The sequence below is a fragment of the Watersipora subatra genome, chromosome 8 (genome assembly GCF_963576615.1).
Source record: "Watersipora subatra chromosome 8, tzWatSuba1.1, whole genome shotgun sequence".
Lineage (NCBI taxonomy): Eukaryota > Metazoa > Bryozoa > Gymnolaemata > Cheilostomatida > Watersiporidae > Watersipora > Watersipora subatra.
Window position 1 is genome coordinate 20,965,951 of NC_088715.1, and position 72,089 is coordinate 21,038,039.

General features: G+C 31.8%; 1 protein-coding gene across 2 annotated transcripts; it reads left to right on the forward strand.

Moving 5' to 3' along the window:
* The first annotated feature begins 9,214 nt into the window (after positions 1-9,214).
* Positions 9,215-11,268, forward strand: LOC137402051 (uncharacterized). Of its 2 annotated transcripts, none has more exons than XM_068088525.1 (5): positions 9,215-9,404; positions 10,234-10,302; positions 10,567-10,632; positions 10,926-10,982; positions 11,091-11,268. In XM_068088525.1, the coding sequence occupies exons 1-5, from the start codon at positions 9,252-9,254 to the stop codon at positions 11,136-11,138; spliced, it is 393 nt and encodes a 130-aa protein (XP_067944626.1). In that variant the 5' UTR covers positions 9,215-9,251; the 3' UTR covers positions 11,139-11,268. The 2 variants fall into 2 exon arrangements, with proteins under 2 accessions (XP_067944626.1, XP_067944627.1); XM_068088526.1 differs by having other exon boundaries at positions 11,095-11,268.
* Positions 11,269-72,089: the final 60,821 nt, after the last annotated feature.

Sequence of the window (72,089 nt, forward strand, 5' to 3'; positions counted from 1 at the left end):
CACCAGGCAATAACCTAACAAATTAAGCTAGGTGCGATGCAATGGATTCATGGGCAACATGAGTTGTTATCTCAGGTAAAATATGCATAGCACTCTGCATTACGCAACAACGTCATTAAGCTTGCTCTCACGGGTCTTAATAGTAAATTTAGTAATATGGACACTAGCTTACTCAAATTAACTATTGGCAATGTGCCAGGATAGTGGTAAGTGGCCGGCGACTAGATTACTTGCCACTGTTTATAAGCCATTTTTAATACCCGTGCAGTTGGCTAGTTATGAATAACAGTAGAAATAGCTAGTAACTGCATTATTGTTTCAGCCAATAATTCTACTAGCTCTTCTGAGTGACTGTCAGTATTTTCAGCACATTGCAGATGTTACCAACTAAACAATGCAATGTTGTAGATATCGAGTTTATGGGGAGTCTGCTCAGCTGTGTTTCCTAAGTGTTGTAAATGGAGACGTCATGGCTACAGAATTTACAGACACGCCTGTCAATCTTCTGCAGAGTTTCCCTGTACACAACTCACTGATAGATTTCACCCTGCAGGTTTGTTGACAGCTTCAAAGTGAAAATAAAAGAAATGGTTAAAAATTAAATATGAACTTACAACATTGAAAATAATTTATAAATAATAATAAAAATAGTATAATAATAAATATAAAAATAATGGATAATAGTAAAAATAATATTATAATGATTATAAAAATAATAATTAATAAAAATATTACCAATACAAAGCAAAGACATCAAGCTTCAATTTGGTGTAATTTTTGTCTTTGCAGACCCGGACCAGAGATATAATAGTTTGAATGATGAGATCCATTTTTGTAATGCTCAAATTCAAGCGGAAGTGTGATTATGACGTCTATAGGTGCACTTCAATAAATGGACCGACAGAGTAGAGACACATAACCATGCACATTGAACGCAACAGCCACTATCTATAATAATAGAGACAGGCAGCTGCGCAACTAATAAAGTCATTTTGGCTTGTATTCTTTTTGAGCATTTAAATCGTGATAATGTTTTATTAATTTTAATCTTGAAACATCCAGGCAGTCAGATCACCTCAAACATTGACAGCAATCTCAAATGATAAAATATAGGTACTTTCTGATAAAATCTACTAAAATTTTGTGTAATTTCATTTTTAAAATAGATTTTGAGCCGTCCATCAGTATCGGCTTGTTTATACACCTTCAGGTAAAACAAAAAGTTGATTAAAACACATTTGCAGGTGTTAAAGCCATGACTGGTATGTTTTATATAACTTTCTCATTTAGTTAAGTTACAATTCATGATTACCTGGTTTAGACTAACAACTAGTTTGTTACTTTATTGCTGACAGAGGGTGAGATGTGATGACATCAACAAACCGAAATCAAATGGTAGCACACTTCAGACCACAAAGTCAGAAGTCAGTCTTGAAGCAAGTTCAGAGGCTACAACAGAGCCGTTTTCTATCCTGTCAGACAATCCGAGTGAACAACCATCTAATGTTGATCAGCTTGCTGCTGAAAACATTGGTGGAGCTAGCCTTAGATCTTTATTCAAAAGTCTGTGGTGAAAGATAAACGCTGACTCACCAGACTCCTGCTACAATCTCATGCATTCACGTAAACAAGCCAACATGTTATCTTCTAATTCTGCCCTGCTTTTGGCAGTCCTCAAATGCATTTCTGTTTTTTACAGTGTAAATTCTGTAGCTGTGACATAAAATACCTAAAGAAAATAATAGAATAATACAGTAGATCAAACAGTGCTGAGATACTCTTACCGGCTTTTTAGTGCAATAGAACAAATGGTATTAATATTGTTGTTCTTTCCTGAATACACAGCTTGCTTGAAGATATGCATCTTTGCTGCCCAAAGGTATTATGATTTGTTTAAGGGTGTGTTTACTGTTAAAGCTATGATGACACAATGTAGAAAATGTACGAGTCCACTAGAGGTGACCATACTTTGGAGAATATTGATAACTTATCTGAAACTCACATATAATCACTCTGTAGAAATATAAATATATGACGATATACTAACCTTATATAAAAACCGTGCACTCAATACAAACAAACTGAAAAAAACAGGCTCGGCTTGAATTTAAAGTTACGTTTCTGAGTTCAATGATTCTTTTTCTGCAGTGTTGAACACATATTAAAACTTCAAGCGTTGAAACTTGATTTGATACAATAATTACGGCACCAAAGTATGACTTTGGCCAATATCTGCATACAACAGTGACACTATAGAAACTCAAAATCCAATGTAACTTTATACTCACATGTTACCAAGTAACAGGTGTTAGCAGGTGCTGGCAGGCGCATAATATCCATCTTGCTTAGTTGTACTACCTTAGACACCATCAAGTTAACACTAGACTAAGTGTGGCTTCAATACAAATAGACTGCACCTCCTCACACTGAATGGTGCTAAAACTTGTTGATAGATAACAGATAGTAGACACACCTGATTGGCTCTTGAGATAAAAGGATTATTTTAGCTAAACTGTTTCATCGACTTTATCTAGTTAAAAGCGCTATATGCTATTGCTATGAATATTACTCAGTGACTAGAGTCAATAAATTTGAATTATGTTAATTGTGTATTTAGCTCTCTAAACCAATGTCTACAAAAAACAAAATATTTGGAGGTCATTTTTGGAGGTCAAGGATTATTTTAGCTAAACTGTTTCATCGACTTTATCTAGTTACAAGTGCTATATGCTATTGCTATGAATATTTAAATTACTCAGTGACTAGGGTCAACAAATTTAAAATATGTTAATTGTGTATTTAGTTCTCTAAACCAATGTCTACAAAAAACAAGATGTTTGGAGGTATTCTTCTTCTTTTAGTTTTTCCCATTTAAGGGTGGCCGCAAATGGTATATCATGGTGCAGAATATAATTTTATTATGGTCAGTAGTATATAGAGAGCAGATCTACACATAAAAGTGACAGATCCAGCAGGGGGATAGAAAAAGGGGGTTGTGAATTAAATTGGCTAGGGGTGTAGATTGAATCGTGTGGAGTTGAATGAGATGTTGGGGTTTGGGGGGAAATTGTGGTGTAGAGTATGGGGTTGAATTCGAGGGGTTACGGATCCGCTCCTGGCGTAATCGGCGGATTATCTGTGGATGAGTCATCCGATTAGCGGGGGATGAGTCATCCGATTAAACGCGGATTATCGCGGGATTAGTCGGGGGAATCGTCGCGGATTAGTCGGGCGAATCGTCGCCGATTATCGGTGGAATAGTGGGGGTGAATATCTGGGACATCGAGGGCTGGATGGTTTTCCGGAGTGGATCTCGCGGATTATCGAGGAGAGCGAGAGATTACCTACCGGATGAGTGAGGGGGTTAATATCTGGGACACCGAGGGGTTGATTTTCCGGAGATTGTTATATATTTGAAACATTGAATATATATGAGAAAGTGTTTATGTGCAAAGTTATTTTTTGAAGATTTGATGATTTTGTAATGTTGAAGCTCTTGAATGGTTAAGAATTTTAAGGAATTTATTTTCGGTTTTTTTTTTGTATTTTTTTGTATGTAAGATTGAAATTTGTTGGAGAAATTAATATGTTGAATGAAAGATCAGTTTTATTACAAAATTATTCACTTTAAAAGATATATTTATATGTATTATTCATTATTTCCATCATCATTTTGTTTCAATAAAAATAAAATAGTTTATGTTTAACTTGAAATATATGAAAATATTCAAGTAGATAGGACACAATAAAGATAATATAGTATAAATGAAACATTGAATATATACATAAGAAAATGTTCATGTACAATCTTTATCAGTACTTTATAATAATTGTACATATACTTATTCTCTGTACTTTATTAACACACCTGATGATCTCTTACAGCACTTTATAATAATTGTACAAATACTTATTCTCAGTACTTTATTAACACTCCTAATGATCTCTTACAGCACTTTATAATAATTATACATATACTTATTCTCTGTACTTTATTAACACACCTGATGATCTCTTACAGCACTTTATAATAATTGTACATATGTACTTATTCTCAGTACTTTATTAACACACCTGATGATCTCTTACTACACTTTATAATAATTGTACACATACTTATTATCTGTACTTTGTTAACACACCTGGTGATCTCTTACAGCACTTTATAATAATTGTACACATACTTATTCTCTGTACTTTATTAACACTCTTGATGATCTCTTACTACACTTTATAATAATTGTACACATACTTATTATCTGTACTTTATTAACACACCTGATGATCTCTTACAGCACTTTATAATAATTGTACATATACTTATTCTCAGTACTTTATTAACACACCTGATGATCTCTTACTACACTTTATAATAATTGTACACATACTTAATATCTGTACTTTGTTAACACACCTGGTGATCTCTTACAGCACTTTATAATAATTGTACACATACTTATTCTCTGTACTTTATTAACACTCTTGATGATCTCTTACTACACTTTATAATAATTGTACACATACTTATTATCTGTACTTTGTTAACACACCTGGTGATCTCTTACAGCACTTTATAATAATTGTACATATACTTATTCTCTGTACTTTATTAACACCCCTAATGATCTCTTACAGCACTTTATAATAATTGTACATATACTTATTCTCTGTACTTTATTAACACTCTTGATGATCTCTTACAGCACTTTATAATAATTGTACATATACTTAATATCTGTACTTTATTAACACTCTTGATGAACTCTTACAGCACTTTATAATAATTGTACACATACTTATTATCTGTACTTTAATAACACTCCTGATGATCTCTTACTACACTTTATAATAATTGTACATATACTTATTCTCTGTACTTTATTAACACTCCTGATGATCTCTGACAGCACTTTATAATAATTGTACATATACTTATTCTCTGTACTTTATTAACACTCTTGATGATCTTTTACAGCACTTTATAATAATTGTACATATACTTATTCTCTGTACTTTATTAATACTCCTGATGATCTCTTACAGCACTTTATAATAATTGTACACATACTTATTCTCAGTACTTTATTAACACTCCTGATGATCTTTTACAGCACTTTAGAATAATTGTACACATACTTATTCTCTGTACTTTATTAACACTCTTGATGATCTCTTACTACACTTTATAATAATTGTACACATACTTATTCTCTGTATTTTATTAACACTCTTGATGGACTTTTACTACACTTTATAATAATTGTACACATACTTATTCTCTGTACTTTTTTACCACACCTGATGATCTCTTACAGCACTTTATAATAATTGTACATATACTTATTCTCAGTACTTTATTAACACTCTTGATGATCTCTTACAGCACTTTATAATAATTGTACATATACTTATTCTCAGTACTTTATTAACACTCTTGATGATCTCTTACAGCACTTTATAATAATTGTACACATACTTATTCTCAATACTTTATTAACACTCCTAATGATCTCTTACAGTACTTTATAATAATTGTACACATACTTATTCTCAGTACTTTATTAACACTCTTGATGATCTCTTACAGTACTTTATAATAATTGTAAATATACTTATTCTCTGTACTTTATTAACACTCTTGATGATCTCTTACTACACTTTATAATAATTGTACATATACTTATTCTCAGTACTTTATTAACACTCCTGATGATCTCTTACAGCACTTTATAATAATTGTACATATACTTATTCTCAGTACTTTATTAACACTCTTGATGATCTCTTACAGTACTTTATAATAATTGTACATATACTTATTCTCTGTACTTTATTAACACTCCTGATGATCTCTTACAGCACTTTATAATAATTGTACATATACTTAATATCTGTACTTTATTAACACTCTTGATGATCTCTTACTACACTTTATAATAATTGTACATATACTTATTCTCAGTACTTTATTAACACTTCTGATGATCTCTTACAGCACTTTATAATAATTGTACATATACTTAATATCTGTACTTTATTAACACTCTTGATGAACTCTTACAGCACTTTATAATAATTGTACATATACTTATTATCTGTACTTTGTTAACACACCTGATGATCTCTTACAGCACTTTATAATAATTGTACATATACTTATTCTCTGTACTTTATTAACACTCTTGATGATCTCTTACAGCACTTTATAATAATTGTACATATACTTAATATCTGTATTTTATTAACACTCTTGATGAACTCTTACAGCACTTTATAATAATTGTACATATACTTATTATCTGTACTTTAATAACACTCCTGATGATCTCTTACTACACTTTATAATAATTGTACATATACTTATTCTCTGTACTTTATTAACAATCCTGATGATCTCTGACAGCACTTTATAATAATTGTACATATACTTATTCTCTGTAATTTATTAACACTCTTGATGATCTCTTACAGCACTTTATAATAATTGTACATATACTTATTCTCTGTACTTTATTAATACTCCTGATGATCTCTTACAGCACTTTATAATAATTGTACACATACTTATTCTCTGTACTTTATTAACACTCTTGATGATCTCTTACTACACTTTATAATAATTGTACACATACTTATTCTCTGTATTTTATTAACACTCTTGATGGTCTTTTACTACACTTTATAATAATTGTACACATACTTATTCTCTGTACTTTTTTAACACACCTGATGATCTCTTACAGCACTTTATAATAATTGTACATATACTTATTCTCAGTACTTTATTAACACTCTTGATGATCTCTTACAGCACTTTATAATAATTGTACATATACTTATTCTCTGTACTTTATTAACACTCCTGATGATCTCTTACAGCACTTTATAATAATTGTACACATACTTATTCTCTGTACTTTATTAACACTCCTGATGATCTCTTACAGCACTTTATAATAATTGTACATATACTTATTCTCTGTACTTTATTAACACTCTTGATGATCTCTTACAGCACTTTATAATAATTGTACATATACTTATTCTCTGTACTTTATTAACACTCCTGATGATCTCTTACAGCACTTTATAATAATTGTACATATACTTATTCTCAGTACTTTATTAACACTCTTGATGTTCTCTTACAGCACTTTATAATAATTGTACATATACTTATTCTCAGTACTTTATTAACACTCCTGATGATCTCTTACAGTACTTTATAATAATTGTACATATACTTATTCTCAGTACTTTATTAACACTCCTGATCATCTCTTACTACACTTTATAATAATTGTACATATACTTATTCTCAGTACTTTATTAACACTCCTAATGATCTCTTACAGTACTTTATAATAATTGTACATATACTTATTCTCTGTACTTTATTAACACACCTGATGATCTCTTACAGCACTTTATAATAATTGTACATATACTTATTCTCAGTACTTTATTAACACTCCTGATGATCTCTTACAGCAATTTAGAATAATTGTACATATACTTATTCTCTGTATTTTTTTAACACTCTTGATGATCTCTTACTACACTTTATAATAATTGTACACATACTTATTATCTGTACTTTGTTAACACACCTGATGATCTCTTACAGCACTTTATAATAATTGTACATATACTTATTCTCTGTACTTTATTAACACCCCTAATGATCTCTTACAGCACTTTATAATAATTGTACATATACTTAATATCTGTACTTTATTAACACTCTTGATGAACTCTTACAGCACTTTATAATAATTGTACACATACTTATTCTCAGTACTTTATTAACACTCTTGATGATCTCTTACTACACTTCATAATAATTGTACACATACTTATTCTCTGTACTTTATTAACACACCTGATGATCTCTTACTACACTTTATAATAATTGTACATATACTTATTCTCAGTACTTTATTAACACTCCTGATTGCACTGTGAGAGATCATCATGAGTAATCAGTATATTGAGAATTATTCCATGAAGCGGTAAAGCACCCATGGATCCTTTAATTAAATTAAACTAGTAGACTTGCTAGCATCACATTCTAACTGATATCTTCAAAATATGGAAAAGACTGTGAAGTGATATATAATACACAATCTTTCGATAAAATCATGACAAAATACTTTTGGTAAAGAGAACCCTGTTATCATTCATCAATCTTTGAGAGAATAAATGATACATACTACATTTATTCAAAACAATACATATATTCATTTTCTTTATATTCTCTTCAAAACGAATACTTACCTATACCTACCTTAGTACAATTCCTCCATCTGTCCATTGGGCCTTCTTTTTTTTTTTGCTCATCCCTCTATTTACTGGGCAAGAGACTGTTATGGAATGGTTAAGCCAAACCAAACAGGAGAATTCCATAGGCAAGCCTAGGAAAACACTCAGGTCGATTGCCAAGGCGCTTGTCCACACGACAGCCTGAACACAGCGACACTCAACGAACTTAATCGCGAGTAGCCGGCTAACAGAATTCTAGCTGAAGCATACAAGCCTTATGGTATCAACGCTCGATTGCCCCAAAATCTCAATCTGTATATAAGTAGGCATCAGGAGCAGGACTAAGTGATGAAAAGGAAAATTACACTGAGCAAGCTTCTTATACAGAGTATTGAAGAATAGTGGCGTATCCAACAGAATCAATGAAGCGAAAATAGTAAACAGATTTTCGCGAAATTGAATTTCGCGAAAGTGAATTTCGCGAAATTACACATTATATATATTATATAGTCAACTTTCGCGAAATTGACTTTCGCGAAAGTGAATTTCGCGAAATTGGATTTCGCGAAATTACACATTATATATATTATATAGTCAACTTTCGCGAAATTGGATTTCGCGAAATTACACATTATATATATATTATATAGTCAACTTTCGCGAAATTTCGCGAAAGTGAATTTCGCGAAATTACACATTATATATATTATATAGTCAACTTTCGCGAAATTGAGTTTCGCGAAAGTGAATTTTGCGAAATTGGATTTCGCGAAATTGGATTTCGCGAAATTACACATATATATTATATAGTCAACTTTCGCGAAATTGAATTTCGTGAAAGTGAATTTCGCGAAAACTGTTTAGCTGATTTTACAATTTCGTGAACATAAATTACACAAATTTAATGAACCATAACATTGCTTCTACTTACTATATAAGCAACGAGAAAGAATAAGTTTTTCATCTCATTTTATTTATAATAGTTTACAATGTGTGCTCGAGACAAAAACGTGGATAGACTCCTAACTCAGACAAATTGCATCGACACGTGTGTGGAGATATGGGGCTACTGCCCTTGGGGTAGAGAGGTAGATCCTGAAAAACAGAAGGCTTTTCGAAACAAGATCAAGCTTCAAAAGAAAGTAAGTATTACATTATAATATTTTACTAAATTATATTTTTGATTAACCCTTTCACTGCCGTAGACGCATAAATGCGTTTTCGTGGGACGACTGCCGTAGACGCATTAATGCGACTTTCCCAGCCATTGCGTAGTTACCTCATTTTATTATTCGTTGACAGCATAACCCACGGTCTTTCAGACTTTTATGAAATTGACAGTGTTGTCTGAAGATTTGTCTATAAAATTAACCTAAAGTAACGAATCAATTTCAAACTTTTGTTAGAGAACTTCTAATTTTATAACGAACATTTTTTGTGTGAGTTCATTAATTACCGCGCGCGAGTCAGAAAACAGGTAATTAGTAATGTTGATGGCATTATAGCCATTTCAGATTCAGATTTTCGTGATTATACAGATAGTTAAAGCAGCAGCACTGTCTCTGAGAGTAGTGAAAGTAATAATTTTGTGAGAGTAAGAAACACGGAAGATCGTTTTAGCTTCGCATCGATCATAGCACCACACAGCTTTATCATCGCACAAAGTATAGATTCGTTGAATTTTTGCATAGCAATGATGGCTACAATGTTAGCAAATTAAAATATGTAACAAAATTGTTCTGAATAGAGATTGAAATTGGAAAAAATACTGTTTACATATCATGAAGCAATATCGGCAATTTTCGGTAAAATGGCTGGTACTTGGCAAATACCCAAATTTGTACATGCTCGGCAGTGAAAGGGTTAAAGGAAACTTGAGAATATAAACTACATATTAAATATATTTCGAATTATAGGGTTTGCTTAAATGAAACAATTAAATTATACAAAGTAATTTGGAAATTATTGTAGAAATCATTGGTCATGCAGCGACAAAGAGAAGAATTATTTTGTAACTTCGATGTTACATTGACTTTAAAAGTAAGTATTACATTATATTTATTTCGTCTAATATCGTTGTATAATGATAAAACATGTAACTAAAGATCAAATACATTCAACAAAATTCACTCCAATTGGTATGTAGGAATGTTAAAATGAGTAACAGTCTGTGAAAACAGTAATTAATATTTGTATAACTTCACTTTAAAACAAAAGGTGATGGAATTGAAATTCAAAGTAAGACCTGACTGTGTTTTAATTTGTCTGCGTATTCTACTCTGACTATAATCATTGCAATTGTAGGATCCTGGGTATCAGCGAACTAAATATAGACCTTTTCGGAGAAGGGTTTATAAATTTGAATCTTCAGTAAGTAGCACATTATATTTATTTCTTTGTTTTAACTGAATATCCTCCTCTGTCTGTGTGTCCTAGTCTGACTATGTGATGTAACATATTTGTTTTTCTTATTGTCTGTATGTCCTACTCTAGTTGATTGCATATCCTATTCTGTCTGCATTACATCTTGCATATCATTCTATGATTCGATGAGTAATGCAATTGAAATTTACAATTTAAGTTGGAGTCCATTGTGAATGTAGAGTCTACTATCTCAACAAGGTTATAGTAAACCATCCTGACTGTAATCATTGCAATTGCAGGCTCCCGTATCTCAACAGGAAGATTCCATTCAGAAAAAGGATGGATCTTCTTCTTCAGTAAGTATTACATTATATTTGTTTTTTAGTTTGAATGAATGATCTAATCTGTCTGTATGTCTTACTTTTACTATATCTCACTAAAAATAATGTATGTTTTGATTGTAGACAGTTCATTCTCTTTCGTCAATGAAAGAAGAAGAAAATTGGGGTTGAATGATATTCAATATTCAATAGTCTTTTTTTATATTATGTTTTAGCATTTTTATATACAAAACTTTTATTCAATAATATATCCATTGATAGTAAGTTTAAATTCCTATGATATATCATCAAATAAACTATATAAAATTTAATCATAATATCATTTCCTTAACTAATTACTGTCTTGATATACAGAGTTTATAATCTTTGTTTAATTTCTCTCTGAATTCCTTCAGATTGCACGCTCCGTCAATCGTGAAAAGTTTTAATCCTGATGAAGACTTAGAGTTCATGTAAATCTCACTTCGATCCAATATCATGAGAGCTGGTGTCAACCATTGAAATGATGAGGGAATGTTATACTTTTGAGGTTCGATGATCGAACATAATGCCACACGCTCTCCCTTACGTTCAACGAAGAATTGCAACGCAATCTCACAATTGTCATTTTCTTCAGACTTATTTGCTTGTATTACTTCTAACGAAGCTGGAATATCCAAAACTTTTAGATCAATCCATTTCCATGGTTCTTGCATTTCCTCGGATTTAAAAACTGTTGCAATAGGTGACGTAATTTTCTCATCTCCTTCCATATAATTTTCCTTGGATTCGAATAACCGCTTTACTACCGAACTTTTTCTTGATGATCTTCGTAATGACGTAGTTCTGTTCAATCTAGACTTGGTTGGTCTTCTACACTGTCTTTGTTTCATATTCAATTGGGGAGTTCTTTCATAAATATTGTCGATATTCATACTATTGGAAGTTGACTCCTCAGAAGCTTCAGTAACAATCAACACTAACTAATAATACTTCATCAATTTATACATTATCTTTAAAAAAGTAGTGGATCCATAACAGTGATGGATAATTTCAGAATTTATGAAGACGATGCCTTCGAGATATGCCCTTTCGTTGAAAGAGAATTATCCGGGTATCATTATATACAAGGGGCTAGTAACATCTCACAATACTCGCGAATACTACGATGTAGTATAAATATATCTTTTAAAGTGAATAATTTTGTAATAAAACTGATCTTTCATTCAACATATTAATTTCTCCAACAAATTTCAATCTTACATACAAAAAAATACAAAAAAAAATTCGAAAAATAAAATTCCTTAAAATTCTTAACCATTCAAGAGCTTCAACATTACAAAATCATCAATTCTTCAAAAAATAATTTTGTACATAAACACTTTCTCATATATATTCAATGTTTCAAATATATAACAATCTCCGGAAAATCAACCCCTCGGTGTCCCAGATATTAACCCCCTCACTCATCCGGTAGGTAATCTCTCGCTCTCCTCGATAATCCGCGAGATCCACTCCGGAAAACCATCCAGCCCTCGATGTCCCAGATATTCACCCCCACTATTCCACCGATAATCGGCGACGATTCGCCCGACTAATCCGCGACGATTCTCCCGACTAATCCCGCGATAATCCGCGTTTAATCGGATGACTCATCCCCCGCTAATCGGATGACTCATCCACAGATAATCCGCCGATTACGCCAGGAGCGGATCCGTAACCCCTCGAATTCAACCCCCTACTCTACACCACAATTTCCCCCCAAACCCCAACATCTCATTCAACTCCACACGATTCAATCTACACCCCTAGCCAATTTAATTCACAACCCCCTTTTTCTATCCCCCCGCTGGATCCGTCACTTTTATGTGTAGATCTGCTCTCTATATACTACTATGGTCACTTGCTTATGGAGTATGACTGAAAAGCAATTGTGATAAAACTTTATTGCGATTAAAAGGCTCAGTAAAATATTAAAATAAAGCGTGATTAAAGATATGTGTAAAATGATGTTAGTAGTTGCTATAGTAGTTGCAATAGTTGCTATCAGCTATTGCTTCTAAGTTGCAGCGTTAAAAGTCTCTATTCTGCCCTTTCCGACACACCAGCGGTCCTGTGATCTGAACGACTGACCTGGCGATTGTATGCCAGTGCATTAACCACTGCACCATGGCTCCTCTTTTGGGAGCATTTTAAAGCGGTCATCATATTTGATAAACTGAGATGTAGAGACAGCGTGGTCTCAGAGTAGAATTAGTTGTTTGTGATATTTGTGAGACATCAAAGGTTTGGCACATCTTTATTTTACTTGAGCAATAGAAGTTCAACTTTTTTGATTGATTGAGCTTCGCTGTAATTTAGGACACAAAAGATAACCCCAAACTTTTATTAGGCATATGATATGGCAAAAACATGAACATGCATCAAAGTAGTGGTAAATAATAGCTAGTTAGTAGACGCTCTGGACTTGACAAAAACCTCCAAACTTGACAAGACTTACGATCAAGAGCTTCTTCTTAAATTGTGTAAATAAGAGTACAACAGCTTGACTGTAGCATATGACCTTGGGTCTGCGACCTTTTGGATTGAACCTCAGCTCGCATTTGCTCTGCCCGGAAGAGTGGCTTGATGGCAGAAAGTAATGTGCCTAATAAAAAACTAATGAACCAGTTTAGGATAATTTGGCAATTTATAGCTTTGGTATATATAAAGAGTTATCTGCTCTCAATGTGGTAGAATTAATTGAGGAGAAAACTCCTAATAAAAAAGCTGGGATACTTTCAATGGTTAATAGCTAGGCAAAGCAATAATGATACAGTAATACTTCAACTTACGAGTGCTCCAACGTACGAGAAACTTGAGATACGAGCCAGCTTTTAAGCAAGTTTTAGCACTAACATACGAGCCATGTTTGCGATACGAGCACGTGAGTCAGTTGCCAAGTATGCCGGAGGTGTTTTATGAGAACAGCATCACTCTGTATTTTTCAACTGCTCAGGTTATAAATTTTGTACCATGTTTTTTGTGCGCGATTTTCAGTGCAGAATTATGTGAATTAAAAGTACTGCGTAGACCAAAAGTTTGCCAGTAAAATGAAAGATGAAATGCAAAGAAAAAGCAAATAATAACAATTATTAGACGGAAAATCATTGAAAAAATATGCAAAATGTGTATGCATGATTGAGCTAGCTTAGCAATATGACAGAAATACATCCACAATTATCAAACAGAAGGATTATATTCAGGGCATTTATTTAGTTCGCAAAATGACTAACCATTTAAACTAAACGGCGCAGTGATCTTCACGACCGCTGATGGAGAGACTGCTCAGGCATTGGATAAAAGATCAACAATTGGCCGGTGACGGCGTAACTGAACGACGCTATGTGAAAAAGCCGGTGCTATCTATCAAAACTATAAACATTCGGACAAGTTGGCTAGTGGTCGTGCATTAACCGTTTGTGACGACACCTGTGTTCGTCCTAATCGCAACATGTTGAATGGGCGACAAAGACAAACGTCCTTAGATAGGTTTATCTTAAAACGGCCGGCTAGTCGTGAAAACGAAACAAAGGAAAAATTAGCTAACTAGCGAGAAACTTAAAACTATGAACGCCAAAGAAATTTTAATTACGTTAAGTTAAAAATGAAAGTTTGCTTCTAAGTTTGTCTTTTAAGACTCTGATAAAATCCAAATTTATCAAAGTCAACTGTTGTAATGAAGGATAACTCTCTATAACTCCCTAGGATATCTCCCTCTCTGGCCAATGCTAGTGTTAGCTGCTATTGTATGCATTTAATTTTACATTTTAATCAATCACATTTTCTTGCATTATTTTTTATTTGTCGTTTTTTAAAAACTTGTGGTAAGTTAGGACAATAACCAACATGTTCTTTCTGTTACAATATCTTGTTTTGAGTGTTTTATTTGCATTTATCAGTGTATGGAAACCAATCAATATATATTTAATTGTTCTATATATAAATAAATTGCACCAACATGCGAGTAAATTGACATACAAGCTCAGTCTCAGAACGCATTAAGCTCGTAAGTCGAAGTATGACTGTAGAAGATAACTTCAGAAATAAAGCAAACTTCAGTACAAGCACAAAAGCAGTATTTACTGAAATGTGTGAGCAAGACTTTCTTAAGTAGATTCAAGCATACTGATGTTTAGTACACGCGTGTACACACATTTTAGTAAAAAAGAAAACTTGTCTTTTCAATGCAAGTTGGCTGAAAAGTTTCTCTTTTGTGTTTTACATCCAAAGTTATTTGGATTCAAAATTCCATAAAAAATACAAAAAAGAATATAGTAAATATAAGTTTAACAATGTATAGCACTATAGCAATGAAAATTTTAGTGCCCAATAATATTAAATGCAAATTTCAACGTAAATATGCAAAAACAAAATATCAAAAAATGATGACTACATCTATACAAAAACCATTTCACTATCTTTTCCAGAATAAAAAAATCAATATTTCTATTAATAAAACATCTAAAAGTGCAATATTCCTTGCTAAATTCTTTGCTATCAACATCTTTTGTGCTACTTAATTTTATATCAAATAGATGTAAAACTTATCACATTCTGCATACAGAAATCACTCTGTCTAGCTATTGCAAGAGAGGCTAACAACTAAAACAGAAATAGAAATTGATACCAAAAATTAATTATTGTGAAATTAACCTAAAACAATATTGCTTTTATTATATATAGAGTTCCTTTACAGCGTTAATCATCAGATAAATGAAAATAGATGATATATATTTTATAATTTCAGAGATCACCGTAAACTATGATCAACACTTGCAAGGAAACCTTTATTAGTTTACCCGCAAGTGAGCATCTATCTATAGAACTTAGTGAGGGAGCTCAGTCTATGCGTATGAAACGGTTGTATGTTGGAAAGTCAATAAACTTCATGACCTTCTGACAGCCATCTTTCTGGTACTTTCTGAGTTTGCGTTTCTGTTTCATTTACCTATTTAGTTTAGATTTGAGTCACTGCACCAATCTATGGCCAGAATGTGCTGTTTATCTTATAAAAGATGAATAGATGTAATTAGAGACAAAGGTTGCAAAAGATATACTATAATAATGTATAAAATAATTTATGATAATACAGAACTTTATTTTATAATAGACTATAATATAGTGTATTAGAATACCTTGTAATATACTATAACACTATATATTTATTATAATATAATAACAATATAATAAACTTCAGCATACTGTCGTAAAACATACTACAATGTTTGCACAAGATACAAATGATGTATAAAAAGTATATGTTTTTTTCCAGTTTAGTTATACCAATATAATAAGTTTTAATATACCAATTAAGATTTCCATGTAAATTAAACTTAGTACAAAATAGACATACTGAAAGTTGTAGAAATTACAGTTTAGCACATAAAATACTGTTTTAGTTTTTTAAAAATATATCTAGCTTAATAGTGGTAAACTGAGCGATCTAATAAATTATCAAGTGAAGTGAGACTTTTACTTGTAAATCTAATTGAATGAATGTGTCCTTGACTTTTCTTAAACTAATGTTATCTCTGTGTATTATAAACGCTATGAATGCAAATAACATCTTCAGACAATTCAGAGAAGTTATATTGTGGGAATTTGTTATATTTACTCCAACTGGAAAGACCACAACAAAGTTAAAATAGCTAAAAATTAAGTATTGATGTACTGACTTCATATTTCTGTAAAAGAAGCACAGTTGCTAATTAACTGTCAGACTTTAACTATCATAACCAAGAGCTGACAAAACGATACAAATTTTAATACAAAAATGAAAAATTATAACAGTGTGAAAGCAGTAAAAATATAGAAACTGGTGTAAATAGAATAAATAACAGCAAAACTACAGTTATAACTTGGAGAACATAACTCTCTTCAAATCTTTTCATATGCAATCAACCTCCAGTAGCCTGAGAACATACATCCCATTCTCTAAGGGGTAGTTACCATATTCTGATGATGGTTTCTTAACCAGACTGATTCCTCTCAGAGTATTGTCTTGTTGAACTCCAATGTAACATAATTCATTTCTAGCAGGCACTACAGGGTCATACATGTAATACATGTGGTACCTAAAAAGCGAACAAATTCACCTCTGTATAATTCTTCAAAGGGTATTTGTGCACAAATATTTGTAAAAGTGAGGCTTAAAATGAAATATCACAGTATATAAAATCACCTGAATATAAGTCTGTTTTCCAGAAAATTTCTCATAAAGTGACCTTCTTCTGGTACCTTCCCATCTTTGTTCTATAAATATAATCCAGATTTGTTAGTCTAGGTCTATGAGTTACTAGAACTATTGTAATAATAATTGTCTGTTAGAGTATCTACCTGTCTCATTACTCTAAGTTGCTGGTTTGCAGAAGAACAAGAAGCTGAGAAATGAAAGAGTTGCTTGGCTGAGTTTCTTCCGTAAGGAGGATACTTTGGTGTATGAACCTCCCATAGGTACATATTAGGAGCACATGCTGCATGGCTGAGAGCAATAGCTGACTTCTGCTGGCAGCTCAAGGGTTTCAACACAAAATCTATAAAAACGAATATTTGTTCAATACATTGATATAAAAAGTGTATAAGAGACATTAAAATTGTTAGAAACATCAACAATAAAAGTATATAGAGTGAATTGTACACTATTACTGGTTTCCATGCTTGAAATGAACTCAGAGTTTTTTTTACTTCAAATCTGTGCAAAGGTATTCGCAGTGAGACTAGCTACTACTCGGTGTTACAGAAATGCTCACTGCGGATGAACTCAAATCAATAATACCCAGTTAAGCTCTTTACAGTAAAAATAAAAAGTTCAGCCCATTTCATCACATTACCACACGGGTATATTTTAACTACTACTGCCAATGATAGGTTACTCATATGACTATGATGATATAATTACCTTTTTATTTATTTTGTGACCATATTCATTAAATAACTGAGAATACCGATTGTATAGATTGTATATACGTAATAACTGTATAGCAAGTAGTAAATTCTGTTGCTGTTTAGTAATACAAAGAGATAATAATAATATTATTAATACAAACATTCTGATTAAATATCCTGACTGAGTTAGAGCAGGAAGTATCCAAATCGTGAATCAAAAGTTGACTGTGACCCAAAAGCGAGTGTAGTTTAACAATTTCTGTTTTGAGGAGTGCACCATTAGTCTTGGAAAAATCGACAAAGTTCAACTTCAAATTTTTGAAACATTAACATGCAAATTCATTGACAAAGGTCAACTCCAAATCCATTCAAAGTACAATCCGTTCAAAGCACAAAAACTCAATAAATATGAATACAACCATTACAGTAGCCCTAACATAATAACTTACCGTATGTGTTTCCACTAGTCTTCTTTTTCAAAACAACAGCTCCTTGTCTAGTGATAGCTAACTCATCATAGCTGTTAGTGGTCAGCTTATAGCAAGTGTCAGGTATTTCTGACACTTGCTATAAGCTATAAGATTATTGCTGTTCAGGTTCATTAAGTATAGGACCAATAGAGCTGTACATAGTGCATCAAAAGTTATTTCCAAGTGCACCTGTAAATACAGCTTATTAACGTAGAGTATTTTTGTTTATTGTATGATAGCTATTTAAGATATTAATCCTATCTGTATATGCTCCTATTCTGTATGAATTTGTATATATAGCTTATAATGGTGTACTGGATGTTTTACAGGGTATTCATCTAACATAGTAGCAACTCAATCATATAAGAAATTATAATAGTTGGTTATTCCACGACCAAACGAACGGGAGTGAAGTTTGAGAGTTTTTATGATAAATGCATGTGCACACAACTTACGAAAATTATTCATTAACAAAGTCGCAACCCTTGTTTCAAAATCTCATCAACAAATTTAACCATAGTTTTGTAGAGTCACGAAAGTATAATAATGATACAAAACACATATAAACCTATTCAAATATATTACCAAGTCTTTGTAAATTGTCGACAGTATTTCAAAACTTACCCATCTGAATGGATTATACACAAATAGAAAAATTAATTTGGCTGAAATTCTTTACAAAACGCTTGACAAGCTTGGTTTAATAAAATTTAAGACCGGAAATTGAAACGCCGAGTGACAGAGAATAGAACGATTAAGTCGTGCGCATTTCACGGAAAAATAACTTGCACATTTCACCAGTCTATAGCATTGTCGAATTGCTGAAGGTTTCTGTAATTAATGTAGGAGTACTGAAATCGTTTCTTTTTTGCCGATTTCAAAGTAACTGACATTTTGGAAACTTTTGAGTACTTTGGTCTTCTGACTGCTGTCCAACGCAGTGTAAGTAAAGGAAATGATGATGATGTTTTTTCTAACAATCCTTATGAGGTTATTACAATATTTAATTATAAGTTTGGATGACTACAGAACAATGACTACGTAGTACAGATTTTCTAAAAATTTATATAAATATCACAACTTTTTGACATTGCTAGCTATGACGTTTTGAAATGTAAACAAAATTGTGCATTGGTTTTATATTATTACTATATTAATAATATTGGTTATTCTAATAATACCAGTGCATTTTACTTCTAATATTGGCACATATTGCATTTCTCCAATTGCAGGGGGAGAGATATAAACATATAATCTTTTCCTTTCATTATTGCTGTTTGTTGTACATAATAACACGCACACCCAGTACATTACAGCTACCATTGCAGTTATCCTATTGCACTGCAGTGCCATTTGACTGCTAATATTGCATTTCTCAACCATCAGTACCCTTTCTCTCTTTCCCAATATCTCTTTGGTTGTGGGCTGTATGACAGCAGAGTTTCTAGTTATTATTGTTATTATATGAAAGCTTGTTATTTTATATTTCTCTTCTTTTGTCTAAATAACTTTAGTATGAAACAGCAACAATGCTTAATAACTTGCAAATAGTTGATATGAGTTGGAGTATTTTGGAGCTGACAGACTTTAAAATAAATAAACTAATTACCTGATCCACCTTTAAAAATAACTTGTTTTCAAATGGGACTTTTTATTTTTTATGTTATCTGCATAAAACACTATCAGCTTTATGTTTTATCAAACCAACAATCAGATGAAAAAGTTTTTATATGAGATTTTCATCAATTATATCTACGTGAATATCTGTACGGGTATAAAAACATTCTAACTGACAAATTGTTAAGTACGTTAAAATAAGATAAAAGCTGGACTAATTTAAAGAAAAACTGAGTCCATTGAAACGCAAAGAGCTATGCAGAAGCTTTTATTTTTTATGTTATCTGTTTAAAACATTAATAGCTTTATGTTTTAGTAAGCCAACAGTCAGATGGAAAAGTTTTTATATGAGATTTTCATTTGTATCATTTCGAGTATTTGTACAGGTAAGAAAGCATTCTAACTGACAAAATAGTGTTTGATACTATATTATATATAGGATTATACAATATATATATTAATATAATAAAATATAATTAATAATATATATGTTATTAATTGTATTATACTATATATAACATAATAATATACATATATTATAACTAAATTGAATCCATTAAAATGCAAAGAGCTGCTTTGATGAACTTTGTTGAACTTTCACCCGAATACGTTTCAGCTACAAGCCAGTTATCATAGCCATCATTTGTTGTCAAAAAACTGTTTGAGTATTGAGAAACTCCAACATTCTACTAATGCAAGTTGTTTAAGCATGGTGGAACTGTTTTATTTGGGTATTTTAGGTGTTTTACCAAAACAAACTCCTAAACACAAAAGTTGTGTGATGAAATAAACAAAATGCAAATACTAGAAAAGAAAGCTATCGATCAATAAGAGATGAGCATAAGACGTGAACACTCATTATTGTTCTCCTATTGTCTAAGTATTGATTTGTTATGGGAGACTGTACAATGTATAAAAACATCAAAGCATTTTCAGGAACTTGTTTTGCTTCTAAATACTACTTTATTTTCATGATTCTCTGTAAATATTTCTGTTCAAAGAGAAAAAAGTGGAACTGGAAAAACTTTGTGTTCAATGTTATTAAGATGAAAGTGGGCTACACTGCACTGTAATGATAAATAGGTGGGAGATTTATTATGCAGTTGTAGGATATGAGTATTGGAACTTTCTGAACAAAGCTTCCCAGAACAACAACTTCCCAAAGATTATGTCATTCAAATGTCACTATTCAAATTTTGATGGAATATACCACATATTTCCACCTGTGCCAAAACCCAGCGACTCAATTAGCTGGAGGGCTACTGTACATGTGGCCTTCATCATATCTTAGTATCTAAGAATTAGGCTTTCATTTTTTATTTAATAATTATTGTAATTATATTTATTTTTTGCTTAATTCTATATTTCTACTAATTTATTCAAATAAAACACACACGGTCCTTTTTGACAGACGACGTGAAGTGTAAATAAAACTGATAACTCACAGAATATTACTATTAGCTGCCTTTGTAAAAGCACAGGAATACATCAGTTTACTGAACCAATGATTGTCATAACTCTCAGGTTAGGAAGAACTAGGAATACCTTAATAGTAGTGGGTTGTAGAGACACACTCAGTGATCACACAATTAATCTTTGACAATCTTTAAAGTTGAAAAGTTAGTTGAAACTCAGTTCACTGCTAACTATCAAAATTCAAATACAATATAAAATTTCTGTTTAAGATCATATAATGTAAAAACATATCAAAGGAAAACATAAAATTAGTTCTCAAATACTATTTTATAATGATTTGCCCAAAAAGTTTTTTGTAAAAATAAAAATGCTTTTCAACATAGTTTGGGCTTGATTCCTCTAGGTAAGACTTTATGATTTCATGTCGCAGTATTACCAATATTATTACCAATATTATTTTATTGATTTTTTGTGTCAGTTGTTGGTAGATTAATCCTTTTGCAGGTGAGTTTTTGAGCCTATTTCTGATCGTCCTGGGTGAATTAATTTTTCAAAAAAACTAAAATTTTGAAACTTTATTGAAATGATATTTTTTTGCTACACTATAGTTGTATGATAGGTTTGTATCATATAACAAGGCATTGTACAAACAGTTTTACACCCTTTGTGCCTATTTGAGCTATTTAAACTACCCTTAAACATGTAAACTTTTAAAAAAATTGAAGAATTTGATTGTTGTTGCGATAATGTTATACTATTGAATAAAACATATTCTGTATTTATATTACAAATAAAGCATTTTACAAGTAGAACCACACTTTAAAATGCATATTAGCTTCTGGTGGAGCAAATACTGGCCCAATGAGACTGGTAAAATCATTGACATTGAGGCATTTGTCATTGCTAAGGTTTCTAATCACAGTCCAAACTCCATAATTACTGATTGCATCTCCTCCACCATCCCTTGGCCCAACAACAGAAGCATCGTCATCACTAGACTCATCACTTATATCAAAGTCCATTAGATTGACATCAGAAAAATTTGAGTCATTGTCTGAGTCATCAACTATAGAATCTGCCAAAACAAACTGGGCCCTTCGAGTTGATCTAGCAGGTCGTTAGGAAGATGAAGCCATGATTATAAAATGTTTTTTGAGTTCACAAAAGATCAATGCTTGGATCTCACTAAGTAAAAAAGGCACAAAGAAAGGGCATCGACAACGATCGTAAAGCATAAAAATCATTTCGGGGAAAAAAGCTTAGTATCTTACTGAGTAAAAAAACACATCGATATTGATAACGGATTGCCCAAAACGAGTTGAAATGAGAAGATACATGTTTAAAATGTAGTTATTCAAGTCTTCACATGTGTTTTTTTACTTTAAAAGTATTTAATTTGATAGAAAAACGAGCACAGACCAATAGCAAGTTCTTTTGTTCACATAAAAGCATAAAAACCATTTCGGGGAAAAAAGCTTAGTATCTTACTGAGTAAAAAAACACATCGATGTTGATAACGATTGCCCAAAACAAGTTGAAATGAAAAGATACATGTCTAAAATGTAGTTATTCAAGTCGTCACATGTGTTCTTTTACTTTATAAAGTATGTAATTGAATAGAAAAATGAACACAGACCAGTAGTAAGTCTTAATACATAGTGCATATGATATCGACATTAATGTCGCACCACTCAATAGAATCAATATCGTAAAACGACATTAATGTCGTACCACCTGCCAAAGGGGATATGAGTTATGTACATGTATTTCCCAAAAGAAAAGAAGCCCCAGACATTCTTTGCTAACTCTTGAACAGTATTTTGTAACAATGTAGCAATTTTTCATCGTACAGATTTATGAAGAACAAAGTAGAGTATTACCCAATTACATCATCACAATTGAACATTAGAATACAATATTGATTGCTATTGGGGAATATGGTGAGCTATAGAAAACAAAAGAGATTCCACTGCTATCAAGAAAAATGCCCATCACTCTTTTTGGTGGCAATTTTGTGTGGGAAGGAGTTACCATAATTAACATATTATTTTTTGAAACCCTAAAACTTGACATCTATTGTGCACAATGGGGAGCATATTACCTCTCTTACTCTATTAGGTATAACAGTTAACCTTATTATTAAAAGATGAAGAAGGAATGTATAACAATATTCACATCCTTCACCAGTATCGGTGCTGACTATTTCGTAATCTCCGAGGTACAAAGCAAAAAGTAGTCTCTATAATTTCAGCGTTACTTCTTTAAACGAAGCAATTTTAAGTCAATTTCAACAATTCTAGCAATTTTAAGTACAATCAGGTGTACTAATAGCTCTGGAACCACATCAAGAATTCTCAACTCTACTTTGCCATCTGGTGTTATCCACTCATTACCATTTGCTGCTTGTATAGTCGATGCGGATGTATTAAACATTAGCTACTGATATACTCATATTTTCTCCTCTCAAAATATTTATAAGCTTTCAATATATTTTTGGAACAAAACCCTTGCTTTGTCGGATTTACGATATCAAATAAATATATTAATTAAAAAGAAAATCAAAAGAGCAGTAACTGTTTTTGTTGGAATCTAGGCTGTAGATAAATTTTGTGTCAAGTTGATTTTGCACTTCATAAATATTTCTGTCTAGTTTAAATGAGAAGAAATAACAACTCAGCCATATCAACTTATAGGAAAAGTTTTTATTGTAAACCTGTAAGCTGTAAGTTGTAACCATTGTAAGTGGTAGTAGATTTTAGTTATTTATACCACTTCAAACTTTTCAGTTCCTATAGTACTGTTAGCAGTAGGCCTGGTTACTTATTCATTAAAACAAATAGTATATAATTTTTATTGTGATGGCAAAGCAGCAATTTGTGATAATGAACCTTCAATAGTTTATTTGTTATAGACTTCTGAAACTTTGTGAAAGAAAGCACAGCCTATGAACATAAAACTGTTATATGTTTAAAAGTCACACATCTGTAAAACTGCTATAACCTGGTGAAGATGATGATACTTTTAGCATTTTTACATTTCCTTCAAAGTTTGTATTTTTGTTTAATTTTTGTATTTTATGTAGTTTTGAGAAACTTAGTTCTCACATACTGCTTGTCTTATAAAATATGAAAAGACGGGATATGATACAAAGTTGCTATAGAGACATTTGCTTCTTGTAACTGAGAAATACTGAGATTTTGATGACAGCTAACTTTACTATAAAATATAAATGGTGACAGTTACAAATATTGCAATAGGAATACAAAACGGTCTTTTTGTCTAAAAGAACAAATGCAGATTAATGCTAGCAAATCAGCTCAACTAATAAAATATCATATATAATTTAATATTGATATAGTTAAAGTAATATTAGTTTAGATGTAGCAAAATCTCACCGAATTAATTAAACAAATTCAATTTTGCTCACTGTGAACTCTTCACTATCAGCGCTAATGAAGCATTCAAAAGACATATCGAAGGAGATTTATAGTGCAAATCTTTTATATTTACTTAAATTAGACACACTAACATAATAAAACTGATGTAGAAATAGATATTTAGTTGCCGGCTTCATATTGGTGTAAAAGAAGCACAGCTTTGTGTTAAATGTCAGACTTTAGCTACTATGAAAAAGTTCTGACAAAATATGAAAAAATAGCAACAAAGAAGTAAAATATTATAACAGTGTAAAATCTGTAGAAAATATAGTATCAAACCAATATAAAAAATATGGATAGCAACAGAAATAAAGTTATAGTTTAAGGATGACAACTTTCTTCATCTTCTGTTAAATACAATCGACCTCCAGTAGCCTGAGATCATACACCCCATTCTCTAAGGGGTAGTTATCATATTCTGATGAAGGTTTCTTAACCAGACTGACTCCGCTCAGAGTATTGTCTTGTTGAACTCCAATGTAACAGAGTTCATTTCCAGCGGGCGCTACAGGATCATACATGTAATACATGTGGTACCTAAAAACACAAATTTATTTCTGTGTGATTCTTCAAATGGTTTTATTTTGTAGTTTGTTGTTTCTGTTACAAAAGTGAGGCTTAAAATTAAATATCATAGTATATAAAAAGTCACCTGAATGTAAGCCTGTTTTTTAGAGAATTCCTCATGAAATGACCTTCTTCTGGTACCTTCCCATCTTTGCTCTATAAATGTAATATATATTTGTTAGTCTATGTCTATGAGTCACTAGAACTATTGTAATAATAATTGTCTGTTAGAGTCTCTACCTGTCTCATTACTCTAAGTTGCTGGTTTCTAGCTGAACAAGAAGCTGAGAGATGAAAGAGTAGCCTGTTTGAGTTCCATCTGTAAGGAGGATACTTTGGTGCATGAACCTCCCAGAGGTACATATTAGGAGCGCATGCTGCATGGCTGAGAGCAATAGCTGACTTCTGCTGGCAGCTCAACGGTTTCAGCACAAAGTCTGTAAAAAAGAATATTTGTCAAGTACATTAACATTGCATGTATTCTTAAGTAGTATATGTCTAAATGTTGTAGTAACTCAACTTCATTAATCCTAATGTAATAACTTACCATAAGTGTTTCCACTAGTCTTCTCTTTCAAAACAACAGCTCCTTGTCTAGTGATAGCTAACTCATCATAGCTGTTAGTAGTTAGCTTATAGCAAGTGTCAGCTGCTTGAGTGACCTATATAAAGTTAGGTCTTTGTTAGTAGATATTTAATAATATGATTGAGCATCAGATAAAATGAAAAGGCCTATTGTACACATCACAGCGGTATAAAATCAGTTCTGTTTTTTAAATTATTGAAACTCACATGCTGACAAAAACTTTAATAACAGATACTCACTGCTGCCAGGAAAGCTAGTGCCAAGATAATCTTCATGTTTCTTGTAGAATGATGATCAAAGGTAAGTAGAAAGTTTTTCTCTTGTAACTAGAAATACTACTCCCAAGATTGATTCTGTGATGAGTTCCATTTTTCTGCTCTTTATATACACTCACTATGAGCTCTTTCCAAGAAAAAACTTTTCAAATATTTGAAAGGTGTTTTCCAAGCAAGAGCTCAAAAGTGTTTTCCAAAGGTGTTACCCATGAAGGGAGTGATGAGTATTTCTATTGTAGCTATTGTCTAATCTCCCATACCATTACTCTCCAACAGCGATCAATAATCAATGTCTTGTTTTATAAGTGTCTGTTATCACAAAGAAGAATACAAGGTTTCATCACTCATAGAAATATAAATTGAGTATTTGAATGTTCCGTGGCAATGCATGTTGAACAACAAACTTCTTATTGTTTTAAAACTCAACTCACAGATATTTAATTTATCACAAAACCTGTGGTAGCCGTAGCACACAGACATTGTTGTCTACATTTTGAGAAAAACTTACATTTTTACTTTAGTGATCTTTGTTAGCAGTCGTGGTCATTTACGTCTAACTATATTTAACCTTTTATTATATCAATTTCCTTGTGCATTAAATAACGTTTTACCACAACTTATGTAATGGCCGTCACAAGTTTGACCATGCTATCTTATGTAACACTTGTTATTATCATAGGCCAACCATATAAAAGGCTGGCATTTTTACTGTGATGGCAGAGTAGTGTTTGACTGCGGCTGTGCCTGTTATATGCAAATATACACTAATGCACTCTACTCTCATGTGTGATTATTTCTAAGCCTGAAAAAGGGGAATTAGCTAGTATGCCGTGAAAGACTGTCTTTTACAGCGTCTTTTACACATCATCATTTGATGGTGTTTTAAAAACGCTGCTCGGTCTTTACAAAAGACCAGTTGTAAAACATGCTGTGCAAGCTGCTCTGTTTAGAAGACTTTTACACGCCATCACACAATCATACATAATATACTAATAATATTAAAATTAAATGTATCATCTAGAAATATGTTAAAATTGGTTAAATATAATACATAGGAACAGGTTGGTTGTAATAGTTTTTAAAATAAGTTACAAATGTGGGTCTAATTGTATTGATGCAAATACCAGATATTATATCTATCTTCAACTTACAGGTTGGTTAAGTATGAGACCTATAGAGCTGTATATAGTGCACTGAATATTATTCGAGATGAACCTGTATATACAGCTTGTTGACGTAGAGTATCTGTTTACTGTATTATAGTCATATAAGGTATTTATCTAGCATAATATTTATATTGTTAGAGAACTGACAATAATATCGGTTTATATTTGACCTTTTTTATTTTATTAAATTAATTTTGACCTGAAATGGCATATGTAATGATTAAAACATGCAAATACCTAGTGTGAATATAGAATTGGCAGATTTTGATAAGCTAATCCAATTACTTGATAAACCTTTAACAAAAAACTTTGTTTAAAGCTTCCATTCTTATCATCTCATATCATTTGAACAGTTATAAAAAACTCTATTATTCTGCAAACCTTGTCATAACATCGTACATATTGCCACGACCAAACATGAGCGAAGCGATTGTTTGGGAGCTTTATAATAAATGCATATGTGCACGCAACTCACGGAAATTATTTATTATCACCGTCGCAAACCCTTGTGCCGAAATCTCATCAACAATTTTAACCATTTTTCAATGAGGTCGTTTAAGTATTATAACAATACAAAACACATATAAACCTATTCAAATATGTTACCAAGTTTTTGAAATTTGTAGACAATATCCTAAACCTTACCAATCTGATTGGATAATACATAACTAGACAGATTAATTTGGCCTAAAATCGCTATTAAAACCTGACAAGCATTTTTAAATCAAAATTAAAACCGGCCAACGAAATGCCGATAAAGCCGTGCGGCCAAGAGGAGAACCATTAAGTCGTGCGTATTTTACGAGAAAAACGTGCACATTTCACCAGTCTATGGCATTGTCCAATTGTCGAAGGTTTTTAATATCTTTCCGTTTTTAATATCTTGCAAAAATATTTAATTGTAAGAATAATCATTCGAATTTTACTTATTCGAAGGTTTCTGTAATAAATGTACACCGTTTGAGGCGTAGACCGATTTACAGGTAAAAAAATGTGGTGCACAGTTTATCAGCCTATGTTTTTTGTCCAATTACCAAAGGTTTCATTAAATTATTTAGAACGTTAGCCAAAATTCTTTACATCTTATGTACAAGCTAGGTCCGAACTACATTGCCCCTTTATGAAAAGAGAACATTTTTTTATTTTGCTCCAGTTTGCAAAAAACTTCCAGACGTGTGAATGCTGATGCTCACTTTCTGTTACAGATCGCTATCAAAACCATTCTACATTTAACACAAACAATTTTCAAACTGTGTATATTACACAGCAGTTTGCCATTTTACTTCTAATATTGCATTTCTCCTATTGCAGGGGAGAGATATAGACATATAATCTTTTCCTTCCAGTATTGCTGTTTGTTGTACATAATAACACCTAGTACATTACAGCTACCATTGCAGCTATGATTGCAGTTATCCTATTACACTGCAGTGCCATTTGACTGCTAATATTGCATTTCTCAACTAATAGTACTCTTTCTTTTTCCAATATCACTTTGGTCGTTGGCTGTATGACAGGGAAATTTCTAGTTTATCAAGAACTTCAAAATTTGGATGTAAAAACTAAATTTTGTGTTTAAATTTAAGTGTGTAGATAAAAGCAATAAAGCACATCTGACTTTCTAGAATACATTTAATAAATATTATATAACAAAAACAAGCTGGATTAATCTGAATAACTGTAACATCAGTCAGAGTTGTCTCTTAAAATAAAAAAGCCTTTGTTTGCAAGAAGCTAAAATTCCACTGCTGATTGAAGTGTATCAAATGCTTCAGAAATGATAGTTTTTTGTTTGTTCAAAAAAACCCAAATAAAAACTTCATGAAAAAGAAAACCAATGCAAAAAGTAGAATAGAAAGTTACACCATTGCCAATCCATAAGAGATGGACATAAGATATGAATGCTCAATATTGATTTTACATATTCCAGGTATTGATCTGTTGTGGGAGACTGTACATTGGATTTTACATGTAAAAACACCAATAATTTTCCTGTGACCATTTTTAACTTCTGGAAACCAGTTTTATGAATATTTGTAACAGAATTTAACATAAGAGATGACAATGAGGAACAGGAAAATAACTTTTGTCCATAATTACTGAGATGAAGGGTGGCTATACTGTATTGTAGCCGTATACACATGGCACTCTTAATACAAACTCTTACTAAACTATTAACTCCCAGAACAGCGGAACCAGGTGTCATTGTTTAAAACCAGTAAAATATATTGATTGGCTATAGGAACTTGATGCTGAAAACTCTAACCTAATTGTAGGGAGTGTGAAGTGTTGAAAAAACTAATAACTCAAAGTATAGTACTATCGGCTGCCTTTGTATCAAAACAGGAATACATCAGTTTACTGAACCAGTGATTAATATAACTTTCAGGTTAGGAAGGAGGTGAAAATATCTTAATAGTAGTTGTTTGTAAAGACACAGTCAGTTATCACACGATTGGTATTGGTAATGTCAAACTTAATAACACACTGTTTCCATTTATTTGACAAAGACCATGTTTGAAGTAAACCCTGATTTTAAAATTAAAATTTCATACTCAAATCTCATATTCAAATATTTCAATTAGAAAAATTTTGTAGAAATATAAACAATTTTTTATTACAGCATTTGACTTAATGTTTTTATGTGAGACATCACAACTTTATATCAAACTATTACTAATATGATTTTATTGATTTGACATGTCAGCCACTTGCAAGTACATGTAATTAAGAGTATTTCCCAAAAGAAAACATCAAACACGCTTTGTCAAAATTTCTGAACAGTTTTTCCTAGCTGACAAAAAATTCTATACGTTAAAAATTTGTGAAGAGAAAAGAAGAGTATAACATAATATAATCATTACAATTGAACAATACAATACAATATTGATTGCTATTGAGAAATATTGACAAACAGCAGAAAATAAAAGACTGCTTATTGCTGCGTAGAGAAAATGCCTATCACTCTCTTTAGGTAGCGATTCACCTTGACCGCAGTGTTACAACTTACTATATGTGCTTTCAGTTGTCTTCTCCTTTAACAATGATAATTTTGAACTAAAGTCTATCAACTGGCAATAGATTAAAAGTTGATTACATACTTTGTATAGAGAGAGGTTAATTATAATAATATTCAAGATAGCTTGACATGAAACTCTCCTTGTGTTGTAGTAAACACCAAATACTGTATTTATCATCAATATACAGGTTAGTTAAGTGTAGGACTAATAGAGCTGTGCACCAATAGAGCTAATACACCGGAGGCTATTTTAAGGTGACTCTGTGTATACAGCTTATTAACATAGAGTATTTTTTTTATTGTATGATAGCGATTTAAGATATTAATCTTATCTGTATATACTCATATACACTCTTATTCTGTATGAATTTGTATATATAGCTTGTAATAGTAATTGTGTGCTGGATGTTTTACAGAGTATTCATCTACTATCATAGCAATAGAATCATATAAAAAATTATATTAGTTTGTTATTATTATTGTTATTATATGAAAGCTTGTTAATTTATGTTTTGCTTCTTTTGTCAAAGTAACTTTAGTATGAAACAGCAACATTGCTTAAAAACGTGCAAATAGTTAGTATGATTTGAATATTCCAAACTGACACGCTTTGATAAAGCTAATCTAAATTCATAATAAACCTTTAAACAACAACTTGTTTTCGAATGGTACTTTTTATTTTTATGTTATCTGTATAAAACACTAACAGCTTTATGTTTTATTGAACCAACAATGAGATAGGAAAGTTTTTATGTGAGATTTTGAGCACTTATATCTATGTGAGTATCGGTACGGGTATAAAAGCATTCTAACTTTAAAATTGGTGTTTGGTAAGTACCTTATGACAAGAATAAAGCTGGATTAATCTAAAGAAAAACTGAGTCCATTGAAATGTAAAGAGCCACTTTAAGTAACTTTATTGGAGTTTCATCCGAATATGTTTCCGCTACAAGCCAGTTATCATGAACATTTTTTGTAGTCAAAAAACTCTTTGGGAGTTGAAAAACTCAAAAACTTTACTAATGAAAGCTATTTAGGCCTGGTGGAAATTTTATACTTAGGTATTTTGATCAAACGAACACCTAAAGAAAAAAATGGTGCACGAAAATAAACACAATGTAAATATTAGAAGACAAAGCTAAAGATCTATAAGAGATGAACATAAGACACAAACACTCATTATTGATCTTGTATTGTCTAAGTATTGTTCTGTTGTGAAAAACTGCACAACGTATAAAAACATTAAAGCATTTTCGGGAACTTGTTTTACTTCTGAATACTGCTTTATTTGCATGATTCTCTGTAAATATTTCTGTTCAAGGAAAAAAATGTGGAACTGACAAAACTTAGTGTTTAATGTTATTAACATGGAAGTTGGCTGTACTGCACTGTAATCATAGATAAGTGAGAGATTTATAATGCAGCTGTAAGATATGGGTATCGGAACTTCCCAAAAAATACAGATTACGTCACTTAAATGTCACTGTTCAAATTTTGATGAAATAGGCCAAATATTTCAATTATGTGCCAAAATATACAAACTTTTGTGAACTCAGCGACTCAATTAGCTGGAGTACTACTGTGCATGTGACCTTCATCATACCTTAGTTTGAAAGAATTTTTATTTAATCAATATTAGAAGTATATTTATTTTTTTTGTCTAGTGCTATTTTTCTACTAATTGATGTAATGAATTACGACACACACACGCACACATGCGAACACGCACGCACGCAAGTATGCACACGCACACACACACATGCACGTTTGCACACACACAATAATGCTTAATAATTAGATAATCATTTACATGCAACGAGTACAAGAAACACGGAGGAGAAAAAACGTAAATTTTATGTTATAGAATAAAACCAGAAGCAATACTTCTTTCTCTAGATATCGTAAAAAGAAATTTATAGAATGTGAACAAATATTAATTTAACCAACCACTAAGATGTTTGTAAATGAGATGATTATCAAACATTCAGAAGTAAAAAAATCTTTCACGAAAATTGTTTGAAATATTTTGCTTAGCTAGTAGAAGCCTGATATTTAAAAGTTCTTATCTGATTAGAAGGAATAGTGAAGTGATAATATAACTAATCACAGAATATTACTATTAGCTGCCTTTGTAAAAACACAGAAATACATAAGTTTACTGAACCAATGATTGTCATAACTCTCAAGTTAGGGAGAACTAGGAATACCTTAATGGTAGTGGATTGTAGAGACACACTCAGTGATCACACAATTAATCTTTGGCAATCTTTAAAGTTGAAAAGTTAGTTGAAACTCAGTTTGCTGCAAACTATCAAAATTCAAATACAATATAATATTTCTGTTTAAGATCAAATAATGTAAAACATATCAAAGGCAAACATAAAATTAGTTCTCAAATACTATTTAATAATGATTTGCCCAGAAAATGTTGTAAAAATAAAAATGCTTTTTAGCATAGTTTGGGCTTGATTCCTCTCGGTGAAACTTTATGATTTCATGTCGCAGTATTACCAATATTATTACCAATATTATTTTATTGATTTTTTGGTGTCAGTTGTTGGTAGATTAATCCTTTTGCAGGTGAGTTTTTGAGCCTATTTCTGATCGTCCTGGGTAAATTAATTTTTCAAAAAAATGAAAATTTTGAAACTTTATTGAAATGATACTTTTTTGCTACACAATGATTGTATGATAGGTTTGTATCATTTAACAAGGCATTGTAAGAACAGTTTCACACCTTTTGTGCCTATTTGAGCTATTTAAACTACCCTTACACACGTAAGTTTTAAAAAAAATTGAAGAATTTGATTGTTGTTGCGATAATGTTATTTTATTGAATAAAACATATTCTGTATTTATATTACAAATAAAGCATTTTACAAGTAGAACCACACTTTGAAATGCATATTAGCCTCTGGTGGAGCAAATACTGGCCCAATGAGACTGGTAAAGTCATTGACATTGGGGCATTTGTCATTGCTAAGGTTTCTAATTACAGTCCAAACTCCATCATTACTGATTGCATCTCCTCCACCATCCCTTGGTCCAACAACAGAAGCATCGTCATCACTAGACTCATCACTTATATCAAAGTCCATTAGATTGACATCAGAAAAATTTGAGTCATTGTCTGAGTCATCAACTATAGAATCTGCCAGAACAAACTGGGCCCTTCGAGTTGATCTAGCAGGTCGTTACGAAGATGAAGCCATGATTATAAAATGTTTTTTGTGTTCACAAAAGATCAATGCTTGGATCTCACTAAGTAAAAAAGGCACAAAGAAAAGGCATCGACAACGATCGTAAAGCATAAAAATCATTTCGGGGGGTAAAAAGCTTAGTATCTTACTGAGTAAAAAAACACATCGATGTTGATAACGATTGCCCAAAACGAGTTGAAATGAAAAAATACATGTCTAAAATGTAGTTATTCAAGTCGTCACATGTGTTCTTTTACTTTATAACAGTTAACCTTATTACTACAAAGCGAAGAAGGAATATAATCACAATATTCCCATCCTTCACCAGTATCAGTGTTAACTCTTTTGCAATCCCCGAGTTGCAAAACAAAAAGTAGTCACTATAATTTCAGCATTACTTCTTTAAACGAAGCAATTTTACATCAATTTCAACAATTCTAGCAATTTTAAGTACAATCAGGTGTACTAATAGCTATGGAACCACATCAGGAATTCTCAACTCTACTTTGCCATCAGGTGCTATCCACTCATTACCATTTGCTGCTTGTATAGTCGATGCAGATGTACTAAACATTAGCTACTGATATACTCATATTTTCCTATCAAAATATTTATAAGCTTTCAATATATTTTTGGAAAAAACCATTGCTTTGTGGTTTTACGATGTCAAATAAATATATTAACTAAAAAGAAAATCAAAAGAGCAGTAACTGTTTTTGTTGGAATCTAGGCTGTAGATAGATTTTGTTTCAAGTTGATTTTGCACTTCATAAATATTTCTGGTTAGTTTAAACGAGAAGAAATAGCAACTCAACCATATCAACTTATAGGAAAAGTTTTTATTGTAAACCTGTAAGCTGTAAGTTGTAACCATTGTAAGTGGTAGTAAATTTAAGCTATTTATACCACTTCAAACTTTTCAGATCCTATAGTGCTGTTAGCAGTAGGCCTGGTTACTTGTTCATTAAAACAAATAGTATATAATTTTTATTGTGATGGCAAAGCGGCAATTTGTGATAATAAATCTTCAATAGTTCATCTGTTATAGACTTCTAAAACTTTGTGAGAGAAAGCACAGCCTATGAACATAAAACTGTTATATGTTTAAAAGTCACACATCTGTAAAATTGCTATAACCTGGTGAAGATGATGATATTCTCAGCATCTTTACAATTCCTTCAAAGTTTGTATTTTTGTTTAATTTTTGTATTTTATGTAGTTTTAAGAAACTTAGTTCTCACATACTGCTTGTCTTATAAAGTATGTAAAGATGGGATATGGTATCATACAAAGTTGCTATAGAGACATTTGCTTCTTGTAACTGAGAAATACTGAGATGTTGATGACAGCTAACTTTACTATAAAATATAAATGGTGACAGTTACAAATATTACAATAGGAATACAAAACGGTCTTTTTGTCTAAGAGAACAAATGCAGATTAATGCTGGCAAATCAGCTCAACTAATGAAATATCATATATAATTTAATATTGATATAGTTAAAGTAATATTAGTATAGATGTAGCAAAATCTCACTGAATTAATTAAACAAATTCAATTTTGCTCACTGAAATCTCCCCTATCAGCGCTAATGAAGCATTCAAAAGACATATCGAAGGAGATTTATAGTACAAATCCTTTATATTTACTTAAATTAGACACACCATCATAATAAAACTGATGTAGAAATAGATATTTAGTTGCTGGCTTCATATTTGTGTAAAAGAAGCACAGCTTTGTGTTAATTGTCAGACTTTAGCTACTATGAAAAAGTTCTGACAAAATATGAAAAAATAGCAACAAAGAAGTAAAATATTATAACAGTGTAAAAGCTGTAGAAAATTTAGAAACAAACCAATATAAAAATATGGATAGCAACAGAAATAAAATTATCGTTTAAGGATGACAACTTTCTTCATCTTCTGTTAAATACAATCGACCTCCAGTAGCCTGAGATCATACACCCCATTCTCTAACGGGTAGTTACCATATTCTGATGATGGTTTCTTAACCAGACTGACTCCGCTCAGGGTATTGTCTTGTTGAACTCCAATGTAACAGAGTTCATTTCCAGCGGGCGCTACAGGATCATACATGTAATACATGTGGTACCTAAAAACACAAATTTATTTCTGTGTGATTCTTCAAATGGTTTTATTTTGTAATTTGTTGTTTCTGTTACAAAAGTGAGGCTTAAAATTAAATATCATGGTATATAAAAAGTCACCTGAATGTAAGCCTGTTTTTTAGAGAATTCCTCATGAAGTGACCTTCTTCTGGTACCTTCCCATCTTTGCTCTATAAATATAATATATATTTGTTAGTCTATGTCTATGAGTCACTAGAACTATTGTAATAATAATTGTCTGTTAGAGTCTCTACCTGTCTCATTACTCTAAGTTGCTGGTTTCTAGCTGAACAAGAAGCTGAGAGATGAAAGAGTAGCCTGTTTGAGTTCCATCTGTAAGGAGGATACTTTGGTGCATGAACCTCCCAGAGGTACATATTAGGAGCGCATGCTGCATGGCTGAGAGCAATAGCTGACTTCTGCTGGCAGCTCAACGGTTTCAGCACAAAGTCTGTAAAAAAGAATATTTGTCAAGTACATTAACATTGCATGTATTCTTAAGTAGTATATGTCTAAAAAATGTACTAACTCAACTTCATTAATCCTAATGTAATAACTCACCATATGTGTTTCCACTAGTCTTCTCTTTCAAAACAACAACCCCTTGTCTAGTGATAGCTAACTCATCATAGCTGTTAGTGGTTAGCTTATAGCAAGTGTCAGCTGCTTGAGTGACCTATATAAAGTCAGGTATTCGTTAGTAGATATTTAATAATATGATTGAGAATCAGATGAAATGAAAAACCCTATTGTACACATCACAGCGGTATAATATCAGTTCTGGCTTTTTTAAATCATTTAAACTCACTTGCTGATAAAGATTTTAATAAAAAATACTTACTGCTGCCAGGAAAGCTAGTGCCAAGACAACTTTCATGTTTCTTGTAGAATGATGATCAAAGGTAAGTAGAAAGTTTTTCTCTTGTAACTAGAAATACTACTCCCAAGATTGATTCTGTGATGAGCTCCATTTTTCTGCTCTTTATATACACTCACTATGAGCTCTTTCTATGAAAAATCTTTTCAAAAGTTTGAAAGGTGTTTTCCAAGCAAGCCATCAAAAGTGTTTTCCAAAGGTGTTACCCTAGAAGGGAATGATGAGTATTTCTATTGTAGCTATTGTCTAATCTCCCATATCATTACTCTCCAACAGCTATCAATAATCACTCTATTGTTTTATGAGTGTCTGTTATCACAAAGAAGAATACATAGTTTCATCACTCATAGAAATATAAATTGAGTATTGGAATATTCCGTGGCAATGCAGGTTGAAGAGCAAACTTCGTATTGTTTTAAAACTCAACTCACAATTGTAAAATACAAAAATATTGCAAAAAGTATTACCCAATTCGTGACCGGAGTGCCCAAAAACCAGGTCAATTACTGTCATATAACATCTCTATACAAATGTAGATCTGTGGTCAAAATATTCTTTAGTCAAAGTTGCATTAGAAGTCTTACGCTGTATTGCGTATAAAGTGCATATCATCTCGTACTTTATTACAGAACCTGTCTAGGTTGTAAGAACTTGTAATACAAGACAAAGTTAATTAGCTAATTAGGTCAGTCAATATAAAAACAAAATAAATTGTCTTTGTTTGAAACTAAACTGATCTCACCCTACTTTTCATATATGCTCTCAGAGTTATTGTCAAAAACAACTTTAAGTAACATTATAATTGCTGTGATATCTGTTAGGACTAATCCAAAACTTTAAACAGATATTTAATTTATCACAAAACCTGTGGTGGCCGTAGCACACAGACATTGTTGGCTACATTTTGGGAAAAACTTACATTTTATTTTAGTGATCTTTGGTAGCAGTAGTTGTCATGTCATGTACGCCTAACTATATTTAACCTTTTATTATATCAATTTCCTTGTGGATTAAATAACGTTTTATCACAACTTATGTAATGTCACAAGTTTGACCATGTTATCTTATGTAACACTTGTTATTATCAAAGGCCAACCATATAAAAGGCTGGCATTTTTACTGTGATGGCAGAGTAGTGTTTGACTGCGACTGTGCCTGTTATATGAAAATATACACTAATGCACTCTACTCTCATGTGTGATTATTTCTAAGCCTAAAAAAGGGGAATTAGCTAGTATGCTGTGAAAGACTGTCTTTTACAGAGTCTTTTACACATCATCATTCGATGGTGTGTAAACAATTCTGCTCGGCCTTTGCCAAAGACCAGTTGTAAAACACGCTGTGCAAGCTGCTCTGTTTAGAAGACTTTTTCACGCGATCACACGATCATACATATTATACTAATAATATTAAAATAAAATGTATCATCTAGAAATAGGTTAAAATTGATTAAATACGATACATAGGAACAGGTTAGTTTTAATAAATTTTAAATTAAGTTACAAATGGGAGTTTAGTTGTATTGATGCAAATACCAGGTACTATATCTATCTTCAACTTACAAGTTGGTTAAGTATGAGACCAATAGAGCTGTATATAGTGCACTGAATATTATTCGATGTGCACCTGTATATACAGCTTGTTGACGTAGAGTATCTGTTCACTCTATTATAGTCATATAAGGTATTTATCTAACATAATATTTATATTGTTAGAAAAATGACAATAATATTGGTTTATATTTGACCTTTTTTATTTTATTAAATTAATTTTGATCTAAAATGGCAGATGCAATGATTATAACATGCAAATACCTAGTGTGAATATAGAATTGGCAGATTTTGATAAGCTAATCCAATTACTTGATAAACCTTTAACAAAAGACTTTGTTTAAAGCTTCCATTCTTATCATCTCATATCATTTGAACAGTTATAAAAAACTCTATTATTCTGCAAACCTTGTCATAACATCGTACATATTGCCACGACCAAACATGAGCAAAGCGATTGTTTGGGAGCTTTATGATAAATGCATATGTGCACGCGACTCACGGAAATTATTTATCATCACCGTCACAAACCCTTGTACCGAAATCTCATCAACAAATTTAACCATTTTTCAATGAGGTCGTTTAAGTATAATAACGATACAAAACACATATAAACCTATTCAGATATGTTACCAAGTCTTTGAAATTTGTAGAAAACATTCTAAACCTTATCAATCTGATTGGATAATACATAACTAGACAGATTAATTTGGCCTAAAATCGCTATTAAAACCTGACAAGCTTTTTTAAATCAAAATTAAGACCGGCCAGCGAAATGCCGATAAAGCCGTGCGGTCAAGAGTAGAACCATTAAGTCGTATGTATTTCACGAGAAAAACGTGCACATTTCACCAGTCTATGGCATTGTCCAATTGCCGAAGGTTTCTAATATCTTTCTGTTTTTAATATCTTACAAAAAGATTTAATTATAAGAATAATTATTCGATTTTATAAAATTATTATAATATTTACTTATAAGAATAATCATTCAAATTTTATTTATCCGAAGGTTTCTGTAATAAACGTAGACCGTTTGAGGCGTTGACCGATTTACAGGTAAAAAAGTGTGGTACATAGTTTATCAGCCTATGTGTTTGTCCAATTACCAAAGGTTTCATTAAATTATTTAGAACGTTAGCCAAAATTCTTTACATCTTATGTACAAGCTAAGTTTGAACTACAATGCCCTTTTATGAAGATAGAACATTTTTTATTTTGCTCCAGTTTGCAGAAAACTTCCAGACGCGTGAATGCTGATGCTCGCTTTCCGTTACTGATCGCTATCAAAACCATTTTACATTCAACACAACCAATTTTCAAACTGTGTATATTACACAGCAGTTTGCCATTTTAATTCTAAGATTGCATTTCTCCTATTGCAGGGGAGAGATATAAACATATAATTTTTTCCTTCCAGTTTTGCTGTTTGTTGTACATAATAAAATCTAGTACATTGCACCTACCATTGCAGCTACGATTGCAGTTATCCTATTACACTGCAGTGCTATTTGACTGCTAATGTTGCATTTCTCAACCAGTAGTACCCTTTTTTTCAATATCACTTTGGTTGTCAGCTGTATGACAGGGGAATTTCTAGTTTATAAAGAACTTCAAAACTTGGATGTAAAAAAATAAAATTTATATTTAAATTTAACTGTGTAGATAAAAGCAATAAAACACATCTGACTATCTATATTACATTTATTAAATATTATATAACAAAAACAAGCTGGAATAATTTGAATATCTGTAACAACAGTCAGATTTGTCTCTTAAAATAAAAATCTTTTGTTTGCAAAAAGCTCAAGTTCCACTGCTGATTGAAGTGTATTAAATGCTTCAGGCATGATGGTCTTTTCTTTGCTCAAATAAAAACCCAAATAAAAACTTCATGAAAAAAACCAATTCAAAAAGTAGAATAGAAAGTTACATCATTGCCAATCAATAAGAGATGGACATAAGCTATTATTGCTCAATATTGATCTTACATATTCCTAGTATTGATCTGTTGGGGGAGACTGTACAATGGATTTGACATGTAAAAACACCAATAATTTTCCTGTGACAATTTTTAACTTCTGGAAACCAGTTTTATGAATATTTGTAGCGGACCTTAATATAAGAAATGACAATGAGGGACAAGAAAGAAACTTGTATCCATAATTATTAAGATGAAATGTGGCTATACTGTATTGTAACCATATACACCTGGAACTCTTCATACAAACTCTTACTAAACTATTAACCCACAGAACAGCCCAACCATGTGTCATTGTTTAAAACCAGTAAAGTATATTGATTGGCTATAGGAACTTGATGTTGAAAACTCTAACCTAATTGCCAGGAGTGTGAAGTGTTGACAAAACTAATAACTCAAAGTATAGTACTATCAGCTGTCTTTGTATCAAAACAGGAAGATTTCGGTTTACTGAATCAATGATTAATACAACTCTCAGGTTAGGAAGGAAGTGGAAATATTTTAATAATAGTTGTTTGTAAAGACACAGCCAGTTATCACACGTTTGGTATTGGTAATGTCAAACTTAATAATACACTGTTTCCATTTAGCTGTCAAAGATTACGTTTGAAGTAAAGCCTGAGTTTAAAATTAAAATTTCATACTTAAATATCATATTCAAATAATATTTGAATATTATATGGTTATTATAACATGGTTAACATGGTTATTATAATAACAATGATTTATGATTCATGAATCACCACCAACTTTATCCTGCTTAAACTCAAAACAACAGTTTTAGTTCATCGTGAGACCTTCTCTACTAAATCTTGCATAACCTGGGCATATATAATCCGATTTAAAAAATTTAAATTTCATTAAAATCTTCAGTATTTGCTGATTTTAAATCTTTAAATAACTCAGAAATGTGGTTTTAGCATGATTGTACATTCTGACTGCCTGGGTTACATATTTCAATTAAAAGTTTTTTGTAGAAATATAAACAATTTTTATACCATTTGACTTAATCTTTTTATGTAAAACATGACAACTTTATATGGAACTATCACCAATGTGATTTTATTGATTTGACATGTCAGCCACTTGCAAGTACATGTAATTAAGAGCATTTCCCAAAAGAAAACATCAAACACTCTTTGTCGAAACTTCTGAACAGTTTTTCCTAACTGACAAAAAATTCTACACATTAAAAATTCATGAAGAGAAAAGTAGAGTATTACGTAGTATCATCATTACCATTGAACAGTACAATACAATATTGATTGCTATTGAGGAATATTGATAAGCTGCAGAAAACAAAAGACTGCTTATTGATGCGTAGAGAAAATGCCCATCACTCTCTTTAGGTAGCGATTCTCCTTGGCCGTAGTGTTACAATTTACTATATGTGCTTTCAGTTGTCTTTTCCTTCAACAATGATAATATTGAACTAAAGTCTATCAACTGGAAATGGATTAAAAGTTGATTACATACTTTATATAGAGAGAGGTTAATTATAAGAATATTTAAGATAACTTGACATGAAACTCTCCTTGTGTTGTAGTAAACACCAAATACTGTATTTATCATCAATATACAGGTTAGTTAAGTGTGGGACTAATAGAGCTGTGCACCAATAGAGCTAATACACCGAAGGCTATTTCAAGGTTCCTCTGTGTATACAGCTTATTAACATAGAGTATTTTTGTTTATTGTATGATAGCTATTTAAGATATTAATCTTATCTGTATATACTCGTATACACTCTTATTATGTATGAATTTGTATAAATAGCTTAAAATGGCAATTGTGTGCTGGATGTTTTACAGGGTATTCATCTACCATCATAGCAATTGAATCATATGAGAAATTATATTATTTTGTTATTATTATTGTTATTATATGAAAGCTTGTTAATTTATATTTTTCTTTTTTTGTCACAATAATTTTAGCATGAAACAAAAACAATGCTTAAAAACTTGCAAATAGTTAGTACGATTTGGATACTAAAAAACTGACAGGCTTTGATAAAGCTAATCTTATTAGAAATGCAGGCGATTTTCGTGTGTGGTTGGCTCATTGGGCAATATCTGCTAAACTCATTATAGCTAATACACCGACTGAGCAGCATGGCAAAACAAATTACATGGCAAAACAAATTAAGATAATAAGTTTCTTTTGGAAAAGCCAAGACAAATGAGGAAGATGATGATATTAGTTTAGTCACTGAATTTGTAACTGATGAGGATGACAGTCTGGTAGGGAAAATCATAAAATTGAATAATAATTATTGTGGTGATGAGTTTTATTACCAACCAAAAACAATAACAACCCAGAGCCATGGCCACCGCGGCACCGCGTGCTATAAATACTTGAATTCTAATATTGGTACCACATCAGTCACTGCGGCAGGGACCTTGACGTCATTGATAGTCCAAGAAACAAATGGCAGCAAGCGATCAAATTGCATTATTGACCTTGCCCACACCACTCTACCTGCGGTTCACAATTACAAACTAGTCGCAAATTAAAATTTTTTTTATCAGTGAACCGAACCTGAGGAATCTAATGATGTTTGTTCCACTGCATTTATTTTCACATCACTGTATTTTCGCACTCATCAGAGCTGCGAAATTAAGTTGCAGTGAAATTTTACTCTGTATACTACTCACGAAACTAAATACCAGCGAAATATAAGTGTCCTAGGGTAGTGCATCAAAGGTTATTTTCAAGAGCACCTGTAATTACAGCTTATTAACATAGAGTATTTTTGTTTATTGTATGATAGCTATTTAAGATATTAATCTTATCTGTATATACTCATATTCTGTATGAACTTGTATATATATGTTATAATGTTAATTGCGTACTAAATGTTTTACATGGTATTCATCTAACATAATAATTGTATTATTTAAGAAATTGTAATAGTGAAAGCCTGTTAGTGTAAATTTTTCTTTTTTCTTTCTAAATAAATTTAATACGAAACTGCAATGGTGCTTAAAAACTTAAAAATAATTAGTATAAGTTGGAAACTTTGGGACTGACAGACTCTAAAAAAACTAATCTGAACACCTACTCCACCTTTAAAGAACAAATTGTTTTTAAGTGTGGCTTTTATGTTATCTATACAGAATATAAACAGCTTTATGTTTTATTAAACCAACAATCAGATAGAAAGTTTTTATATGAGATTTTTATCATTTATATCTATGTTCTATGTGAGTATTTGTACAAAAATTGTAGTATTTACAGTATTTGTATAAAAGCATTCTTTTTAATAAAATGGTGTTGGATAAATATATTATAACAAGAAAAAAAGCTGAACTAATCTAAAGAAAAAATATAAGCCGTTGAAATGTAAAGAGCTACTTTGATTAACTTTCTTGAACTTTTCTCCTAACAATTTTTAGCCACAAGCCAGTTGTCATGGCCAACTTTTGAGGTCAAAGAACTTTTTGGCTTTTAAGAAACTCAAAAACTCTTCTGATGAAAATTGTTTAGGGAACTTTTTTATTTGGGTATTATGCTCAAACAAACACCTAAAGAAAAAGTTTGTGTGAGAAAAGAAAGCACAGTGCAAATACTAGAAGAGAAGTCTAGGAATCAGTAAGACATGAACATGACACATAAACACTCATTATTGATCTCCTATTGTCTAAGTATTGATCTGTTGTGGGAGACTGTACAATGTATTAAAACATCAAAGCATTTTCAGGAACTTGTTTTGTTTCCGAATTCTATTTAATTTGCATGACTCTCTGTAAATATTTCTGTCCAAGTAGAAAAAATGTGGAACTGGAAAAACTTTGGGTTTAATGTTATTAACACAAAAATGGCTATGCTGCACTGTAATCATAGATAGCTGAGAGATTTATTATGCAATTGTAAGATATGAGTATTAGAAGTTCCTAAGCATAACCACAGAGTATGTCACTCAAATGTCACTATTCGAATTTCGATGAAATATGCCAAATATTTCAATTATGGGCCAAAATATACCAACCTCTGTGAACTCAGTGACTCAATTAGCTGGAGTACTACTCGGTATGTGGCCATCATACCTTAGTTTGTAAGAATTAGGCTTTCATTTTTTTATTTAATCAATATTGTAAGTACACTTCTTTTCGTCCATTGCTATATTTCTACTAGTTGATGCAACGAAATACAACACACACAAATGCACACGCTCACATGTGCACACCCTAACTTGAGTTCTTTACAGCAAAAATTTAAAAATTGTTGAAACTCAATTTGCTGCAAACTGTCAAAATTTAAATACAATTATATTTTTGTGTAAAATTAAACAATGTAAAAACATATCGAAGGCAAACATAAAATTAGTTCTCCAATATTATTTTGTAATGATTTGCCCAGAAAAGTTTTGTAAAAATAAAAATATGTTTTAGCATAGTTCGGGCTGGATCCCTTTATGTGAGACTTTACGATCTCATGTCAAACTATTACCAATATTATCACCAATATTATTCTATTGATTTGGCATGTAAGTTGCTAGGAGATAATTAATATCTGAATTATTTACATGTATTTTCCAAAAAGGAAAGAAGGCCCCAAACATTCTTTGGTAATCCTTGAACAATATTTTGTAACAATGTAACGATTTTTCATCTTGCAAGTTTATGAAAAACAGTAGTTTATTACCCGACTACATCATCACAATTGAGCTGTACAATACAATATTGATTGCTATTGAGGAATATTGATGAGCTATAGAAAAAAAAGTGGGTAATTGTTATTGAGAGAAAATACCCATCACTCTTTTTGGTGGCAATTCTTCTTGGGAAGTAGTCACCATAATTTCCGAATTATTTTCTGAAACCCTAAAACTTGACATCTATGGTGCATAATAGTGAGCATATTACCTATCCAACCCTATCAAGATATAACAGTTAACATTATTACTACAAAGTGAAGAAAGAATATATCACAATATCCGCATCTTTCACCAGTATCGGTGTTGACTCTTTTGCAATCCCCGAGGTACAAAGCAAAAAGTAGTCACTATAATTTCAGCATTACTTCTTTAAACGAAGCAATTTTACATCAATTTCAACAATTCTAGCAATTTTAAGTACAATCAGGTTTACTAATAGCTCTGGAACCACATCAAGAATTCTCAACTCTACTTTGCCATCAGGTGTTATCCACTCATTACCATTTGCTGCTTGTATAGTCGATGCAGATGCACTAAACATTAGCTACTGATATACTCACATTCTATTCTCAAAATATCTATAAACTTCTAATATATTTTTTTTAAAACCATCGCTTTGTGGCTTTACGGTATCAAATAAATGTACTACTTAAAAAAGAAATCAAAAAAGCTGTAACTGTTTTTGTTGGAATCTAGGCTGTAGATAAATTTTGTGTCAAGTTGATTTTGCATTTCATAAATATTTCTGGCATAAAAACGGACTTTTTGTCTAAGAGAACAAATGCAGATTAACACAGGCAAGTCAGTTCAACTAATGAAATATCATATATAACTTAATATTGATATAATTAAACTAATATTAGTATAGATGTAGCAAAATCTCACTGAATTAATTAAACAAATTTAATTTTGCTCACTGTGAGCTCTTCACTATCAGCGCAAATGAAGCATTCAAAAGACATATCGAAAGAGATTTATAGTGCAAAGCTTTTATATTTACTTAAACTAGACACACTAGCATAATAAAACTGATGTGGAAAATAGATATTTAGTTGCCGGCTTCATATTGGTGCAAAAGAAGCACAGCTTTGTGTTAAATGTCGGACTTTAGCTACTATGAAAAAGTTCTGACAAAATATGAAAAAATAGCAACAAAGAAGTAAAATATTATAACAGTGTAAAAGCTGTAGAAAATTTAGAATCAAACCAATATAAAAATATGGATAGCAACAGAAATAAAGTTATAGTTTAAGGATGACAACTCTCTTCATCTTCTGTTAAATACACTCGACCTCCAGTAGCCTTAGATCATACATCCCATTCTCTAAGGGGTAGTTACCATATTCTGATGATGGTTTCTTAACCAGACTGACTCCGCTCAGGGTATTGTCTTGTTGAACTCCAATGTAACAGAGTTGATTTCCAGCAGGCGCTACAGGGTCATACATGTAATACATGTGGTACCTAAAAAACACAAATTTATTTCTGTGTGATTCTTCAAATGGTTTTATTTTGTAGTTTGTTGTTTCTGTTACAAATGTGAGGCTTAAAATTAAATATCATTGTATATAAAAAGTCACCTGAATGTAAGCCTGTTTTCTAGAGAATTCCTCATGAAGTGACCTTCTTCTGGTACCTTCCCATCTTTGCTCTATAAATATAATATATATTTGTTATTCTACATGTATGTCTATGAGTCACTAGAACTATTGCAATAATAATTGTCTGTTAGAGTATCTACCTGTCTCATTACTCTAAGTTGCTGGTTTCTAGCTGAACAAGAAGCTGAGAGATGAAAGAGTAGCCTGTTTGAGTTCCATCTGTAAGGAGGATACTTTGGTGCATGAACCTCCCAGAGGTACATATTAGGAGCGCATGCTGCATGGCTGAGAGCAATAGCTGACTTCTGCTGGCAGCTCAACGGTTTCAGCACAAAGTCTGTAAAAAAGAATATTTGTCAAGTACACTAACATTGCATGTATTCTTTAGTAGTATATGTCTAAATGTTGTAGTAACTCAACTTCATTAATCCTAATGTAATAACTTACCATATGTGTTTCCACTAGTCTTCTCTTTCAAAACAACGACTCCTTGTCTAGTGATAGCTAACTCATCGTAGCTGTTAGTGGTTAGCTTATAGCAAGTGTCAGCTGCTTGAGTGACCTATATAAAGTCAGGTATTTGTTAGTAGATATTTAATAATATGATTGAGAATCAGATGAAATGAAAAACTCTATTGTACACATCACAGTGGTATAATATCAGTTCTGGGTTTTTTAAATCATTTAAACTCACTTGCTGATAAAGATTTTAATAAAAAATACTCACTGCTGCCAGGAAAGCTAGTGCCAAGACAACCTTCATGTTTCTTGTAGAATCAAGGGTAAGTAGAAAGTTATTCTCTTGTAACTAGAAATACTACTCCCAAGATTGATTCTGTGATGAGCTCCATTTTTCTGCTCTTTATATACACTCACTATGAGCTCTTTCTATGAAAAATCTTTTCAAAAGTTTTGAAAGGTGTTTTCCAAGCAAGCCATCAAAAGTGTTTTCCAAAGGTGTTACCCTAGAAGGGAATGATGAGCATTTCTATTGTAGCTATTGTCTAATCTCCCATATCATTACTCTCCAACAGCTACCAATAATCACTCTATTGTTTTATGAGTGTCTGTTATCACAAAGAAGAATACAAAGTTTCATCACTCATAGAAATATAAACTGAGTATTTGAATATTCTGTGGCAATGCAGGTTGAAGAGCAAACTTCGTATTGTTTTAAAACTCAACTCACAATTGTAAAATACAAAAATATTGCAAAAAGTATTACCCAATTCGTGACCGGAGTGCCCAAAAACCAGGTCAATTACTGTCATATAACATCTCTATACAAATGTAGATCTGTGGTCAAAATATTCTTTAGTCAAAGTTGCATTAGAAGTCTTACGCTGTATCGAGTATAAAGTGCATATCATCTCGTACTTTATTACAGAACATGTCTAGGTTGTAAAAACTTTTAATACAAGACAAAGTTAATTAGCTAATTAGGTCAGTCAAGATAAAAACAAAATAAATTGTCTTTGTTTGAAACTAAACTGATCTCACCCTACTTTTCATATGTGCTCTCAGAGTTATTGTCAAAACAACTTTAAGTAACATTATAGTTGCTGTGATATCTGTTAGGACTAATCCAAGACTTTAAACAGATATTTAATTTATCACAAAACCTGTGGTGGCCGTAGCACACAGACATTGTTGGCTACATTTTGAGAAAAACTTACATTTTATTTTAGTGATCTTTGGTAGCGGTAGTGATCATGTACACCTAACTATATTTAACCTTTTATTATATCAATTTCCTTGTGCATTAAATAACGTTTTATCACAACTTATGTAATGTCACAAGTTTGACCATGTTATCTTATGTAACACTTGTTATTATCATAGGCCAACCATATAAAAGGCTGGCATTTTTACTGTGATGGCAGAGTAGTGTTTGGCTGCGATTGTGCTTGTTATACGCAAATATACACTAATGCACTCTACTCTCATGTGTGATTATTTATAAGCCTAAAAAAGGGCAATTAGCTAGTATGCTGTGAAAGACTGTCTTTTACAGAGTCTTTTACACATCATCATTCGATGGTGTGTAAACAATTCTGCTCAGTCTTTACCAAAGACCAGTTGTAAAACACGCTGTGCAAGCTGCTCTGTTTAGAAGACTTTTTCACCCGATCACACGATCATACATATTATACTAATAATATTAAAATAAAATGTATCATCTAGAAATATGTTAAAATTGATTAAATATAATACATAGGAACAGGTTAGTTTTAATAAATTTTAAATTAAGTTACAAATGGGAGTTTAGTTGTATTGATGCAAATACCAGGTACTATATCTATCTTCAACTTACAGGTTGGTTAAGTATGAGACCAATAGAGCTGTATATAGTGCACTGAATATTATTCGAGGTGCACCTGTATATACAGCTTGTTGATGTAGAGTATCTGTTCACTCTATTATAGTCATATAAGGTATTTATCTAACATAACATTTATATTGTTAGAGAAATGACAATAATATTGGTTTATATTTGACCTTTTTTATTTTATTAAAGTAATTTTGATGTGAAATGGCATATGTAATGATTAAAACATGCAAATACTTAGTGTGAATATAGAATTGGCAGATTTTGATAAGCTAATCCAATTACTTGATAAACCTTTAACAAAAAACTTTGTTTAAAGCTTTCATTCTTATCATCTCATATCATTTGAACAGTTATAAAGAAACTCTATTATTCTGGAAACCTTGTCATAACATCGGACATATTGCCACGACCAAACATGAGCGAAGCGATTGTTTGGGAGCTTTATGATAAATGCATATGTGCACGCAACTCACGGAAATTATTTATTATCACCGTCGAAAACCCTTGTGCCGAAATCTCATCAACAATTTTAACCATTTTTCAATGGGGTCGTTTAAGTATAATAACGATACAAAACACATATGAACCTATTCAAATATGTTACCAAGTCTTTGAAATTTGTAGAAAATATTCTAAACCTTATCAATCTGATTGGATAATACATAACTAGACAGATTAATTTGGCCTAAAATCGCTATTAAAACCTGACAAGCTTTTTTAAATCAAAATTAAAACCGGCCAACGAAATGCCGATAAAGCTGTGCGACCGAGAGTAGAACCATTAAGTCGTGCGTATTTCACGGGAAAAATGTGCACATTTCACCAGTCTATGGCATTGTCCAATTGCCGAAGGTTTTTAATATCTTTCCGTTTTTAATATCTTGCAAAAATATTTAATTGTAAGAATAATCATCCGAATTTAATTTATCCGAAGGTTTCTGTAATAAACGTAGACCGTTTGAGGTGTAGACCGATTTATAGGTAAAAAAATGTGGTACATAGTTTATCAGCCTGTTTTTTGTCCAATTACCAAAGGTTTGATTAAATTATTTAGAACGCTAGCCAAAATTCTTTACATCTTAGGTACAAGCTAAGTCCGAACTATATTGCCCCTTTATGAGAAGAGAACATTTTTTTATTTTGCTCCAGTTTGCAGAAAACTTCCAGACGCGTGAATGCTGATGCTCACTTTCCGTTACAAATCGCTATCAAAACCATTTTACATTCAACACAACCAATTTTCAAACTGTGTATATTACACAGCAGTTTGCCATTTTACTTCTAATATTGCATTTCTCCTATTGCAGGGAAAGATATAAACATATAATCTTTTCCTTCCAGTATTGCTGTTTGTTGTACATAATAACACCTAGTACATTACAGCTACCGTTGCAGCTACGATTGCAGTTATCCTATTACACTGCAGTGCCATTTGACTGCTAATATTGCATTTCTCAACTAATAGTACTCTTTCTTTTTTCAATATCACTTTGGTCGTTGGCTGTATGACAGGGAAATTTCTAGTTTATAAACAACTTCAAAATTTTGATGTAAAAAAATAATTTTTGTGTTTAAATTTAAGTGTGTAAATAAAAGCAATAAAGCACATCTGACTTTCTAGAATACATTTAATAAATATTATATAACAAAAACAAGTTGGATTTATATGAATAACTGTAACATCAGTCAGAGTTGTCTCTTAAAATAAAAAAGCCTTTGTTTGCAAGAAGCTAAAATTCCACTGCTGATTGAAGTGTATCAAATGCTTCAGACATGATGGTCTTTTGTTTGTTCAAAAAACCCAAATAAAACCTTCATGAAAAAGAAACCAATGCAAAAAGTAGAATAGAAAGTTACATCATTGCCAATCCATAAGAAATGGACATAAGATATTATTGCTCAATATTGATCTTACATATTCCAGGTATTGATCTGTTGGGGGAGATTGTACAATGGATTTTACATGTAAAACACCAATAATTTTCCTGTGACAATTTTTAACTTCTGGAAACCAGTTTATGAATATTTGTAGCGGACTTTAACATAAGAGATGACAATGAGGGACAGGAAAGAAACTTGTATCCATAATTATAGAGATGAAAGGTGGCTATACTGTATTGTAACCGTATACACCTGGCATTCTTCATACAAACTCTTACTAAACTATTAACCCACAAAACAGCACAACCAGGTGTCATTGTTTAAAACCAGTAAAATATATTGATTGGCTATAAGAACTTGATGTTGGAAACTCTAACCTAATTGCCAGGAGTGTGAAGTGTTGACAAAACTAATAACTCAAAGTATAGTACTATCAGCTGCTTTTGTATCAAAACAGGAAAACTTCAGTTTACCGCACCAATAATTAATATAACTCTCAGGTTAAGAAGGAGGTGAAAATATCTTAATAGTAGTTGTGTGTAAAGACACAGTCAGTTATCACACGATTAGTATTGGTAATGTCAAACTTAATAACACAGTGTTTCCATTTATTTTTCAAAGATCATGTTTGAAGTAAACCCTGAGTTTAAAATTAAAATTTCATACTCAAATATCATATTCAAATAATATTTGAACTCATATTCAAATAATATTTGAATATTATATGGTTATTATAACATGGTTAACATGGTTAACATGGTTATTATAATAACCATGATTTACAACTCATGAATCACCAACTTTATCCTGCTTAAACTCAAAACAACAGTTTTAGTTCATCGCGAGACCTTCTCTACTAAATCTTGCATAACCTGGGCATAAATAATCCGATTTAAAAAAATTAAAATGCATTAAAATCCTCCGTATTTGCTGATTTTAAATCTTTAAATAACTCAAAAATGTGAGTTTAGCATGATTGTACATTCTGACTGCCTGGGTCAAATAATTCAATTAGAATAATTTTGTAGAAATATAAACAATTTTTACACCATTTGACTTAATCTTTTTATGTAAAACATGACTTTATATCAAACTATCACCAATGTAATTTTATTGATTTGACATGCCAGCCACTTGCAAGTACAAGTAATTAAGAGTATTTCGAAAAAGGAAACATCAAACACTCTTTGTCGAAATTTCTGAACAGTTTTTCCTAACTGACAAAAAATTCTATACGTTAAAAATTTATGAAGAGAAAAGAAGAGTATTACGTAGTATCATCCTTACAATTGAACAATACAATACAATATTGATTACTATTGAGGAATATTGATGAGCTGCAGAAAACAAAAGACTGCTTATTGATGCGTAGAGAAATGCCCATCACTCCTTTTAGGTAGCGATTCACCTTGGCCATAGCGTTACAACTTACTATATGTGCTTTCAGTTGTCTTCTCCTTCAACAATGATAATTTTGAACTAAAGTCTATCAACTGGAAATTGATTAAAAGTTGATTACATACTTTATATAGATAGAGGTTAATTATAATAATATTCAAGATAACTTGACATGAAACTTTCCTTGTGTTGTAGTAAACACCAAATACTGTATTTATCATCAATATTCAGGTTAGTTAAGTGTAGGACTAATAGAGCTGTACACCAATAGAGCTAATACACTGGAGGTTATTTCAAAGTGCCTCTGTGTATACAGCTTATTAACATAGAGTATTTTTGTTTATTGTATGATAGCGATTTAAGATATTAATCTTATCTGTATATACTCATATACACTCTTATTCTGTATGAATTTGTATATATAGCTTATAATGTAATTGTTTACTGGATGTTTTAACGAGTATTAATCTACCATCATAGCAACTGAATCATATAAGAAATCCTATTAGTTCGTTATTATTATTGTTATTATATTATTATTATATGAAAGCTTATTATTTTATGTTTTCATCTTTTGTCAAAACAATTTTAGTATGAAACAGCAACAATGCTTAAAAACTTGCAAATAGTTGGTATGATTTGGATATTAAATACTGACAGGCTTTGATAAAGCTAATCTAAATTCATAATAAACCTTTAAAACACAACTTGCTTTCAAATGGTACTTTTTATTTTTATGATATCTGTATAAAACACTAACAGCTTTATGTTTTATCGAACCAACAATCAGAAAGAAAAGTTTTTATGTGAGATTTTGAGCATTTATATCTATGTGAGTATCTGTACAGGTATAAAAGCAATCTAGCTGAAAAGCTGGTGAAAAGCTGCTCTAATCTAAAGAAAAACTGAATTCATTGAAATTTAAAGAGCCACTTTAATTAACTTTGTTGGAGTTTCATCCGAATATGTTTTAGCCACAAACCAGTTCTCATAGCCATAATTTGTAGTCAAAGAACTCTTTAGGTGTTGAAAAACTCAAAACTTCTACTAATGAAAATTATTAAGGTCTGGTGGAACTTTTATATTTGGGTGTTTTGCTCAAACGAATACCTAAAGAAAAAAGTTATGAACGAAAATAAAAACATTGCAAATACTAGAAGAGTAATTTAAAAATCAATAAGATATGAACATAAGACATGGATATTTATTATTGATCTCCTATTGTTTAAGTATTGATCTGTGGTGGGAGACTGTACAATGTATGAAAATTTTCAGGAACTTGTTTTGCTTCTGAATTCAATTTTATTTTCATAACTTTCTGCAAATATTTTTGTCCAAGGAAAAAAAGTGTGGAACGGAGAAAACTTTGTGTTTATTGCTGTTAAGATGCAAATCGATCATGCTGCACTGTATTGATAAATAGGTGGGAAATTTATTATGCAGCTGTAAGATATGGGTATTGAAACTTTTCAAACAAAACCACAGATTATATCACTCAAATGTCACTATTCAAAATTCGATATAATATGCCAAATATTTCAATTATGTGCCAAAATATGCCAACATCTGTAAACCCAGTGACTCAATTAGCTGGAGTACTACTGCACATGTGGTCTTCATCATACCTTAAAATATGTAAGAATTAGGCTTTCATTTTTTTATTTAATCAATGTAGTAAGTATATTTATTTTTTGCTTAACTCTATATTTTTACTGATTAATGCAATGAAACCAAACACACACACAGTCCTTTTCAACAGACTTAACACTTTTCCCCTTTAGTAGCTTTGCTAAATTTTTTATCGTAAGTATTTTTAAAACGACACATAAAAAGTGAACTGCCAAAATTTTTACTAAGACTTTTGACACACCAAAAAGGTTCTATTACTGAACTTGCATAATGTTAATAATTAGACAATCATTTACATGCAAAAAGTAAAAGAAACACAGAGGAGAAAAAATGTAAAATTTATGTTATAGGATAAAACCGGAAGAAAAACTTCTTTATCTAGATAATGCAAAAAACTTATACAATATGAACAAATCTTAATTTAACCAACCACTAAGATGTTTCTGAATGAAACATACAGAATTTAAAATATTTCATAAAACTTGTTTGAAATATTTTGCTTGGCTAGTAAAAGCTTGATATTTAATAGTTCTAATCTGATTAGAAGGAGTGGTGAAGTGTTGACAAAATTAACAAATCACAGAATATTACTATCAGCTGCTTTTGTAAAAACGCAAGAATACATGAGTTTACTGAACCAATGATTGGCATAACTCTCAGGTTAGGAAGAACTAGGAACACCTTAATGTTAGTGGGTTGTAAAGACACTCAGTGATTACACAATTAATCTTTGGCAGTTTTGAAACTTGAAAAATTTGTTGAAACTCAGTTTGTTTCAAAGTAATATTTTTCTTTAAAATCAAATAATGTGAAAACATCGAAGGCAAACATAAAATTAGTTCTCAAATACTATTTTTTAATATTTTGCCCAAAAAGAAAATTACTTTTTAGCATAGTTCGGGCTTGATCCCTCTATGTGAGACTTCATAATTTCATGTCGCACTATCACCAATATTATTTTACTGATTTGGTTGGTCAGTTGCTGATGGATAGATAGTTAAGAAATAAGTTATGTACATGTATTTCCCAAAACGAAAGAAGTCCCAAACATTCTTTGCTAATTCTTGAACAGTATTTCGTGACAATGTAACAATTTTTCATCTTGCAAATTTATGAAGAACAATATAGAGTATTACCCAATAACATCATTACAATTGAACAGTACAATACAATATTGATTGCTATTGAGTAATATTGGTGAGCTATAGGAGACAAAAGATGGTTCACTGCTACTGAGAGAAAATACCCATCACTCTTTTTGGTGGCAAATCTTCTTGGGAAGAGTGACCATAACTATCACATTATTTTTGAAACCCCAAATCTTAACATCTATTGTGCACAGTGGTGAGCATATCACCTATCCAACCCTATTTAGGTATAACAATTAACCTTATTACTACAAGATAAAAAAGAATATATCACAATATCTATATCCTTGGCCAGTATCAGTGTTAACTCTTTTGAACTCCCTGAGTTACAAAACAGAAATAGTTACTATATTGTCAGCATTTTCTCCTAAAAAGAAGCAATTTTACATCACTTTCAACAATCCTAGCAATTTTAAGTACAATCAGGTGTACTAATAGCTATGGAACCACATAAGGAATTCTCAACTCTACTTTGCCATCAGGTGTTATCCACTTGTTACCATTTGCTGCTTATATAGTCGATGCAGATGTATTAAACATTAGCTATTGATATAATCATATTTTTTAAAAATAATTCCTAAAAGCTTTTATATATTTTTGAAAAAGCTTGCTTTGTCAGCTTTAAGATATCAAATAAATGTATTTAAACAAAAAGATCAAAAGATCTGTATTTCTGTTTTATTTGTATATTCAGTTTAGATTACGCTTGTCGTACTAGTATACTAAAACAAGAGCATGAAAAAACAGAAAAAAGCAGTGGTATCAGAGAAAGAATTGTTGAAAAAACATAGCATAGAAAGTGATGAAGAACCCCAATTGCCCACATCTTCACAAAACATGGCATTGAGAGAGTGAAAGAAAGAGAGATAGAGAGAAAGAGAAAGAGAGAGAGAGAAAAAGAAAGAGAGAGAGAGAGAGAAAGAAAGAGAGAAAGAGAGAGAAAGAAAAAGAGAGAGAGAGAGTGAGATCGATTGAGTGAAAAGGGGGTGTGGGATGTCATATGAAAGTTAAATAGATGCAACTGAAAATAAAGGGTTACTATAGAGATACTGTTTTTCTTTAGTTTATGCTAGTTATAATTTTTGTGTCAAATAAATTTGATTTCAAATAGACGAAATGAGATTTGCAGAACTTACAATTAAAGACGTATAAATGAGTTGGAACTTTCAAAACTGGAAAACAGCTGGATTGGCACAAAATCTCAACTAGCTAAACGTGAAATAAATTAGTATTTTTACTAGTGAACATAATTGAATGTGAGGCTCACAGATTCCTAGCCAACAATGGCCATTTTTTATATGAACTAATAAATATGAGCTCAATTTACAACTTAAAGTGTCTTTTTAAAGAAGATTTTTGTGCAACATTGTATATTTTGTGAAATTATAAACAGCACGTGAATGACATAACATAAAAAAACAAATAAAACATTTTGTAGTTGGCTTCATTTTGACACAAAAAAAGCTCAAGTAGTAAGAAACTGTCACACTTTAGACAGTATCAAAAAGCGATGACAAAAAACATGAAGAAATGGCAACAAAGAAATCAAGTATTATAAAAGTGTAAAAGCTGTAGAAAATTTAGAAACTGATATATGTAAACAGTTTGAATAACAAGACAACTACAATTATAGGCTAGAAATGATCACTCTCTTCATCTTCTGTTACATGCAATCAACCTCCAGTAGCCTGAGATCATACATCCCGTTCTCTAAAGGGTAGTAACCATGTTCGGATGATGGTTCCTTAACCAGACTGACTCCGCTCACAGTGTTGTCTTGTTGAACTCCAATGTAACAGAGTTCATTTGAAGCAGGTGCTGCAGGGTCATACATGTGATACATGTAGTACCTAAAAAGAGAACAGATATATCTTTGTATAGTTTTTCAAAGATTTGGTGCACAACTTTCTATAAAAGTGAGGCTTAAAATGAAGTACTCCAGAATATGCAATCACCTGAATGTAAGTCTGTTTTCCAGGGATTTCCTCATGAAGTGACCTTCTTCTGGTATCTTCCAATTTTTGTCCTATGAATATAGTATATATTTGTTAGTCTATGAGTCGCTAGAACAATTATAATAATAATAATTATGTCTGTTAGAGTCTTTACCTGTCTCATTACTCTGAGTTGCTGGTTTTTAGCTGAACAGGAAGCTGAGAGATGAAAGAGTAGCCTGTTTGAGTTCCATCTGTAAGGAGGATACTTCGGCGCATGAACCTCCCAGAGGTACATATTAGGAGCACACGCTGCATGGCTGAGAGCAATAGCTGACTTCTGCTGGCAGCTCAATGGTTTCACTACAAAGTCTGTAAAAAAGAATACTTTTCAAAAACATTCACATTGCAAGTATTCTTTAGTAATATAGATGTCTAAATGTTGCAGTACCTCCACTTCATTAATCCTAATGTAATAACTTACCATATGTGTTTCCACTTGTCTTCTTTTTCAAAACAACAACTCCTTGTCTAGTGATAGCTAACTCATCATAGCTGCTAGTGGTTAGCTTATAGCAAGTGTCAGCTGCTTGGGTGACCTATATAAAGTTAGGCCTTTGTAAGTAGAAAGTGAATTCTATAATTGCGAAGTGAGTAAGAAAAAGTTCTGTGTTATATAATTTATTATAGGAAATAGATAGGAAATATCTTGGTTAAGAAGCACATAAAATGAAAAATCTTGTTACACATTCTACAATAATATGATATTAATTTTGCGCTTTTAAAAGCCGTTAAAACTTGCATGCTGAAACAGATTTTAAAAGTTGATACTCACTGCTGCCAGGAAAAATAGTGCCAAGATGACTTTCATGTTTATTTGGTTTACAAACTCTGATGAAAAGTAAGTAAAAAGTATCTCCTTTGTAACTATTAAAGCTACAGTCAAGATTGAGTCTAAACTCAGTTTCATATTTTTGAGCTTTATATACCTTCAGCTTTGGCTTTTTGAAGCAAAATATATGGTGGGTGTTTTCCACGCGCATTAACAAAGTATTTGTCGAAGGTGTTTCCCCTAAAGGTATGATTCATAGTTATATTGTAGCTATTGTCTCTTCAAACACATCCTTACTTCTCAATAGTAATCAATAACCAAAGTATAAATATTGCATAACCATCTGTCATCACACCATAGTATATACTGTATCATATTAGTCATAGAACAAATATAGACTTTTTTTACTTTGACTTCTCAAGACAGGTCGTTAAAAAACCCAGTTAATACGCATCTTACTTTTTATAGAGTTGATTATATATGTTTAGATACAATACGATTTTGAAAACAAGTTATATTCATATCCAAAAATAATAATGAATGCATATTTCAGAGTAAATCTGTGAACAATATACCTTGTACGCAAAGTGGTATAAACATTCTTACACTGTAATTGACTATGATGAACATATTATCTTCGTATTTCATAGCAGAACTTATGTATGTGTAACATAGATGTATAACAGATTTTAATAAAATGAAAACTGGTTTGACAAAATCATTCAATCAGTTTTACGATAACATAAACCATATGTTTGGCATATAAAATTAAACGAATCTGACACAACTGTTCAAATATGCTTTCATAGCAAATGCCTATAATATACTTTAGCAATGTTATGATTGATTTAATATCTGATTACAACAACTCAGGATGTTAAAGGCATCGTTCACTTATGACAACTCATCAATAAACTAACAATATTAAAATATAGTGCATCAGCTTAATTAAATAAACTAGGAGCTAATTAGATACAATAAACAGAGACAGGTTAGTTATCATAACTTACAAAACTGCTTTGGGTTTTTCCTTATATTGATGTAAATACCAGACATAATGTCTATGTGCAGGTTGGATAAGTAGGAGACTAACAGAGCTGCTGTACAGGAGGTTATCCAAAGTGAACCTGTATATGCAGCTTATTGATGTAGCATATCTGTTCTTGTATGATAACTATTTAAAATATACATCTATATTGTGTGGAAAATGATGATAGCTATTTTGCATAAAAAATGACAATAATGAGAATTTTTGCTTGATAATTTTTGGTAATTTGTCATTGTTAACATAACTTGGTTGTGAAAGAGCTGCAGTAAGTTCTATAAACTTCCAATTACCCACTTGAGAAATGGTGCTTTTAGAACTGAGAGACTTTGAAAAGGTCTATTTAAACACTTAGGTAGCCTTTGAAAACAATTTAGTTTAGATATTCAACTGGTTCTTGTATATTTTGTACTGTTATAAAAAACTACATCATTATTCTTAACTTAATGATATCAAGTTTCTAATGATTAAGTCAACATCATCTAATGATGTTGACTTAATCATAAGATTGTTAACAGGTTATGTAAGAATCAATAATGGTCCAAAATTTATATAATTTATATATATTGATACAATGTATCAATTAATAAATTGACATATAATGATATGTTGATCCAGAATTGTACATACATGTAACTGTAAAGATTAAAGCATAATAATAGCAATTTCTGTAAAACTTTCCTTTAATAAAATATAAAAGTCTGTACATAGAATCAAGGTAAATAAAATAATTAATATGTTAGTTTAATTCCAAGAAATTACACTGTTTAAGGAAATCTTTCCGCCAAAACATAATTATCATATGTGTATTTCTCTATAAAAGATTTGTTTGGTTTGTTAGAATCTGTGAAGTGAAAGAAGTGTTTTAGGAGTGCTGATTTTATTTCTGTTCAAGATACTTTGCTCAAATAAAAACCAGAGCAAAAGAAATGTGTGCAAATTGTATGATTTGAGAAATTGAACTTAAAGCTCTATTATTGCTAGTCAACAAGAGATAAACATATGATGAAAAGCTAATCTTGATCTCACATCTTTAAAGTATTGATCTGCTGCAAAAAACTGTACAACGAACATTGTCTAGAACAACACCAAAATATTTTCAGTAATTTTACTCTTAAAATCCGATTAATGAGTTTTGTAGAAAAAATTGTATATAACATGAAAATGTACAACATTGTGAGCACATCTATTTAAATGACAGTTGACTGCGCTGCACTCTTATCATACAATAGGTACTAGATTTATTATTTTAGCTGCTTGTAGATAACTAAGAGGATCGGTAATTCCCAAATGATAAAAGGCATCCAACCCTCTTTACTTGGTTTTGAGAATTTTTTTCCAAAAAGACTAACAATTTTTCACCAAGTAGACTCCTGAGAAACAAAGTAGAGTATTGCCCAACTACATCCTCACAATTGAACAGTACAATACAATACTGATTGCTATTGAGTAATATTGATAAGCTGCAGAAAACAAAAGACTGCTTATTGCTGCGTAGAGAAAATACCCATCACTCTTTTTGGGTAACAATTTCTCTTGGAAAGTACTCACCATGATTTTGGCATTATTTCCCCACAAGAAAAAAACTGAATATTTTTAATTTAAGTAACTGGCTAGCAAGGTGTTACCAAAACAAAGTTCTTTTTTTCAAAAACCCATTTGCCAGATAATAAAAATAAGAACTTTGCACTCTAGAACAGAATGTAGACAAATATGCCTTGAAGTATCTCAGTATAACTATTTACTGAAATGTTCAATTATGTCCAATGTGCTGTGAAACTCACAGATGAACCGAAATCTTTTATGAAAATCTTTGAAAAGATATTGACTGGCAGTATAAATTTTATGCTTAAAATCTCTAACCTATTTGCAAGGACTAGTGAAGTACTAAAGGAATGACAGATGTAACTCTCACATTAGGAAGGAGCTGTAAATATCTTAGTAGTTGCTCATAAAGACGCACTCAGTGATCTTGTAATTAATCTTTGGTAATTTTAAAGGTTGAGTTTGTGGAAAATTTTTTTATTCAAATAATTATTAATTTTCTTCTAACTCACAAATTGCAAAAAAAATAATAAAGACAAATTAATCCATAGACAAAACGATTTTTAATCCATAGTATAAAAGAGTAAAAAATAAAAAAAAAATTTTTGACATAAAAAATTAACGTAATTAACTAAATAGTTTGTGATTAAAATTAAAAGCTTTCATTTAGCACAAAAGGAAGGGAATTACGTGTACAATCATGTAGCAGAATACAATCACATTTCCAGAGTGGCGTACCCAAGTAGTCTCAACTCCAGGTAGATACACAGTGCATGAGTATCACACTGGTAATATTTCAAGTTTTAGTTACAACCTCAACTATTACTATAGTGATATTCTATCCACTCATCACAGTGATGGATTAGTTCAAGCATTTCAAAGGACAAATGGTTAAACAGACAATTATTAAACTCTGAAGAAGATAATTGTAGTTAGATTGTTTAACACTATTACTTGCGTTCAGCACTCACATGTTTTTTTTAGTTTCAAAACATATTGTAAACATAACTAAAAAAATGAGAAAGGATAAATGCTCAAAACATAAAATAAAGTGGTTAATAAAAGGAATTTGAAACTGAAAAATCCTAATATAAAGTACAAATATCTCGACCTCTGAATGCTCCTGTTATCGACCACACAAACTTTGAACAGAAAGTTCACAATTTTTTTGTATTTAGCCTTCTACCAAAATATCAGCTTTGACCAGATCCTATTGCATCAAAATTTCTTTATGTTACAATTCAACAAGAACAATATGCTGATCTCAGCGTTGCGTTAAAAATCTGTATTTTTAAACTGCGTTTAGTTGAAACAATGTTGTTGCTATATTCATTGACATAAGCAAAATCCTTCAATAATTTAGATTAAAACATCCTAAATGCATTCTAGTAGCATAATTTATGTAAAATTTATAAACAATAATTTAGATTTGAGCAAAGTTTAATAACAGTATTTAAAAACCAGCAGCTTAAATAACTTCAGTAATTCTAAAGGAAAGGAATAATGTTACGCGAATTCATTTTTAAGTAAAATGCATCAGGGTTAGAGACTCTAAAACATGGAAGAGAGAATTTCCATTTCACCTAAAGCAAAAATAATCCTATTGGTCTGCTAACCGCATAACCTATAGACTTGTGCCTTAAACATCCTTGCAGTTATCATAGAACGTGATTACTGCAAGAATGGCAAAATGAAAACGCTTAGACAAATAGTAGGACAGACATTGTAACCAAAAACTGTTAGATCTAATTTGAATCTTTATCATCTACAATATTCTTCCAAATGCAATAAAATTCCTTATGTCAGGTCAATCAAGAAAGTATTTTTTGGTGTCATTCTACGTACTTGCTGACAATAATAGACAGATCATACAATCAATAACAAATAAACAAAAGAGCATAGATGTACATGGCAAGTATTGATCTCTCACCTAATAGTAGTATATAGAGAGCAGATCTACACATAAAAGTGACGGATCCAGCGGGGGGATAGAAAAAGGGGGTTGTGAATTAAATTGGCTAGGGGTGTAGATTGAATCGTGTGGAGTTGAATGAGATGTTGGGGTTTGGGGGGAAATTGTGGTGTAGAGTAGGGGGTTGAATTCGAGGGGTTACGGATCCGCTCCTGGCGTAATCGGCGGATTATCTGTGGATGAGTCATCGGATTAGCGGGGGATGAGTCATCCGATTGAACGCGGATTATCGCGGGATTAGTCGGGGGAATCGTCGCGGATTAGTCGGGCGAATCGTCGCCGATTATCGGTGGAATAGTGGGGGTGAATATCTGGGACATTGAGGGCTGGATGGTTTTCCGGAGTGGATCTCGCGGATTATCGAGGAGAGCGAGAGATTACCTAGCGGATGAGTGAGGGGGTTAATATCTGGGACACCGAGGGGTTGATTTTCCGGAGAATGTTATATATTTGGTTGAATGAGAGATAAGTTTTTATTATAAAATATAAACTATAAATGTTACAAAAAATTCAAAATCATTCTGTCATTCGTTTTAAAAAGGAAAGTTTTGGAATACATCTTTCATCAATTTCTGTGTCACATCGAAGAACTAAAATAAGAGTTGATTTTCCCAAAGAATTGAGAAACTGAACAGGAAGTAACAAATCTAATCCTTCATTATTTCCAATATTATCATATATGAAGGTATCTTTAGGTGTAGTAGAATTTGAAATAGGTTGAAGATTACAGATAAAGTCAATATCTTGAAAATTCGATCCTGGAGGACATTGCAACATTGAAAGAGTAGAGTTATATCCACATAATTCTCCTCTGTAGAATAATTTGAAATCAATTAGAATATCGATTGTGGAATTTTGAACTGAATATTCACATTCAGAATATGTTAGAACTTGCTCCGATGAAGCTGACACTATAGGATTAAGGTATAGGTTTTTTCCATCTGTTTCATCTTCATTTAGTAGTTCTTTACACGCAAATCTGTGATTGCCTGGTAATGGATAACCACAATGAATGTAGTCCAATGGAAATATTCTTCCGCATGTTTCATTATTCTTGTGATATAAAGTAGTTTCTTCGAATGGAAGTAGTAATGAAACTTCAAATTCATTGAGTGTTCTGCTTAAGCAGTTATTCGCATCGGTAACATATTGAATTCTTTGATTTCCATTTATTATTCCCGTAAAGCGTAAAATGAGAAATATTATAATGTGCAAATTCATTATAGTCATAGTGTCTTTTTAAAATACTACTCTCTTGACTGAAGTAGGCAAAGAAAATGCATAAAAAAAGTATGTCAATATAATATATATAGTTCATTCTTCAAAATTATCTTGAAATACTATACAAAAAAAAAGTTATTCAATTCTATTTGATGAGTCAATCCTTCTTGGATATAAAGTGATTAAATATAAAGAATTATGCAAAGTCTAACTGTGATGATTATCAATTCTTCCCATTGATATGTAGGAGTTCACTGAAGTAACGATTTGTAGCATGTTGATCATTGGTTTCTCCTTTCAAATATGGATAAAGTCTTGTTTCGGTTAATATTATGTTTGAAGGTGTGTTCCAATCAAGTGAGGATAATAATGATAGTTGGACTTTATCACTCCTTGGTCTGATTTGAGCAGATTCCAAACACGTTCCAATATTGAGTTCGGCAAAAGTCTCATGAAGTTCTTGTCGAGTCAATCCTTCATTTCCATATCGTATTTGCATTATTCTAATACAATATTGACATCCTCGAGCTCCCTCGAAGCATCCACACCGACTTTCTAAATATGTTACGAAACGTTTATAGATATAGAATCCGATAACATAGTAAAAAGTTTCTTCAGTAACTCTTCTGATGAATTTTTTTGTGTTTTTCTTTACAACCACTCTTGATAATTGTCCATCCTTAAGATGAGCTGGAATAAACTCCTCTAGAAATATAACCGACATTGTTTCTGTTTTCTTCGTTTTTTTTTTTTTGGTTCCTTCACCAGCAGAGCTAAATTGAAGAATGGTGGAGAAATCTAGAGGAGTAGACTTAATATCATTCCGAATCTTTTTATTTTTATTTTCATCCAACAGATTTTTCATCTATAATTACATCATCAATTTCATGCTCGATTTCCTCTTCCACGTTTTCTCCGATTAATGGAAATTGTGCTATATGAATGAGTCTTCTGAAGAGCAGTTGTTTCGTTTCATCACGTTGAGTAGGATGAGTCATGTAGTGCCGAATTCTATTCCAAAACACGGTTTCAAAAATCGTTTCTTCCATCGTTTTAAAATCGGTCGCGATAAATCTGTTAATCCATTCTAAATCAACCTCTTTTCCAATTTTACCTTCTCGAATGGTAGCTTCAAGATCAACCCATTCAAAGGTCATCTTCAAATCTGAGGGTGTTATCGATATTTCTTTTACACATAATGTTGATTCCAAACATTCCCTGCATTCCAACGCACTGCAGACACAGTTGGACTTTAATCTTTTCAATGACACAACTTTTCTAAAAGCAGCTGTTCCTAGAATGTAGTATAAACATTCCTCGGTAAGATGTGTACGAATTTGTTCATTTTTGTCAAGATGAACCAAGATGTTATCTGGGATTATTTCTGCAACCTCGAATGGAACAAAATCTTTAATCAGAATGTTTTGAGTCATGTTACTATGAGAAAGTCTACATTCGAAATGATTTTACATTGGATAGTATATTGAATTTATATGAGCTTAGTTATATATTATTGATATTGTATATACGAAAAGAAGAGCCAATGAAGAAAATAAAATTTTATAGTAATAATACATCGAGGAGCAAAACTCTACTATCATATATACTTAACAACAAATTCACTTCTAAAAATTATGCTAAAATATATTCTGTGCTCACTCCATCGTTACATACTCTTCTTTTTGAATAAAAATATGTTAATCCAGTTCTAAGTTGAGTGTATGAGAACACTCTATTGTCTTTTTTTACAAAACCTTTGTTTACCCCTTCCTTAGGAGATCTTGAATGTAATACTTTTAAAAAAGTGTCTTTTGTAAAACTATACGTAGTTTTACTTAATCCTTTACTGCTATGCTTTGTAGAATGAGTTTCATCATTCCAGCAAAAGTAAGTCTTAGAATTTAAGGCTACTATTCCATGTCCTGAAAATTCTACTTTGAATAAACCAGGAGTCCTTATATCATATTGATATACTTCTTTGCAACAATTTTGTAATTCCCACAACTTTGTAGGAACAGATTTACAGAGTTGGAAATCATCCGCGTGTCGATCGCAATACATCCTAGGAAACCATTTTCCATATTCTTTGTAGTATATATCAGCGATCTCTTTTCTAACGATATTATCCATAGGTGCTGAAAGAGCCATGTAGGCACTATCTGTATCCATCGCCACATACTGGAAGTCCTTTCTGTCGAAGTATCTAAAATAAAAAAATTTCAATCCTTAATTCTTGTTATCTTAGTATTATAATACTCCCATTTCAAAAATTATCATTCAAATGTTTACCATTATACATATTTTTTCTAAAAGATACAAATGAGATTACTTACCTATCCATGAAGTCATAGTAGAACTCCAACATCCGAAGTTTAGCCAGTTGTAATATGGAGAATCCGATATGTACAGGTATATCCATTTTCATCTGAATAAATATATATACAGTCCTATTAGATTCCTTTACATATATTAGCTCAAGTAAATTTTTCATTATGATTCAATTATATCAATAAGATAATAAATATATACTACTAACCGAAGGCTTGTGTTGAGTCAACTCATAGAAGCTATCAACGATTTCCTCCAAAGATTCAAATCTGTGTGATCGTATTCTCAAGGATGCTTCATAATCTCCTTGAATATACTTGACATTTCGATGTTTTAATTTCTCAGTGATTGTTTTCCCGTACGATGAATTTCCAATGAGTTTATTGGTTGTGGCTATCAACTCTTGGTCAGGATCTTTGTCACCAGCTCTTCTAGCATTTGAGACAGATTCTCCAAATGACTGGAAAACTCTTCTAGGGGTGTATTCTATGACTTGATATATTTTGGTTATAATCAATCCATGACTAAGATACCATTTTGCTAAAGTGGTGAGTAGTAAAATTTTTTCTCCAAACATACTCCCCACCAAAGTTCGTTGTTCTTGAGGTAGCATTCCTTCCTTTTCAGCAAATTCTTTCATACTTTCACTAAGATGATTTCTATTCAAAGATGTATTCTTGAAAATGGGGCTCATTTCTGAAAACTTTTCGTATAAGTTTTCAGGAACAGATATATCGCATTCAATGAATCCATATATCTCCCCTTTTATAATCTGCTGAATAATCTCATCCTCGGTGGCAAAGGAATTGGAAGGATAAAACTCTTCGTTGAAGATACTAATAAAGTTCTTAATCTCGGTGTTATCCTCAATCATCTTGTTCCATTCACACTCCCAGATTCTTACTAAACGATATCCAAGTTCTTTAACATATTCTTCCTTCTTTATCGTTTCCTCCAGAACTTCACTCATGGGTCGATTCTTATATGAATGTATACTTATTCCTTTGGTCTTGTTACAGTTATGTCCATGCCAGAAACATCCATGAAATTGAAACACTGTATTCGATTCTTCACAATATCCATCAACAGGAAGATTATGTTGTCCAATTCTAAATTCTTTATCGTTGTTTTCATGTAAGATTTGAATATTGTCCTTCCAAGTCAAAAATTGTAACCATCCATGAGCAGCCATGCTATTTTTTCGAGAATGAGTGTATGCAAATCCATTTTCGAATCGTCTTATTCTAGGGTTTCCAGTAGGCATTTCTTGCATCATACTCCACAAATATAATGCATTTGCATCAACTCCTAGAATAAGTTCACAAAGTTTGGATTCCTTTCCAAACTTTCTTTCTCGAATCAGTGTTTTCTTCGACTCATGAAGTCTGTGAAAAACAATGCTAGGTCCACCTACGATATTGTCCTTGATAGTAAAGTAAATATCTTTATCACTTTCCTTGATCAGACAGACAGGTTGACAAGCTTTGAAATGATGTGATGAGATTGTCTGATGATGAGAACTCATAGGATGAGGAGGCGAATCTGAAAGTTTCAACATCCATTTTACTGCCAATCCAGGAAGTGAAATGGCATCTTTCAACATATCGATTCCCATGGTTCTGTAAACTTCTTTTTGTTTTTCTACAGCTTCAACAAATGGTACTACATCGAGATTGTTGTACCATACTAGAAAATCTTTTAACGTTTTCATCTTCTCTTGTTTCCAAATGTTTAAACAGATTTCATAATCAGCATCCGAAATATGTTCATCTCTCAAAGAACTGTAAAAGCATTCTTTAGCTGGTAGAAACGGTTGTTTCAACTTCTCAAGATCATCCATATATTCATAAGGATAGAATCCTTTTTGTTGAGAGCATTTGAAAGCTTTGAGATACTTTGCATAGGAAAATCCTGGAGCAATGAAGTTGGAAATATCCAAGAATTTGAATCTTCTTGATTGAATACAGCTCATCTTGTTTGTTCTTTTCACTACAAAATCAAAATCTTCGTCTTCTGTGTCTTGAAGACATCGAAGTAGAGGTCCTTTCATCACATTCAGGTCGTAGTTTTGTGAATTAAATCCTAGAATCGGAATACATGAGATGAATTTGTCGAAACGATTAAATAAATGACAAAATTCCTCTCTTGAATGGTATACTCGAGGATTGGAAAATTTGCAGGATTTAAATCTTTCTTCAACTTTTCCTTGCTTTTCAGCTTTTGCCTTCATCAACTGTCTAATGTAGTAAAGTTTTTTTTCAAGGATATCCCGGGCTTCATCAGCAATTTGGGAAATATACTGAACAAAAGAAGATATACAAGAATCAGTATCTCCCTCACTTACAAAACACTTTGGATCCTTAAATCCGGGTACATTTGAACAAACTGATATACTCATCAATTCGTGTCTCGATGTGAATGTAACCGAATTGGAATTTGGTGGAAGGTCGGATTTTGGAAGATAACACTCGATATCATAGGTGATTAAAAAGGGATAATAAGTGTCTTCCTCAGCCACAGATATTCCTATCTCTCGTTTCAGTTGTTCGAAAATTGTAGGTGTTGCCTTAAACTTTCCTCCTTCGAAGATGAAGTTTGTTACTGTTTCTTGACTACATTTATGTCTCTTGAAATTTCCTCTTTTTGTAAAGCTCACTTCACAGGAAGGACAACTAAACCCTTTAGTATAAGCATTAACATCCTTGATGAAACTGAAATGAGAGTTCTGCAAATCGAGGAAGAGTTCCTTTCCCTCTTTTTGGGACGATGTCCAGATGACTGTTGAGGTTTCATCAGCATTCAGAGAAAATACGGTTATACGGAGGTCAAAACATTTCTCAAGAGAAATTAAGTCTCCTAACTCGATTCCAGGAAAATTATTCATCAGAACTTTGTTGGATGAGGAAGAAGAAATGTGATTCGAGTACTTTTGAAATAGCACCTTCACAAGTAGCTGTTTTGGTCTTTGTCTGGTGCAACTACATCGGTTTGAACACTTACACATTTCCTTCAATGCTAAACATCTGAAGAAACAGAGATTGTCTGTGTAAGGAGTGCAGCTACGAGGAATGTTATGCATAGTGATTACATGTCGATTGTTAAGAATGTGAGTCGGAAGATCTGAAGCCATTCCTATTTGCCCCATTCCAATCAATTTATAGAAATAGAATGAAATATTGGTAATTACATTCAATTTCCAAGCTGTATTCGGGCGTTCTCGAATCGCTATAGCAGCAAGATCTTGTCTTGTCAATTCTTCAAAGAAATTCTGTAGTTCCTGTCTTGTTGTAATCAGTTTTGCTTTTTTGAAAATTGTAGCATTATTCGATGAAGCATGAAAATATCTTAATTCTCCTGAAGTTTTATGTTCAAGAATGCATCCCACACTACAATTTAACTTAGCTCTTGTTTGTAACCCATTCCAAGTTGTCAACATCTCGTTCCATATTCTTTCCGAATGGTTTGGAGTTGGAAGTTCTGCTTGAGGAATATTTCCATTCCATAAATTTACGTTTAACGTTTCAACAACTCTTCCTCGTCGTCTTTTTGTTTTCATAGCATTCCAATATCTTCTTATTAACTCATCCCATTCCTCATCATCATTAACAGGAATGATATCCTGATTATCTTGTTCTCTTTCATTTTCGATAGGAACGATGGGCTCGACTCTATCATTAATACCAACTAAATTGTCATCATCAGCGTCCACTTCATTTTCGTTTCTTTCGATTTGATTTGTAGGTTGATCAGATAAATATCTATTTTCTTCGATTTCATTTGTATTTTCTTCTTCTGATACATCTGATTCATCGGATTCATCATCAGCAAGATTTCGAGTAATAGGAGTTACTGTTATCTTAGATCGACTAAGATCTCCTCTTCCAATTTGAGTTGAAGCAGAACGAAATGAAGAATGATGAGAAACAATCTTTACTTTTTCGAAAATGAAAGGGGGATTGGAAACTTGTATAATAATCGAGGCATCATCATCATCATCATATTCGTGATATTGTTCCGAAGAATCATTAGTTGATGTTGTAAACGATTCTGAACTTTCATTCGATTGGAGATGAATGTGTTTAACATGTCTTTTGAGGTTTGATTTTTTGTTAAATGAAGTCGAACATTCTAAGCAGATATATTTATTAGCTGAAACGGATGATACACTTCTTTCCCTACTTCTGCTTCTTTCTCTATTATCAATTGAAGTGGAAGGAGCAGAATTTTCCGATGAAATTAAATTATGCTCTCGTGAAAGCTTGAACATCTTTGAGGAAGATTTCCAGCTGCCAAGAATTAAAAATCTCATTTTACTATTCTCTCTACATTTATTCATTCATTAAAAATTTTTTCCACCAATTATTGTAAATCAACTCACCTCATCAGATTTGCTCCAGTCTCCTTCTGAATGGGAAGATGCCGGATACATTTCCTTGATGTATTCAAATTTCGGAGATATATAATCCAGTGAAACAGAGATAATCCAAAGTTCTGAGAGAAGATTATACATAGATATCCAAATTGTAGAATTAATCCAAACTTTTGTGAGATATATAATCCAGTTAGTTCGGAGAAATATAATCCAGTGAAACAGAGATAATCCAAAATTCTGAGAGAAGATTATACATAGATATCCAAATTGTAGAATTAATCCAAACTTTTGTGCGATATATAATCCAGTTAGTTCGGAGAAATATAATCCAAAGTTCTGAGAGAAGATTATATGTAGATATCCAAATTGTAGAATTAATCCAAACTTTTGTGAGATATATAATCCAGTTAGTTCGGAGAAATATAATCCAAAGTTCTGAGAGAAGATTATACGTAGATATCCAAATTGTAGAATTAATCCAAACTTTTGTGAGATATATAATCCAGTTAGGTATAGAAATAGTTCGAAAAAAACTCTCGATAATGGTGAGTCCATCAAACTTGGCTGTATTTATACTAGTCAAGTTCAAGGAGGTGGAACCTGCACAAAAGCTATAAATCACTTCTAATCCAACTTGTCTCACTCAACTTTCGCGAAATTGGATTTCGCGAAAGTGAATTTCGCGAAATTGGATTTCGCGAAATTACACATTATATATATTATATAGTCAACTTTCGCGAAATTGAATTTCGCGAAAAGTGAATTTCGCGAAATTGGATTTCGCGAAATTACACATTATATATATTATATAGTCAACTTTCGCGAAATTGAATTTCGCGAAAAGTGAATTTCGCGAAATTGGATTTCGCGAAATTACACATTATATATATTATATAGTCAACTTTCGCGAAATTGAATTTCGCGAAAAGTGAATTTCGCGAAATTGGATTTCGCGAAATTACACATTATATATATTATATAGTCAACTTTCGCGAAATTGAATTTCACGAAAAGTGAATTTCGCGAAATTGGATTTCGCGAAATTACACATTATATATTATATAGTCAACTTTCGCGAAATTGAATCTCGCGATTTTCAATTTCGCGAAAAGTCTTCTGATATTATGGATGATGCAACTAAATTTATCAAAACTCATTAATCATTTGATGAGGAGAATTGTATATAACCAGCAGAATTTTACTAAAACGATATCAGTTCTTCATTCAAACTCAGAGAATTAACACACTACACAACTATGGAGGATAATACTCAATCTGGAGTGATAAAACCTGGATCGAATAGTTCAGTGAAGATGACGAAAAAGAGAATTTCACCTGTAACTCTTTCTAACACGACTCCTTCAACGAAGAAGAAGAAATCCAACCAAATCGAAACGAATTTGGAGCAAAGGGTAAAAGATGTGGCAGACAAGTTAAGAACATTAAGTAAGGCTACTTTAATGGAAGCAAAATCACTGCAGAGAATGTCAGATCTTTCAATAGGATTGATTATGGAGGTGACAAAAACGGAAGAAGCTCATTCGATCCATGGAGCGTGCTGTATCATTCACTTCAACTATGTGGAAAATGGGATTAGTAAATCTACTGCTGTATTTGCTCCAAAACGATTTCTGGATGGATCGCTGTCTTATCCAAGTATTATGGTATATCTTGGATTAAAACCTAAGGCTAATGGACAGGGAAGTTACCATGACTTAAGAAGAGTAACAGAAGGAACCTCAACTCCCTCAGACATGAAACGTACTCTAGCCAATCTGAGATCGAAGAAACTTGAAAAACTTATACAACATTTCGAGATTCGTCATCTCAAGGAGTTCAAAGCACCATCTATTTTCCACTATCACAATGTTGGAGCAAGTGAATACAAAGATGGTGAAGGCAATGTGGATGTGGTACCAACTGTAGCATTTTCAACCAAAGTTGATGGAGAGGAAGTTCAAGGAACTTTAACGATGCCTTCGAGATGTGCCCTTTCGTTGAAAGAAAATTGTCCGGGTATCATTATATACAAGG

Excerpts from the sequence above, each read along its gene's own strand:
- LOC137402051 (XM_068088525.1), top strand. The coding sequence starts at position 9,252 with ATGTGTGCTCGAGACAAAAACGTGGATAGACTCCTAACTCAGACAAAT. Across the intron at positions 10,633-10,925 it reads TTTATAAATTTGAATCTTCA|GCTCCCGTATCTCAACAGGA; the intron begins GTAAGTAGCACA and ends TTGCAATTGCAG. Across the intron at positions 10,983-11,090 it reads AGGATGGATCTTCTTCTTCA|ACAGTTCATTCTCTTTCGTC; the intron begins GTAAGTATTACA and ends TTTTGATTGTAG.